Source organism: Mangifera indica, unplaced genomic scaffold (assembly GCF_011075055.1).
Source record: "Mangifera indica cultivar Alphonso unplaced genomic scaffold, CATAS_Mindica_2.1 Un_0010, whole genome shotgun sequence".
NCBI classification, from domain to species: Eukaryota; Viridiplantae; Streptophyta; class Magnoliopsida; order Sapindales; family Anacardiaceae; genus Mangifera; species Mangifera indica.
This window is the reverse complement of record NW_025401102.1, coordinates 115,004-187,092: the sequence shown is the minus strand read 5'-3', so window position 1 is coordinate 187,092 and position 72,089 is coordinate 115,004. Positions and strand designations below refer to the sequence as shown.

Below are 72,089 nucleotides of genomic sequence, written 5' to 3'. Positions count from 1 at the left end.
TCTGCGATCGTTTGGAAGAAACTACTCCATCCCTTTCCATTATCTGTGAAGGGAGCAAAGTATCAGCAGGTTCATCAAAACTCTGCCATAACATTTCAGAATTTGCATCTGCCACCAGGAAGTTGCCTTCATCATAAAGAAAACCAGAAGCAGCTGCACTCATAGTGATACCAGATTTCCATAGCTCTTGGCCATCGGGGCCATCAAGCACCAATCCGCGGTCAGCAGTTAGCTGTAATCTTGATCCTCTTGGTGCAGGATTATCAGCTGAAGCATACCAAACTATGGTTTTGCTTGGAATCTTGTAATACCAAATGGCAGGCAAGAAGAGATCCTTATTGTCAAGTTTGTGAAAACCAAAAGCAAAGTCTCTGGAAGGTGAAAACCATGGTTGTGAATTATCAGCTGCAGTAATATATTGACCTACACGTACAGTTCCATTGTTTTGTGCAGTTGCTAAACATGGTAGCAGAAGCAAGGAAAGAACACAGAGTAGATGCCACTTGAAGAACATAATTGTCTTATGGTGGAAACATGGCATCTGTATCAGTTAATAGGTGGGAAACTTTGAATATTCAAACAAAAATGGTAGAATATTCAAAGTTTGAGAGTGAGGAAAAAGATTTCAAGCAAAGTGAAAAAAATATTCAAAGTGACAACTAAATCATTAAGACCAAACAATTAATTAAAAATTATATTGTCCTCGTCCCTAATCTTCCAACAAAAGTTGTATGTCCTTAATTACCATTTTTTACGACAAATTCATATCCGAAATCTCACACAAGAAACACAAACTCAAGCAAGTAAAATCATTAAATCTAGATAATAAGATCAATATTTATAAGTTTTTCATATTGTTATATTGTAAGAAAAAAAGACAAAAATTGAAAAATTTTCACAAGTTTTGGGCATTTCTTTGAATTGGTACATAATCTTTGATTAGTTTTGGGAGGTAAGTGCAAAGTTTTAAGATATAGAGGGATTAGGAAAATTTTACTAGTGCTTTTAGGGGTGTAGCTAAAATTATAGAAGCTAAACATTTTAATGTTTAGCATTCCAGCAAAACTTTATATTGGAACACTAATCGCATGATGACCATACACTCTTTGACATGGAAATTCATCACATCTTATCCTATGCATCTTATTTCATCAAGAACATATACATACATACATACTACTATACACAATTATTGTAAAGACATTTAATAGATTTAGCGACACTGTCACACACACTCACTGATTTAATAACACAACACGTCTAGCCTTATTCTCAATGACTTAAACATACATTAACACTCATATTAATGCCTAAAACACACTCACAGTAACTACATGAACTGGCACACAAATGCCGTTATCTGACCCCCTCCCCCCTTTATATATAAAGTTGGCAATTACATTCGATTTGGGTAGTTTACAATTTGAATTCAAACATTTAAACTAGTAGTTCAGACACATCTAACTACCCTAAGACAAATCATATAATTTGTCCATAGAACTCCAATATCATAACTTCTCATGCAATTGCTTATCGGGCCTCCTTTTCACAATCATTGCTTACCTTTCAACACTTATCACACATCAGTCACATTGTTTATTCTTGGTCTATCACACTCTACAATGTTGTTAGCTCATTAATTGACTAACATTAATGCTACATTTTCCAGTCTTTCCCAACTACACAATCATAGTTGCTCCTGTGCACCCATTTTTATGCCCCCATGCATAAGTCTACTTGCACACTTAGTCAATATCACCCCACATGTCTTGTTTTAGCTTCCCCTTTGCTAAACATATCAAATGACATTTCAAATAGCTTTTGTAGCTCCTTAGATCCTCGATTGCCTCTGCCCGTAACAATTCTCATATGTTATCCAAGCATGTCCAACCATGCCACTCTTAGGCCTGTCATAGAGTCCAACGTGCCAACTTGAGACACTTGCTCGCTTTTGATCATTAGGGATGTGACAAACCTCCCCCATTAGAAGGACTAAAAGTCCTTATTGAGAGATCTTGTATCTTCTCACAATTTTCCTACTTTGGGTCTACGTCATTATCATGCACTCATGCAAAATCAAACTCTAACAAAAACTAAAGCCAATGATAAAGTCTTGACTTAAGAAATCTCCTCTCAATAAAGAAATCATTGCCAACCACCTAATTATCACCATAAAGTGTTCAACCTATAGCATGCGCTTCTTTTATATTAAATAGAGCATAATAGCCGACATTTATTTTTCTTCTCATGAATAGACTATCTCAACACCTCCAAATACCTAAAAAAAAAAAAAATTTCAAATTGCTATCCATCGTAAATAAGCTCCTTTTTAACCTTGCCAATATTCACATTAACATGAACCAACAAAACAACATCTTACTGTAAGTTCAATTCAAGAACCACAACCAATGAATTCAACCTTCTCATGTTAACCTCCGTAGTGTTTAAAGTAGATTTCAAACCTTTGCTTCGTTTGTCGAACCGATGGTAGCACCAATATGAATGATGAATGCTCCTCTTGCATCATCATAGCCCCATTAAGATTTAACATGGTAGCATCAGTGCTAAATATATATTTCTTGGAACAATCTTAGTTAACGTAATCCAAAAGATTTAACATGTGCTAAATATATATTTCTTGGAAAAATCTTAGTTAAAGGATCAGTAACCATACAATACATAAAATTATATTGTACGCTCATTCATTCTTGGAAATGAAGTCTCTTACAATATTATGTCTAGTGCCAATACGTTTGGTTGTCCTATAAAAATTTAGGATATTTTATTTTAACAAACAACTATTGTTTCAATAATATCGTCTTATTTACTCAAATTTACGAAGAATTTTCTTAACAAAATAGTTTCTTGAACAATCACTGAACATATTATATACTTGGTTACCATTGTGGATAAGGCTACACATTTATGTTTTTTATCACTTCAAGATATGAACCCTTTTAGAGTAAGAAAAAATAGCCTTAATTTAATTTATGTTGGTCTAAACACTTCCCAAATTAGCATCTCAGTAGCCAATTAAACACAAATTCGATCCTTAATCATATAAACAATAATTCATAGAGCCTTTAAGATATCAATATTCTATAGACAACCTTTTAGTGTTTTTTTCAACATTGACTTATATCGACTAACTAGTCTAACAATAAAAAGAAATGTCTAGGCATGTACGCATTATTGCATACATAATACATCTAATGACATTTGTATAGGTAACTATTGACATTTTTCTGCCTCTATCTTAAGTTTTGGGACATATCTCTCGACTCAATCATTCATCATTTGACACAGGATTATCAATGGGTTTACAACTTATCATTTTGGATAATTCCTAATATGTAATTTGCTTTCTTATATCCTGCAGGTCAAAAGTATGGACAACCATCATTTGATAATCATCACTTACTTTAAATCATTTCTAGCTATTTACACATCATTACACTTATTGATAAAATTACAAATTTGTCATCAGATTGTGTCACATAGACATAGTAATCTTGATAAATCATTTTAAAGTTATAAGATATTAACTCTTATGAAATTTCATGTACTAGTATTTGAATAACAGTTTTAGGTCATTCAACGTTCTTGAAGCTTGCACACTCTATGCTTTAGACTTATAACAACGAGATCTATTTCTCATTTCATGCAGATTTCTTTGTCAGGTTTTTCATTAAGGAAAATTGTCTTGACATTCATCTGGTATAATTCTAAATTCAAATGTATTACTATAACTAAAATTAAACATGTTAAAGTAAATCTTATAAATGACAAAAATATTTTTTTACACAATCTATACATTTTCATTAGGTATAGTTTTTCACTATAAAGCAAAATTATATCTATTTATTGAGTTATCTGTCTCACGATTGATTCGGGGAATCCACTTGTTCCCAATGGATTTTTAATCAAAGGTGAGTAAACCAAAACCTAAAATTTGTTTGTTTTCTATGTATTTCATCTTTTTTTTCAATACATCTTAACATTTTTCTTATCCAAGGATGAGACAACTTCTTTTACAATTTTAGGTTCTTCATCATATTGGGGAGTGGTTATGAAAACCTCATTTTCATTTAAAATGTCGTTAGAGCACTTTCGGACATCCACTCCTATGCAATTGAGAATTAACGCTCCTACTATCTGAAATAGATTAAAACTTAATCTCAATTCTCTCACTAGGTTGAGATGAATAAGGCAAGCAATTGAAGATCATTACTCCTACTATCCAAAATAGGTTGGAGCTCAATTCCATTTACTCCCACTATTTGAAATAAGTGTAGGTATTATCTCTTAGGACTGAACTAATGGTCACTAAAATGTATCTATCCTCATTCTTCTCTCATCTCATTCAGATGAAACATTTTATCAACCTTATCTCTATTAAGAAAAATATCCTTTACAAATGTAGCATCTCATAATACAATTTCGGTTAATCTTTCAGTGGAATCCTCCCTAATAAATACATACACTTTGGAGTGTTCAGAACATCTGATAAAGATGTATTTATTTATTTTTGTCCTAGTTTTTCAAACTTATGGAAAAGGTCGTGGATAAATATTGTTAACCATTAAAGTTGCAATTAATTGACTCAGGTTTTCGACCTGATCATAGCTTATAGGGAGTGGAAGTAACTAATTTAGTAGGCACTCGATTAAGTACACAAATAACAATTAATGTCATATCATCACAAAATGACGTTAATGTTTTGCTTGTGCTAATATTGACCTAACCAAATCTAATAGAATTTAATCACTCTCCCTCGTTACACCAGTTTGTTGTGAAGTTATTGAAATTATTAGTTATCATACAATTTCTTTTTCATTGCTTCGTTCCTCAAATTTTTTTGGACAAATGCTCAAGACTTTAATCAGTTTTTAAACCTTTTATCCATTTTTTGTCTAATTGATTTTCAACCTCAATTATATATACATTGTCTAAAACAATCTATTATTTATAACTCAAGGGAGATCAAATAAACAAGACCGAATCAAGTATTGTCATCAGTAGAAGTAATGAAATATGAGATTCCTTCTCATGCTTTACATCCATAGGAAAACATATACCTAAGTATATAAATTACAAATAAAGTCAAGCTCTTACAACTTTGTTGAATGGTTTTCTAGAATTTTTTTTTAGCTTGTTCATATGTGGGCAGTTCTATTTATGTAAAAATTTCTAATAAACTTTCATAAACTAATTTATTCAACCCATCTTAGCCAATATGTCCTAATCTAGCATGTCATATATTTGCATTCCTATCTATATATATAAGAGAAGCAAATAATGAAAAAAACTTTACATTATTAGAATGTAAGGTGACAAACACTATACAACCATTCAACCAATAAAACAAATTTATAGAAGTCAATTCTATAACATTTTGATAAAACACCTAGAGAAATTCAAATTATATTTTAGTTTAAGAAGAACAAGTACTTTAACAAAGATTCGTCGAATATTTGGAGTATATTGATTTTTATATAGGTATAAGATTCGACTATCTCGCAAAACTCATTTGCTCATGTTCATCTCTCTTACTACAACTCTTGTAATATTGCCTATATACATTCAATTCACCTTCTTCAAAATTTCACTAAAATCTACTAAAGATTCTCTATCATAAGCTATTTGGTCGGTGGCTTCTGAGTCCATAATCTACATAGAATAATACTCAGTAAATATCATAGTACTAGAAAATAATGTTTTATCACTTTATGCACAACAATACTATCATTTTTCACCTCCATTCATTCATAGGCGATATGAACCTTATTGTTTCTATTGTAACTATTCATCTTGTTTTTGTCTCTTCTTCTAGTACTTTTGCCACTCTCCCATTTCAATTCCTTGTTCTTGTTCTTTTTGAGCATTATACTATCTCCTTCTTGTATTTGGACTTAAGCCACTTACTTTTGAAACTCGACTCTATAATGTATGCATAAGTATCAAGTATAGCTGTCTCAAGGGCGTTTGTCTTCTAGTTCTTTGTGGCAAGAACAACTAACAAAAGTCATTCAATTCTCATTATGGATCATATGCACCTTCATACACTCTTACTTTTGGGAAGAGATTGTTTTATTAAATGAATCTACTATTCATTTGTCAGATTACACCTAACTGACTTTTGTTCAATTACCACATTTGACATTTAATCAAATTTAACAATCAACTACCTTTATTTAAGGATTGCAATTCCTCCAAACTTTTCAATAAAAACTATACTTATGACATATGCAGTTGAACATTACTAACACTCATATAATAGAGCATTATATATGGAACGAGTCAAGATATCAGACAAAGTGAGTTTCGCATCTTACATGTGTGATGTACGCCCATATCACATTTGTGTAAGGCATTATTTGGATTTCTATCCCTTAATTAGCCGCGACTGTATCTTAACTAGATCTATGCCCTTCAAAGCCTTTTGCTCATCTAGGATATTGTATATTTTAAATGCCACATGTTGGAATTATCTCTATTCAGTATTATTCTCATTCAAATCAGCCATTATTTCCTAAGATGTTATAGTTAACTAGATCACAGAGACATATATTAGACATAACTCAATACAATCAAACATACATCAATTATCGTAATTATGCATTAAAATTTAAAATATCTCACCTAAGGCATAAAATCGAAAGTTTACTATGTCCCCAATCATCTTTTGTGACACAAATGTTTGACATTTTAAAATTCAATCTAACTGCATTAATATAAATTCTAGATGAGAATTTTATTAAATTTTACTAATCTTAGAATTCCCACATTTAACAAATATATGATACAACGAATACATAATCTATTATGACTAAGACCATTTCATCAACCCGTATCATTTTCTGAATCACTTTATCCATAATAGAGTCTTTATAAAATTTACGATAGGTCAAATACCTCGCATGTCGTTAATTTAGGACATAACATATAACATCTCTCCCTAGAAATGCTACCCACCGAAGAAGAAATGTTAGAATTAATATCCGGAGCGTCTATTTTTTTCTTTTAAAATATTTTAAAATAAACACATCACTAAAAGTGTTTAGAAAGTATTTCAAGAAAACTGAAAATCTGGAAGAGAACAAAAGATGTATATACTTATATGAAAACTCATCTGAAAGCATCTGAAAACAAGGAATAATCATATACAACTATACAATCATCTTTAAAAGGTCAAAAGTCGACAAGAACATACCACTGTATGCATATAATATAAACTAGAGATAACCTACTCCAATTAGATCTATCTTCGCTGAGCTGACCCAGCCTCGCAGCTACCTCGATCATCTGTACTTACAATCAGAAAAGAAAAGGAAGTGAGAGATAAGAACACTCAGTAAGGGGAGAGGAGTAAGTAAACTATCTCATTTCCTGTTCTAACTCACTCTCAAGACTCAACCTTACATCATAACCTCTATAAGAAATTGAGGGGATAATCTAGTTCATTCTTTACTATTTAGGCTATATTTTGTCCCATCTGGTGTCTATTTGATACTTTCTGGAAGCTGACTATAGGGATTTGACACTTTTCTAAGCTCGAGCTTTCTTCCTTTTTCTCACTACACCATTTTTAAATCTGAATTGAGCTCTACTACGAGCATGCTCTATTGCAAGCGGCCCATACTGTGAGTCTATGTCCTACTATAGATGTACCCTATTGCTAGCGATGTAGTGTAAAGTGCCCCCTCATAGTTCATAGCATGCATGCGTGCCTTATATCTTACTAATCTTGCTTTCATCTAAATCTATTCATAACTCACTAGACCATACTTTTGGGATGACCTCTGAATCTTGAGCCCCCAAATTCCTTTTTCTTGCTTTTTTTTTCTCTCCTTTGTTTCCTTTCCTTTTCTTTCTTTCCCAAAATCTGTGAAATACTGTTCATTTGGTAGGACAACCTTCTTTTTCATACAATTTAACAACACAAATAGTCTCTAATCCATACAAACTATATATTGTTGAAAATAAGATTCAAAGAGCTTTCCAACATCCTAAAATAGCACTCATAATTCATTAGATAAGACAATCAAAATGTGAGATGAAATCAATGGCAAAAAACCTTTCCCCTGTTTATTTGGTAAAGCAGTCATTTTGGTTCATATAATATTTAATAGTCCAAATGATCTCTAATTAATACCAGCTATATATCATTGGAAAGAGGAGTTAAAGAGCTTTCCAGAAAGCTATAATAGAACGCATAATTCATTAAATAAGGTAGTCAAAACGTGAGATGAAATTAGTGACAAAAACTCTCCCCTATTTATTTGGTAAAACAGTCCTTTTGGTTTAGACAATATTTAACAGTCCAAATGATCTCTAATTCATACAAGCTATATATAGCTTTCCAACAAGCTATAATAACACTCATGATTCATCAGATAAGACAGCCAAAACATGGGACGAAATCAGTGGCAAAACTATAAATATTATGTAACTCTTTGCCATAAACAAAATCACACACATAGATATCCTAAATGGCAAAACAACATTTCTCAACTTCAAAATCATCATTTATAACATAGATCTAAGGAACCAAAAGCCTAAAACATGCAACATATCAAGGACGATACCCCTTACCTTGTTTCAAGCTAAATCTTTGTAAGTTGACTTCCTTCTCTTTGTTTTGCTTCCTTTATTACCAAAACCACTTTAAATCAATACCAAAACACACTAACATATTCACATAACATGCATATAAACATAGATAAAAGGAAAGGAAGGAGATCTTTTGGTTACCAAGGCTTCCAAAGTGCTTCTTTGTTTTCTTTTCTTATTTGTCTTCCAAAACTCCTTCAATTCCTTTCTTTATCTTCACAAAACAAAAGAAAATGGCATGAAGAGGGCTGGCTACTAGATGAGGTGGAGAAGATGATGGAAGAAGGGTAAAAGTTTCCTTTTTGACTTCTTCTCTCTTTATATAATCCTTATCTCATTTTCTTTTTTTTTTTTAATTTCTTTATGTATATCTATATATTTATGTAAATATATATATAAAAACACACACATATGCATATGAACATATATATTTAAAACTAAAAATATCTCAAAATAGGGTCAAAAGACATAAATGCCCTTGAAATGTACTTGAAGGTATTACAACTCTTCCTCCCTCACAAGAATTCTGTTCTCGGAATTCATAAAAGCAACTCTGGATACTTCTCTTTCATGGTCTGCTCCATTTCCTAAGTGGCCTTCTCTACCTTCTGGTTTCTCCATAAGACTTTTACTAGAGGAATCCGTCGGTTCCTTAGTTACTTAATTCTTCTGTCAAGTATCTGAATCGGTGTTTCTTCATAACAGAGGTCTTCTGATAACTTAATATCATCTGTATTCATGACCTGAGAATGATCACCAAGGCATTTTCTTAACGATAAGACATGAAATACATTATGAATCTGATCCATACTCGCTTGTAAAGCCAATCTGTAAGCCACTTTACCAACTCTTTTAATTATCTCATATGGATTAATAAATCTGGGAGCTAGTTTTCCTTTCTTTCTGAATCTCATCAAATGCTTGAATGGAGCAACCTTTACAAATACAAATTCACCTATATTGAATTCCAAGTCTCAGCGTGATGGTCTGTATAAATTTTTTGTCGATCCTGTGCCTGTTTTATTCTCTGCCTGATTAGTTGGACATCATCAATCATTTTCTAGGTTAATTCGGGCCTAAAAGATCTAGATAACACATCTCTCTCTCCTATCTCATTCCAATGAATAGGAGAACAACACCTCCTACCATATAATGCCTCATAAGGTGTCATCTGAATAATCACCTGGTAGCTATTATTATAAGCAAACTCCACCAAGGGTAACATTTCTACCCATGTAGCTTTATGATCTAAGCAACAAGCTCTCAACATGTCCTCCAAAATCTGATTAACCCTCTCCGTCTAACCATCTGTCTGAGGATGATAGGTTATACTAAATGCCAAATTAGTACCCAAAGATCTTTGGAGACTCTTCTAGAAAGTTGATACAAATCTTATATCACGATCAGATACTATTGTCTTGGGTACCCCATGTAATCTAATAATCTCCTGAGCTGATTTGTGTAGTAGTATCTTTGATGGGCAGGAAATGAGCTGACTTGGTTAATCTATCAATAATCACCTAGATAACATTACATCCATTCTGAACTCTAGGGAGTCCACTGATAAAGTCCATAAAGATATGCTTCCATTTCCATTCTAGAATAGGCAGAGGCTAAAGCAACCCTGAACGTCTTTGGTGTTCAGCCTTAATTTGCTGATAGATGAGACATCTGGTAACAAACTCACCTATATCCCTTTTCATGCCTGGCTACCAAAAATGTCTTTTTAAATCCTGATACATCTTTACACCTTCAGGGTGGGCAGTGTAAAGAGAACTATGAGTCTTTGTAAGAATTCTCTGTCTCAATTCAGTTATCTGAAGAACATATACTCGATCTCTGAATTTGAGAATTCCATTTAATACTTGAAAATTTGTCTCGAGACACTCTCCAACTTTCTGAATTTTTTGTTGACATCACTTTTCTCTTGTTTGAGCCTCTCGAATCTCATTTATGAGAGTGGACTGAATCTCTAATCTGGTGAAGGCTCCAATCACAAGCTCAATCTGCTCCTAGTCTATATCTCTCTGAATTTCTCTCTAGATCGTCAATTGTGATATCATTACATTTTCACTGAGGGCATCTACAACTACATTAGCCTTGCTTGGATGATATTTAATATCACAGTCATAGTCTTTTACTAACTCTAGCCATCCCCTCTGTCTCATATTTAACTATTTTTGAGTGAAGAAATATTTTATAGTAAGTATAAATATTACATCTTACCTTATACAAATAATGTCTTCAGATTTTCAAAGCAAAAATTACCACTGCTAACTCCAAATCATATGTAGGGTATCAGGTTTCAATTTCTTCCAACTGTCTTGAGGCATATGCTATCACCTTGTCTCGTTGCATCAATATTGCTCCTAAACCACCGTGTGAGACATCAGTGTATCAATCGTACTCAACTCCCTCATTTGGGAGTGCTAACACAAGAGCAGTAGTTAATCTTCTTTTCAATTCTTGGAAGCTTGTCTCACAAGCATCTGACCACTGAAATAGAGTTGCTTTCTTTATAAGGGTTGTAAGTAGGGGTGTTCAAAACCGGTTAACCGAACCGCTTTGCCCGTTTTTTGAACCGAACCGAATTTTCGGTTTGAAAAAAATCATGAACCGAAACCGAACCGATTTAAAAATTAACCGATTTTGAACCGAACCAAAAATATCAATTAATCAAACCGAATTTTTGGTTAACCAATTTTTGAACCGAATTTTAAAAATTATCATATTTTATTATTTTTTTCTAATTTTTTGAAAATTTATTCAATATTCTATTAATATTTTATTAAATTTTTATTCGATTTTTTAAAAACCAGTTCGGTTCGGTTAACCGGTTTTGAAAATTTGGCAAACCGATAACCGAACCAAAAATTTAGTTTTTATATATTTTTGAACCGATATCCGAATCGATTTTTCGAATAACCTATTTTTCGGTTAGGGTTTCGGTTTAAAAATCGGTTCGATTCGGTTATCGGATAATTTTGAACACCCCTAGTTGTAAAAGGTCGAGCTAGTCTGGCAAATCCCTCTACAAACCTCTGGTAATACCTCGCCAAACCCAGGAAACTACAAATCTCTTTGCTATTCAACAATTACCTCAATCTTACTAGAATCGACAGATATACCCTCTGCTGAAATCACATGACCCAAAAAGGTAACTCTATCTAGCCAAAATTCATACTTCGAGAATTTAGCATACAATTGTTTCTCTCTCAACCTCTGGAGGGTAAACCTCAAGTGCTGCTCATGCTTATCTTGACTATAAGAATACACTAAGATATAATCAATGAATACCACAATAAATTTATCTAGGTAGTCATGGAATACCCTGTTCATCAAATCCATAAATACTGTAGAGGTATTTGTCAATTCGAACGACATCACTACAAACTCAAAGTGGTCATACCTCGTTCGAAAAGTTGTCTTAGGTATATCCTTCTCTACCACTCTCACCTAGTGATAACCAAATCTCAAATCTATCTTGGAGAAGACCATGAATCCTTTTAACTGATCAAATAAATCATCAATCCTGGGTAACAGGTACTTGTTCTTAATTATGACTTTATTTAGCTCTCTATAATCAATGCACATCTTTATGGACCCATCTTTCTTTTTCACAAATAGGGTGGGAGCTCCCCAAGGAGAATGGTTCGGTCTGATAAAACCATGATCTAATAACTCTTGAAGCTACTTTTTCAATTCTTGTAACTCGACAAGGCTCTTGAAATAGATGTCGTGCTAGGTGCCAACTCTATACTAAACTTAACCTCTAGCTCAGGAGCTAATCTCGATAGCTCACTTGGAAACATATCTGGAAACTCACATACCATTAGTGTTTCATCAATAGTTGGGCTTGAATCAACCTTACTCACTACATGAGCCAAATATCTTGTACACCCCTTTTTCAACATTTTACTAGCTTTCAACATACTGATTATTAAGCTTTGGATATGACCCTCATCGAACTCGAATTGATCTCCAGAGTCCAGGTTAAATCTCTCTTTCTTCTTTTTACAATCAATATCAGCTTCGTATCTCACCAAAAAGTCTATCCCTAAAATCATGTCAAAATCTAGCATTTCAAACACAATTAGGTCCACCAGTAACTGTTGACCCTGAATCATAATACTCTGTCCTAGAAGCATCATCTCACTAATGACTGATCTCTTATCAGGCAACTCGATCATAATCCTTTAGGCTATTTTAATGGGTTGCAACTTTAACCTCTTAAGCAAACTCTTGGCTACAAAATAATGAGTAGCCCTATAACCAACTAAAACATAAATATGAGTATCAAGATAGAGAACCTGAGTCGTGACTACTGATGGGTTAGCCTCTGCTGGTCCCTAGGTGATCGTATAAACTTTGGTTGTATCCCTTCTAACAGGCTGTTGCTCTCTACTTTCACTGGGGTAGCTATACAAAAATGAGCAATATGTATAGGCTGACGACATCTGAAACAAACTGTTTGACCTGTCAAACACTTTCTTTTATGTTGCTTCCCACATTTCTGGCAAGCTGGTATCTCTGGTCCTCTTTGTTTCTTTTCACTCTTCCAGTTTTTTTTTCATGCCTCTGAACTGGAAAGGTCATTTAACCTTTTTGTCTCATTCTGAAGGAGGGTCTCTCTGTGCTGAAACTGAACCACTACTCATCAGGGAAACTAGCATAGTAGTAGGTGGTGTAACCTTTTGCCCTATAGTCTGACCAAACCTCCTCTTCACAAAAACCTTTATCCTTAAAGCTCTATCGAAGGCCTGCTGTTATAACATCTCGAGCTATCTCTGGATCTAGCCCGTATACGAACTTCTGCATACACCTCATCTTTGTACTAGTTATCTCGAGGGCATATTGGGATAACTAATTAAACTTGATGGAATATTCCTTTGCTGAATCTGTCCCCTACACTAGATTAATAAACTCTTGGGCCTTAATTCAAGTAACATCAGTGCCCCTGTACTCTACCTCAAATCGATGCCTGAACTCAGACCATATCATCTCTAAGACATTGACCGTCTCCCTAACTAAGTTCCACCATATTTTTGCTCTTGACTTGAAAAGACAGGTGGCATATCTTACTCTCTCTTGATCGGTCATATCAAATAGGGTCATTACACTCTCTACTGATTCCAACCACTCTTCGGCTACTATTGGGTCCTTTGCACTATCAAACTTTTGAGGTTAATACATACTAGGGGGGTTGAAAATAGGATGTAACTGAGTCCTCACTGGGGTTGCTGTAGATGCTAAAGTAACCTCCCTCATATTGTGTCCCTAGATTAGCGGTGTATGTGCCATCTTACTTCCCTGTATAGGAGCACCTCTATGCTCTCTCATCATCTTTCTGAAAATTTCTCACACATCATGTGCACTGAGTGCCTCTTGGGGTACCTGAAAAGGATTTATTGGTGTTTGACTCATAAGTCCTGAAAATGAACACATCAGTTTCATAAAACTCAGTAGGTATAAGTGAAAACTTAACTTACAGTGATCGGTTGTGAAGGTGGTCAACGTGGCTGGAAGGTATTCTATCTCTATGTTACCTTGGATTACTCCATTTTGTTTTAGAAAACATTTTTTGGGTTCCTAAAGTCATGCTCTGATACCAACTTGTAGCATCTCTCCCTAGAAATACTACCCACCGAAGGAGAAATGTTATGAATTAATATCCAGAGTATCTATTTTTTTTCTTTTAAAATACTTTAAAATAAACGTATCACTAAAAGTGTTTAGAAAGTATTCCAAGAAAATTGAAAATCTAGAAGCGAACAAACAAAAGATGTAAATACTCATATGAAAACTCATCTGAAAGCGTATGAAAACAGGGAGTAATCATATACAACTGTACAATCATCTCAGAAAGGTCAAAAGTTAACAAGAACATGCCACTGTATGCATGTAAAATAAACCAGAGATAACCTACTCCAACCGGATCTATCTTCGCTGAACTAACCCTACCTTGTAGCTACCTCGATCACCTATACCTGCAATCAGGAAAGGAAAGGAAGTGAGAGATAATAACACTCAGTAAGGGGAGAGGAGTAAGTAAACTATCTTATTTCCTGTTCTAACTCACTCTCGAGACTCAATCCCACATCATAACCTCTATAAGAAATTGAAGGGAAAATCTAATTCATTCTTTACTATTTGGGCCATACTTTGTCCCATCTAGTATCTATTTGATACTTTCTGGAAGCTGACTATAGGGATTTGACACTTTTCTAAGCTCGAGCTCTCTACCTTTCTCTCACTATACCATTTTTGAATCTGAATTGAGCTTTACTATGAGCATGCTTTACTGCGAGCGGACCCTACTGTGGGTCTATGTCCTACTATGGACGTACCCTACTGTGAGCGGTGTAGTGTAAAGTGCCCCCTCATAGTTCATAGCATGCATGCGTGTCTTATATCTTACTAATCTTGCTTCTATCTAAATCTATTCATAACTCACTAGACCATACTCTTGGGACAACCCTTGAATCTTGAGCCCCCAAATTCCTTTTTCTTGCTTTTCTTTTTCTCTCATTTCTTTCCTTTCCTTTTCTTTCTTTCTTTCTTTCTTTTCTTTTTCTCCTTTTCTTTCTTTCCCAAAATCTGTGAAATACTGTTCATTTGGTAGGGCAGCCTTCTTTTTCATATAATTTAACAACCCAAATAGTCTCTAATTCATACAAACATTGTTGAAAAGAGGATTCAAACAGCTTTCCAACAAGCTAAAATAGCACTCATAATTCATTAGATAAGACAGTCAAAATGTGAGATGAAATTAGTGGCAAAAAACCTCTCCCCTGTTTATTTGGTAAAATAGTCCTTTTGGTTCATACAATATTTAACCATCCAAATGATATCTAATTAATACAAGCTATATATCATTGGAAAGAGGATTCAAAGAGCTTTCCAGCAAGCTATAATAGCACACTTAATGCATTAGATAAGGTAGTCAAAATGTGAGATTAAATCAGTGGCAAAAAACCTCTCCCCTGTTTATTTGGTAAAGCAGTCTTTTAGGTTCATACAATATTTAACAGTCCAAATGATCTTTAATTCATACAAGCTATATATCTTTGGAAATAGGATTCAAAGAGATTTCCAACAAGCTATAATAGCACTCATGATGCAGCAGATAAGACAACCAAAACATGGGACGAAATCAATGGTAAAACTGTAAATATTATGCAACTCTCTGCCATGAACAAAATCATACACATAGATATCCCAAATGGAAAATCAACATTTCTCAACTTCAAAATCATCATTTATAACATAGATCCAAGGAACCAAAAGCCTAAAACATGTAACATATCAAGGATGATACCCCTTACCTTGTTTCAAGTCAAATCTTTACAAGTTGGCTTCCTTCTCTTAGTTTTGCTTCCTTTATTACCAAAACCATTTTAAATCAATACCAAAGCACACTAAAATATTCACATAACATGCATATAAACATAGATAAAGGGAAAGGAAGGAGATCTTTTGGTTACCAAGGCTTCCAAAGTGTTTCTTTGTTTTCTTTTCTTATTTGTCTTCCAAACTCCTTCAATTCCTTTATTTATCTTCACAAAACAAAAGAAAATGGCATGAAGAGGGCTGGTTGCTAGATGAGGGGGAGAAGATGATGGAAGAAGGGTAAAAGTTACCTTTTTGACTTTTTCTCTCTTTATATAATCTTTATCTCATTTTCTTTTTCTTTTCTCTTTTTTTTTTTTAATTTCTTTATGTATATCTATATATTTATGTAGATATATATATAAAAACACACACACATGCATGTGAACATATATATTTAAAACTGAAAATATCTCAAAATAGGGTCAAAAGACATAAATACCCCTAAAACGTACCTGAGGGTATTACATAACATCCCTAGTCCAATAACCTGATCCATTGTCAAGATATTGTCCACTTTAGACACACAGTCCATCATGATTTTGCTTATGGGCTTTATAATCCAAAATGCATCTTAACAGTTTAAGAAGCTCACAAGCTATTTAACCAATCAAATTCTCCCACCCTAACTGATGTAAGGTACATAAACAGAGTACAGACAGACCTAACATCTGTCTCATGCTTTATTGATGTAAGATTTGCCTAAGGGTATCACATAGGTAAATCCCACATTGGCAAAACATGCGAGAGAAGCTGGGTCTGTCTATGTATCCTACATCGATTAGAAGTGAGAGAAATTGACTTATTAAATAGCTTGTGAACTCCTTAAACTGTTGTGACATGTTTTAGGTTACAAAATCTAGAAACAAAACCATGATTAACTGTGCATCCAAAATGGACAATATCTTAATAGTAGGTCGGGTTATTGGACTAGGGATATTACAAATGATATTAGAGTAGCTTCGCGTGTTCTCTTGAACGATGGTGGGGTAAACCTCAACAAGGACACTGAGTCCCGTAATGGGGCTGTATGTGATACTTTTAGACAAATCCCATATCAACAAAACACGAAAGCGATGCTAGGTCTGTCTGTACTCTATCAATGTATCTCACATCGATTAGGGGTGAGAGAATTTGACTGCTTAAATAACCTATGAGCTCTTTAAGCTATTAAGACGCGTTTTGGGTTATAAAGCTCAAAAGAAAAACCATGATAGACTGTGTATCCAAAGTGAACAATATTTTGATAGTGGGTCAGGTTATTGGACTAAGGATGTTACAAGGAATAACATCAAAACAATATATGTTCTCTCGTACATGACTAAGCGTCACTCTTTAGCAAGTTGTAATGAATCCACTCAGTCCCAAAAGTTTCAAATTCTTGTTTTGAACAAAATCAATGATTACGGGACACATATTCATGCGTGGATATTATTAGACTATTTACTATCTCTTTTTCAATTAAGAGAGTTCAATAGATTATAAATAGTCTCAACATACAATATTATGGTTTCTAGTCAACAAGCTTGCATGAATTAGAAACATGTATTTTAAAACACCAATATGTGTTTTTGGGAGTTGGAATAAGGTATTACATGTCTTTATGCATCGTATGACTCACATAACACATTTCGAGTATAGATTCGAGCATCACACAGTTGCTAAGATTTGGAAAATAGTTTCACACACCAAAACACACTAGAAAGATGTGATCACACACTGTGACATGCCAAGACATGGTCTTATGTGCATTCAAACATTGAGTTGACATCGTACGCACTTCCATACACCGTAATAGAGTCTACATGCGCCTTCACACACCAAGAATAAGCCAAACATGTTGGGGAAAGACTGTCACGTGGTTACGTGTGCTCGCACGAGCTAAAAGCAGGTTATCACGTGCCTTCATGCATCGGTCAATAGTGATGGTCAACTTTTGACCATTGACTTGGGTGGGCATTAATTGATTTGGTCTAACCTGATTGATCAGGTGGGTTATCAATTGATCGATGGGTTTTGACTAACCCATTGACCAATGTGTTGGACAATTGGGTTTTCCTAACCCCATTACGATCCGAAATCATGCAATGAACCTAACGTTTTGTCTTTTTAATTAGTCGACTTTCGATGATTTTTTTATGATAGCACTATAGGGCTTTTATAGCCTATAGGTCAGAGGTTCTTCTTATACCAACAACGACCTCTGAAGTCGTCGAATTTCGATGATATAGCTGCTAGAAAAACATGCCTTTAGGTTTTGATTTTTGGCTCCATTATTATCAATTCTGGTGTTAATTTGACTCAATTTTCATTTCAATGCATGCAATACAATTCCAATCAATCATCCAACATGTTTCTCGTCACTAATTTCATGCATTTTTGGAAGAATTGAATTCATGCCCAAAATCCGAATTTAAAAATAATTCAATCATAAAATCGTCATTCAGAATCTAATTTCCTACATAATATGCAATACAATTCACAGAAAATATGACATATATATAACCTATGCTCTGATACCAATGTTGGGGACAATCATGCAAAAAATAAATTCTGTGAAATTTAGTAAATAGTAAATTTTGCATATCTGGACTCATGTTCCGAAGAAGTCCATTCGAATACAACATGAGGCATTGATATTAGTCATTTTCAAGACCCAATTTGCTTCACGTATTGCATTTCTATGAGAGACAAGATCTTTGTGATTTGGTTTTTAGGAAGAAGTAGAAAACTCACCTTTTTTCTTTTTTATTTTGCGTAAAGATTATTGTTATTGTTAGAAGGAGGTAGTTTTTTGACAATTTATAAGTGTTCAACTATCTTCCAACTCTTTTTTCATAATTGCCCTTAACAATTAAATCAAATCGGGTTAAGTCAACCTATCATGGGTAGACCCGGACCCAATATATATATTATTTAATAAAAATAATTAAATTATAGTTTTCTAAAATATATGTAAAATAAATATGAAATATATATATATACAATATAAATAAAATACTAAAATAAATATAAAAAAAAGTTATATATCTAATTGTTTATTGAAAAATTTTGTCAAATATAATTGTATATATTTATTTTAAAAAAATATAGTTAACAGTTTGGTTTAGTTTGAAAATCGTCTAAACTGTAACCCGAACTGAAAACTGTTTTTAAAAAATTATTAACTTAAACCAAACAATTTTATGAATCAAACTAAAACAAACTATAATTTTTAGATGGTTTGGTTCAATTTTACGATTTAAACTGAATTATGTGCATCTCTAAGTGTAATTGTCATTTTTTAAATTATTAGGTGGCAAACAATATATAAAGAATTTCCGAAAGATCCCTAAACATTTTTAAACTTTCAATAACCTCTAAAAATTCGTATAAAGACTCTCAATATTTTTAAAAATTATAGTTTATCCTTAATATACAATTACACAACAAAGACAACTCTATTTTTAAGAAGAGAGAAAAAAAGCACGACAGTGTCTTCTTAAGCTAGAGGTGTCTTTTGGAGAGACAACTCTACTAGAAAGACACATCAAGTTTGGAATCCAACCAACCAATACCACACAAACAACTCTACCTGTAGGTACAATTCCAACACAAATAAAATCAATCTTAACATGGCACTTGAAAAAGGATAAAAGTTTGAATTTAAAGGGTTACTTTTACTAAGGTTTCATGTAGCTTTGTTATTGATGAAGGCAAGAAATAATCCCATGATTATCTCCTTCCGATAATTTTTGAAGGTTACATATAAAATTTCTTAACTTCTTCTTTTATTTGATTTAATTTTCTTTATTAAATAAATCTTCCGATCATTTTTTTTTAACAGTATAAAGATGAATATTACAATTTTAAGATATTTACATGTGAGTTTCCTATTAAAGAAAATTAGTTGTCATAGTTTGAATTTTCCCCGGTGAATCATTCAAACATAGACTCCACCAAAGGACTCAACTTTCTTAATCTTCCATAGAGAAAAATATTATGTCCAATCTTTTCAGACCCCACAAATTCATTGAATTATTTGAAGGAAGAAATTTCCTGCAGGGAAGTTTCTAACCATACCTGATCTTTCTGGTAGTCTGCATCTGTCAGCGAAGAAAATGCAGCATTCCCATTCCGTATTATTTACTCAGAAACTAAATCTTAATATATCAAAATTTACATCAAGAAAAGTATAATAAATTACCTAGTGATGAGATACTCTACAAGGAACGCCTAGTGTCCTTGGCTGTTTGACATTCCAATGGAGAGGAAGCTGCAAAGTCCTTTCGGCTTCTCCCTAACGGCTTGGAAACGCATGGGGTTAATCTGATGCAAAACAAGCAATGGAGCTTTTATTGGAACTAGAAATTGCTTTTAACTTCAACTTCGAGTGCAACCAACCAATACCCAAGAGACTTCAAGGAACAATTATCATGACTAGTTAGAAAGGAGTTATTCTTCCTGTGGATCTTACTAGGTGGAGAAATCCCAATTTATTTTATGTGAGAACAGACGAAAAGAGTTGTGTTTTCTTCAGTATGCATCTATGTGAGATTTACGTTTTTCGCTCAATTTTATGTTTGAATTACCCTAAAATTTGGATTGTTAGTAGAAGACATCTAGTTCTTCGTTCTGAATAGCAAAGATCATGTGTTGTTTCTCAAGTAATTTGTTACTTTTGTTAGAACATAAGTTTGTTGTAGTCTTGTTTAGACCGTTCTTTCGTCTATCATTGAATTGCTCTCAAACTTTGAAATCATTTTAATCACCTTTTGTTCTAGATTTTAAATGATGAAGACGTGCATTTGATGTCTAGAGCATAAGATGTAAACTTACGAGTTTTGGTGTGGGATTTTTTATTTTCTACAATTGTATTATCACTGTGTTTTTTATACGAACCTTAGGAGAACCACATCTCAAAAGCTAGTTATTGAGATGAGAGAGCCCAAGGTCATATAAACCCCACACTAGTTGTCTATACTTTCTAATGTGAGATTCAAGTCTCATACCTTGCACTTAGATTTTTAACATACCATCACGCTCAGCAGCCCCGGTGCCCATACGGGCTGGCTGTGCACTAGCTCCCTGCTAGCCCTGGGCGAACACTGCAATGCCGGCGTCACCACCCGCGTCGCACAATTGCAACTGGGAGATATGGTGATGACTCTGATACCAAATAATACGAACCTTAAGAGAACCACACCGCGAAAACTAACTATTGAGATAGGAGAGCCCAAAGTCATATAAACCCCACATTAGTTACCCATACTTTCTAATGTGGGATCTAAGTCTCATACCTAACATTTGAGATCTTAACAGTTTTATATTGTCTTTAGAGAGTTATGTACCCATTTATTGGCTGACAAACTATATACTCTCATTGTTGATATAATTGATTGGTTTTGGCCAATACCTCACGATTTTACTCTTAATAACAAAGAGATTTTCATGACAAATTACGGTGTCTATCTCTATTATACTTGTTCTTTTGATTGTTTAGTGTAAAAGAATCATTTTGGTTGACTCTTTGTTGCCACATAATTCAATCAAGAGGAGGGGAGTTTGATTTCGGTCTTGTTAGTTTGTTTGCTTTCTCCCAAACACTTATATAAGTGGTCACATTTTCTATTATTCATTCAAAGACAAAAAGGTTTTCCTCACTATTTACAGCGATTTTGAAAATCACCTCACATGAACAATGAGGCATCGTTATTATAATTTAACTCATGAACTAGCACTCATCACTGATATTTGTCGGCAGCCAAAAGCATAGTTATTGCTACCCATCACCTGTTTTAAAGATCTGGCATCTCATTTAGAGTTTGATATTTCAACTAGAAACATAGGCATATATCGTTTTAAGACCTGAACGCTTTGAATTTTCAGAAATATTAATTTATAGCAACTAATACATTTATTTATTGAATTAGCAGTGACACAAAACTATAACAATTAACAAACAATTAATCTAGCAGAAAAGAGTACAACATTAACGGATAATTCACCTCAAGGAAAATCGTGCAATGGATACTCTATTATATTGAGTACCTGACTGAAAGTGCTGCAGAAAAGCTCATTTTAGCTTGTGATGTTGAGTGCCTAATTGAAAGTGCTTCAGTGATGTTGAATGGATAAAAGCTAGTTTTAGCTTGTGATGTTGAATGGCCATGGACATGGTGGAAAAGGTACTTCAACAACTCCTTCAAGCATCTGTATAACCTTCCTCATTGTAGGGCGAAGAGAGGGATCTTCTTGGATGCACCAAATGGCAACCATCACAAACCTCTGCAGCTTATTCATCTCATCAATGGCATCAGGATCATCTTCAACGAGAATATCCAATCGTCTTTCCTGATAACAGTCATAAGCCCAATCAGTTAGAATTGCTTTATCAACTGTGCTCACTTCCTTTTCGACGCATCTTCGAAGGCAAATGATCTCTAGAAGCAGCACTCCAAAACTATAAACATCAACTTTTACAGTGACTGGTGTGTTCCTGAACCATTCAGGTGCAACATACCCTCTGGTTCCTCTGATGGCAGTACTAGTATGGCTTTGATTCAATGTCAAAAGTTTTGCTAATCCAAAATCAGATATCCGAGCATTGTAATTATCATCAAGAAGTATGTTTTGAGGCTTTATATCACAATGGATGATCTGGGTGCAACATTCCTCATGGAGATACAATAGGCCTTTGGCAATCCCCATGGCAATATTGGTTCTCAGTTCCCAATTTGGTTTATAGTCTCCGAAGAGGAAGCTGGCCAATGTGCCATTACTCAAGAACTCATATACTATTAACCGATTTTCTCCCTCGTCACAGAATCCAAGAAGTTGAACCAGATTCTTGTGATGTGTCTGCCCAATTACATTCACTTCAGCTTTGAATTCTTTCTCAGAATCATGAAATACTCTATCCAACTTCTTCACTGCAACAAGATTATTAGGAACAATATCCATGAACCCTTTGTAAACAGTACCAAAGGCCCCCCTTCCTAATTCTTCCTTGAATCCTCGTGTGGCCTATACAAGCTCCTTATAGGTAAAGCAACGCAGATTCATATGTGAAACAACTTCAGGCGGATGAGTCCTCGTGAGTTTTTTCTGATTAACAATTAGAAGGCCAAGGCAACTAGCAGCAACTAAAATCAAGTTGATAAACACAGAGCTGCCTAAAAGTACAGATCCCACCAGGACGAATATATCCCTTTTCTTTTTTCCATTCCCTTCGCCTTTCCTAATTTTGATGAAAGCTGTCCCATTATCAGCAGGGTCCATTTTCCCATAAGAGAGTGGTAATTTCTTCTTCCAACAGGTATCAAGTCTAAACACAGATGCAGAACACAGGCAGTCCTTTAAGCAAGATGATTCACAATCCTCTCTACTAGAAGGTTTAAGCTGCTCAAAATCAGATGTAGGCCAATCGGTACTTTTTAGCTCTTCAATGTGGTATAGATCTTCTTCAGATTTCCCCTCATCTTCTTCACAGCCTTGGATGAAATCCGGTTTGCAGTTTCCGTATGGATCATCTGGATCAACTAAAGAAAACCCCTTCGGGCATGTGCAGTTTGGCCTTCGCAAAGAATTGAGAGTGCAGATGCTGTTATGCCCACAAATTCCACTGCCTAATCCTTTACGAATATCGTTGTTTACACAGATATTATCAGGCATAGTGCGAATAACAGACCAGATACCATTATTTCCGTTGGTATTCCTGGGGTGGGTATAAAGCACAAAAGAACCATCAAAATTGAGAGTTGCTCTGTGATAATTTTCTTTGGAAGAGACTATTGTTCCTGGTGTGAGAAAAACTCTTTGATTGTTTTCCCTCACAACATACAAGTAGCCCGATTCATTAAACACTACTTGGAGACCAGCATTTGATCTGTTTTGATCAAATGTATTGCTCCAAAAATAGGCATCATATGCAAACCCACTAGGCAGGTTTATGGTATTAAGCACAGCATTTCCATCCTGGAGCAGACGAAATTGGAACCTTCCTCGAGAGAAATCAGTCTCCGATCGTTTGGAAGAAACTACTCCACCCCTTTCCATTATCTGTGAAGGGAGCAAAGTATCAGCAGGATCATCAAAACTCTGCCATAACTTTTCAGAATTTGCATCTGCCACCACAAAGTTGCCTGTATCATAAAGAAAACCAAAAGCAGCTGCACTCATAGTGATACCAGATTTCCATAGCTCCTGGCCATCAGGGCCATCAAGCACCAATCCGCGGTCAGCGGTTAGCTGTAATCTTGATCCTCTTGGTGCAGGATTATCAGCTGAAGCATACCAAACTATGGTTTTGCTTGGAATCTTGTAATACCATATGGCAGGCAAGAAGAGATCCTTATTGTCAAGTTTGTGAAAACCAAAAGCAAAGTCCCTGGAAGGAGAAAACCATGGTTGTGAATTATCAGCTGCAGTAATGTATTGACCTACACTCACAGTTCCGTTGTTTTGTGCAGTCGCTAAACATGGAAGCAGAAGCAAGGAAAGAACAGAAAGTAGGTTAAAAGACATCATCGAATAGTGTTTTGGTTCTGATACATGCTACTAGAGGATCATAATTGTCTTATGGTGAAAACATGGCATCTGTATTAGTCAATATGTTGGAAAGATGCCAAACAAAAATGGTAAAATATTCAAAGTTTGAGACTCTGAGCGAAAAATATTTCAAGCAAAGTGAAAAATATTCAAAGTGACTCGACTAAATCATTAAAACCAAACGACTTAATTAAATATTATATTGTTGCCGTCCCCAATCTTCCAACAAAAGTCCTATGTCCTTAAACCTTAATTACCATTTGTTAACAACAAATTCATGTCAGAAATCTCACACAGGAAAACAAATTCAAGCAAGGAAAATCATCAAATCTAGATAATAAGACCAATACTTATAAGTTTTTCATAATGTTGTATTGTAAGAAAAATAGGCAAAATTGAAAAATTTTCACAAAATTTTGGGCATGTCTTTGAACTGGTACACTAATCTTCGATCAATTTTGGGAGGCAAGTACAAAATTTTAAGATTTAGAGGGATTAGGAAAATTTTACTAGTGTTTTTAGAGGTGTAGCAACAAATTATAGTAGCTAAACATTTTCCAAATTTCAGCATTCCTACAAAACTTTATGTTGGAACACTTATTGCATGAATGACCATATACTCTTCTACATGGACATTCATCGCATCTTATCCTATGCGTCTTATTTCATCAAGAACATATACATACATACATACATACTACTATACACAATTACCAAAGACACATTTCGTAGATTTAGTAACACATTTCGTTGATTTAGTGACACTGTCACACACATTCACTGTCTTAATAACACAACATGTCCAACCTTATTTTCAATGACTTAAACATACAAATACTCATATTAATGCCTAAAACACACTCATAATAACTAACACGAACTAGCACAAAAATGCCCCTATCTAACCCTCTCCCCCCTTCATATATAAAGTTGGTAGTGACATTCAATTTGGGTAGTTTACAATTTGAATTCAAACATTTAAACTAGCAATTCAGACACAACTAACTACCCTAAGACAAATCATATATTTTGTCCAAATCATTCCCATTCATAACTTCTCATGCAACCGCTTATCAGACCTCATTTTCGTAATCATTGCTTACCTTTTAGCGTTGATCACATATCAGACGCAATGTTTATTCTATGGTCTAGCACACTTTGCAGTGTTGTTAGCTCATCAATTGAGCAACATCAATACCTTATTTTCTAGTCTTTCCCAACTGTACAATCATAGTCGCTCCTGTGCACTCATTTTTACGCCCCCGTGCGTATGTCTAATTGCCCACTTCTCAATATCACGCCATATGTCTTGTTCTAGCTTCTCTTTTTGCTAAACATATCAAATGACATTTCAAATAGCTTTTGTTGTTCCTTAGATCCTCAATTGCCTCTGCCTGCAAAAAGTCTTGCACACTATCCAGACATGTCCAACCATGTCACTCTTAGGCCTGTCATTGAGCCCAACGTGCTAACTTGAGACTCCTACTTACTTTTGATCATTGGGGATGTGACAAACCTCCCCCAACAGAAGGACTAAAAGTCCTTATTGAGAGATCTCATATCTTCTCACAATCTTCCTACTTTGGGTCTATGTCATTCTCATGCACTCATGCAAAATCAAACTTTAATAAAAACTAAAGCCAATAATAAATTCTTGGCTTAAGAAATCTCCTCTCAATAAAGAAATCATTGCCAACTCACTCAATTATCACCATAAAGTGTTCAACCTATAGCATGCGCTTCTTTTACATTAAACAATGCACAATAGCCAACATCTGTTTTCCCTTTCCTGAATAGCTTATGTCAACACTTCCAAGTACCAAAAAAAAAAATTTCAAGTTGTTGTCCCTCGTAAATAAGCTTCCCATTAACCTTGTCGATATTCACATTGACATGAACCAATAAAAGAACATCTTATTGTAAGTTTGGTTCGAGAACCATAGCCAATGAATTCAACCTTCTCATGTTAACCTCCATAGTGTTTAGATTAGATTTTAAACCGCTTCCTTTGTCTAACCGATGGAAGCACCAATATGAATGATGATGCTCCTCTTGCATCACCATAGCCCTGTTAAGATGTGGCATTAGTGTTAGCTTTTCCTTCTTGTGCAATCTACACCAAGAGTCAAATCATAATCCTCCAAGTTAATCACCATTATGTTCAACTAGCAAGTGGAGGCCTCACTGTCACCTCAACTCCTAAGCAATGCAACTTCATTATAACAGTCATTAAGTAGCTTAGACATTTGCTCATTTTTAACCCTTATTGATACACCATTATTCTTGAAGAAAAAAAGGTATGCGTGGTACCAATGTCTACCATTGCCAAAATGTTAACTTTCACTACAATGTGCATTAGTTAAACTATTGTCATTACACCATTAGTTATATTTGCTAACACCAAAACTGTGTTCAACAATTGGGTAAGGTTGATGATTACAACTTTTTCTGTTTATTGGCCTAGCCTCTACTCTATTGAAATGTCATTTATTTTTTATCCCTATTTGGACACTCTACTACCTAGTAAAGACCATAAAAATGAAACATGCCCTATATCTCCTAGAATTTTCACCTTATTTGAAAACAACCTTCTTGCCATACTTTCTCTTTCTATAGTCAAAGTTCTAACTATCTTTCATATATTTATCAAACTTGCCTATGTTCATTTCATTAGTCTCATGTCATTGGGACTTTATCACATTCCTATCCCTATAGTCCTTATAATCGAGCAAACCATCAATAGCAACAATCGCACTTTGTTGGTTACGCACACTCTGCCTCCTTAGCTTGGCATATGCCTAATTTTGCAGTCCTATTATAAAATTGAAAAGCTTGTCATCCTCAGACGTATTATGAATATCCAATAACAATGAACTAAACTCTTTCATATATTCATGCACTAATCCCATTTGATTCAATCGTTTCAGTACGTCATGCACAAACTTGCTCGTGTTGTATGATAAAAATTGCTATTTCAGTTTTTTCTTAAAAGTTTGCTTCATTTCAATTTTGTTTTCCCAACATTCTCTTCTTTCCTAGATTATGTGCGCCACCAAAGCTTAGCATCACCAATCAAGTACATATTAGTCATTTCTACTTTTTTTATTTCAGCTATGTGCATGGCTATAAAACATGGTTCCATGTCCTATACAAAAGTTTCTAATTCCCTGGTACTTTAGATTCCATTGAATGTTTTTAGCTTTGGAATTTTCATAGAATGGCTCCTCTAAACTCGGTCATCTGTGATGTCAATTACTTTACACAACACTATCATTTTCAGGTCTATATCATAATTCTCCCTATGCAAGTTATTGATTTCATCAACCATGGACTGTCAATGGAAAACACTTTTAAATCTAGTTGTGTTATACACCCAATAACATCAGAAGACTCTCCTCCCTCAATAGATTTATATGGAGCACCTAACAACATTTCTAACTTCGACACCTGCTCATTAAGTACAGTATTTCCACTAACAATCACCTTATCTCTTGAATTCTCGCAAACCTGATTTTCCTTTGCAATGACTCTAATACCAGCTACATGAGGATAATTTTTCCCAAGCAAAGTTAAGCAAAAGTGCTCCCTCATGATGCAACCAAGTTTGGTACTTGATTCAACAAATTATCACACCTTGCAAAATGTTGTTATCTAATGCATACCTAGACTAAGAGTAGTGCCTTCTATAGGAATGTTACTATCTTCTGGAGCTGACTTAAGTGCCAACAAGCTGGAAATAAGAGTGATTATCTGTTCTTATGTGAATGTAATATAGGAATAATGATGTATGTAATAGACAAAATGATAATGACTGAATAAAAGCTATTTTTATTGAATTATAACGTGCAGATTACATTGCTTATTTAATTAAACCAGAAAGACCAAAACCAATATATTGGACTGCCAAGAATAGTAAACAATGTCCTTAGGCCTAAGCCCGTAAACCCCTATTAATTATGTTTCCTATGATGCTCTCCTTCATTGCCTTCTTTTCCTTTTATAATTAAGCAACCCTATGGATGTGTCTTATAGCTTTGTTGATGTGCATTAATTATTTCTTTTGAGTTATCTTAATGAGTCTCATCTAGTTTCTTTGTTTTATCTTAGTGATGCTTATTTTGGATCGTTGCTATCTCAGCTACTAGAGAGGAATTTCTTTTCCTGCCCTTCCTGTGATAAGTCTTGATAATTAGAGGTCTATCACTATCTAAGCAAAGTAACTCTTTAGCAAGTCTAAAAACAAAAACTTTTTCTTGAACCAAATGCAATCCCTATCAAGCAAATATAGCAAGGAGTGTTTAAGGAACAATTTGGAGACTTTATTTCATCAAGAACATATACATAGACTACTACATACAGTTATCGTAGACACTTCACACATTTAACAACATTATCACACACATTGTTTTAACAACACAACACATCCAGCCTTATTATTAATAACTTAAACATATATTAACACTCATATTAATGCTTAAAAATCACTTATTATTACTAACAAGAAATTGCACACAAACCTACCCCTTTTATATATAAAGTCGACAATTACATTCGGTTTGGCCAGTTTACAATTTGAATTCAAACATTTAAACTAGAAGTTTAGACGAATCCAACTACCCTAAGAAAAATTCTATCATTTGTCCAAATAACTTCCATGTCATAACTTTTCATGCAACCACTTATTGAGCCTCATTTTCGTAACCATTGCTCACCCTCCAATGCTTATTACATATCAACCACATTGCTTGTTCTTTAGTCTAACACATTCTCTAGTGTTGTGAGCTCATCAATTGACCAGTATCATGTCTCATTTTTCTAACCTTTCCCAACTATATTGTCATAGCCAAACATTCCCTGCTTATGTCTCATGCTTATTTTACCTCACTTGCACGTACACAATAGTGACGTATCTACATGCAAAGTCTTCTTTTTGTGTCATGCTACTGACTTTCCTTGTCACTTGAGCTTCCTAGATCTTTTTGCCTTCTTCAAAGCTTGTTGCAACAATTTGGCACTTGTCTCTCACATTTGTGTCGGTCCTTTAGGTTGTGTATTGTTTCTATGCCACTTGCTTTTACACCCCTACACGTGTGCTTATTCACACACTTATTCAATGTCACCTTACATGTTTTTGCCTGGCTTCCCTCACTACCAGTCATATCAAATGACATTCCAAGAAACTTCTATCGTTCCTTAAATCCTCGGTTGTCTATACTGGCAACAATTTTGGCACACTATCTAAGGATGTCTAGCCATGCCACTTCTAGGCTTGTCTTTGAGTCTAGTGTGCCAACCTAATGCACCTACTCAACTTTGATCATTATAGGTGTGAAATAAGTATTTGATACCTTGAAACTACTAGCTTATATTTTCATTCATCTGATAGGCTATGCAATACAACATATCATAGAACTTTTAACATGTTCATGCATATTTCTCTATTTATACATGATTATATCCACAATTAAATCATATCTTCTAACACATTCTTTGTAATTGCAAAACATAATCTATAGATATGATCTATCAAGAAATTTAGAATGATTATTCATAAAATTTTCAGCCAAACATAAACCAAAATCACCTAGCTACTTACTTGGTTTCTGCTTGAAAGGTTTGATGTTGAAACTTTGCCTCTTACTAGCCAAAAAATGCCTCTGGACATTGTAAAATCAAGAATCAATGTTTCTGTGTTTAAAGATCATAGGAAAATCTCTATCATTTGTAATGTAACTCCTTATACAGATTTTAAAATATGACAAATGCCACAATGATTATTCATTTATTAAATAATCTTACATAACATGTTATCCATTCTATCAAATTAGCACAACCTGAATAGACACCCTCTATGGACAATCGTTTAGTAACTTAAATTTCTATACATAAATACTTAGCCAATTTATAAACTTATTCAAAATCAACATAACCTCAAAATAACATAAAAAGACAAAAATAATTTTGCTATGTACTTGTGGGTATTACACCTATATTTAAAGTTTTTTATATATGTCAAACTTTCATCGAAATTTAGTGCGAAATCTTGGGTTTTTTTTATTTGTTTTTTTGGTTAATTACAATATAAAAAATTTCATTTAGCTCCCTTAGTTTATAATATTTTCAGATACACCAAAATTTATACATTCTAACATTACATGAAAAATCATTATAAAACCTTTGAGCTTTTATTTATAACACTAACCTCCTCGTTTCAGAGTTTGGCATAAATGTCAAACGTTCTTCAAAGTTTAGTGTATACTCTAAACTTCAATTTCCAAACCAAAAATCAAATTAATATATTCATTTCAAATCAACTTAAACTATTTTAAACTCCAAGAAACCAAAACAAACTCACCACTCAGTCATTTAAACAATCACAAAAGTCATAATTTTCATCTTGAAACCCAAAAGAAATCTTTCAAACATAAACCCAAAATAATCATTAACACATTATTTTAGCATAATTATGTAAGATGATTGCAATAGGATATTAATGCCAACCTTTTTTTCCGTTTTAACTAAAAGCTTCGAAAAGCATACTAAACGACGAAAACAAAAGGTAAAAATGGTGACAAAGTGCAATGACAAACTAATATGACTAAGAAGATGAAGAAAATGGTTGTGAAACTCTCCTTGTAAGGTTTAGAGGGTGAATGTAATGGGTTTGCTATCAAATTTTTGGCTAGATAGTCAACAGAAACTAAGTTGAAATTTTGAAAATGACGGATAAAAAATTCAATTTCCATATGGGAGTTTATTAGTCATTTTGCAATTTGTTGACTATAAGGTTTGGTTCTTAGATTTTTTCCTTGCGCCAAGTTTGACTTTGAAGCTATCTCCTTGGTGTTTTTGAGCTCCCTTACAGGCCAACTGAAACCTAAGCAAAAGGAAGAAGATGACTCAATAGTGGAAAAAAATTAATTAAAACGAACCTAATCCAGAAGCATAAAAATAATCACCAATTAAACATTAAAAATCCTAAAGCTAAAATTTAGGTACGTAAACTGAAATTTAAAAACAAATACCTATAAAAATCAAAATTGAGATATTAAATCAAATAAGATTGAAAGTTTGGGTTGTCTCTCAAGTAGCGCCTTTGTTTTCTATCGTTGGCTTGACGTACTGTCTCCGTTTATTAATCAATGTAGATGGGAACTCTCAACTCAAATTCTTCTATATTTTCTACTAGTAATCCTTCATAAAAAGGTTTGAGTCTGTGACCATTAACTCTGAACACTTTCAAAGTTGTTGAGCTCTGAATTTCTATTGCACTATGAAGAGAAACATTATAACAACAAAAGGTCTAATCCAATGGGATCGCAATTTACCTATAAACAACTAAAGTTTTAAATGATAAGAGAGAACTTTTTGGCTAATTGAAAATTCTTTTCTAGAAATCATTATGTCACGAAATGTTTTTGTTTTCTCCTTATAAATTCTCGAGCTTTTTTATATATCATTGCAAATATGCTTCTAATTCTTGTAGTTGTAATCTCCTATGTTCGCCACTCTCATCTAAGTTCATATTACATTGCTTAACAGCCCAATATGTTTTATACTCTAATTCAATTGGAAGATGGTAGGGCTTTCTAAATACAAGCCTATACAACGACATACTAATTAGTGTTTTGTACGCTATTTTATATGCCCATAATGCATAATCTAAGTGCAAACTCCAATCTTTTCTAGTTGGGCCAATAGTTTTCTCAATGATGGATCTAATCTCTCGGTTTGAAACCTCAACTTGTCTGCTAGTTTGCAGATGATAAGATATAGCAACCTTATGTGTTATACCATATTTTTTCAACAATGCCTCTACTGTTTGGTTATAAAAATGCTTCCTTTGATTGCTAATTAGAGCTTTCGAAATGTCAAACCTATTAAATATATCAGATTTAAGGAAACCTGAAACAACTTTAGAGTTATCAATTTGGGTAGCGATTGCTTCTACCCATTTTGAGACATAATCAATAGCTAATAGAATGTAAATGTAACCAAAAAAGGCTGGAAAAGGTCTTATGAAATCAATAACCCAAACATAAAAAATTTCGTAAACTAAAATTAGAGTTTGAAGCGTCTCATTTTTCTATGAAATATTTCCTATTTCCTGGTAACGTTCACAAGATTTGCAAAAATAATATGAGTCTCAAATAAAGATAGCCAAAAAAACCTATAATCTAGAATTTTTCATGTTGTCCTTCTAGCTCCAAAATGGCCTCCACAGGCATATGAATGGTAGAAGGTAATAATAAAAGAAATTTTAGTTTTGGGTATACACCTTCTTATAACCTGATTAGCACATGCTTCCATAAATACAGGTCATCCTATACGTAATACTTTGTGTCATTTTTCAGTTTGTCTCTTTAAGCCTTAGACAACCCAACTGGCAATATGTTAGTAGCTAAATAATTCACAATATTCACATATCAGGGCAACCTGCAACTTGCTAAAAATAAATGTTCATAAAGGAATTGCGATTACAAATTTTGCTCGTTTTTCACATGAACCAGGTGACTTAAATGATCAGCAACACGATTCTTTACTCCATTTTTATCTTTGATCTCCAAGTCAAATTCACTTGGTAGAAGAATCCACCTTGAAAGCCTTAATTTCGGCTGTTTCTTTGTTATCAAATATCTAAGGGTTATATGATCAGAGTAAATAACAACCTTGGTACTCAATAAATAAGAACGAAAATTTTCCAATGCAATAACAATAACTAGGAGTTCTTTTTTAGTGGTCAAATAATTTTTCTGTGCATCATTCAATGTCATTGAGGTATAATATATACCATGTGGTGCCCTTCCAATTCATTGGCCTAAAACGGCTCTTACAACATGATCATTTGTGTCACATATTATCTTAAATGGAAGATTCCAATCAAGTGGCTAGATAATTGGAGTCGAGGTCAGCAGCTACTTTAACTTGTCAAATGCATTCTTACACCCTTCATCAAACTCAAAAGCCACATCTTGTTACAACAACTTACATAATGGCAATGCAATATGAGAAAAATCTTTAATAAAGTGTCAGTAAAAACTTGCATGGTCGAGAAAAGAACGAACTTCCTGCATACTAGCGGGGTAAGGCAGAGATTGAATAATATCAATTTTAGCCTTATCTACCTTTATACCCCTAGTTGAAACTACATGTCCCAAAACTATACCTTGCTCAACCATAAAATGACATTTTTCAAAATTTAAAACAAGGTTAGTTTCAATGCATCTTTGCAAAACAAGTGCTAGATTATGTAAATAATTATTGAATAAATCCTCATGAACGGTAAAATCATCCATGAAAATTTCTATAATGTGTTCAACATAATTTGAAAATATACTAACCATATATCTTTGAAAAATGGTTGGCATGTTATATCCTCTGAATGGCATTCGTCGATATGCAAAGGTTTCAAATAGGTATGTGAAAGTCGTCTTTTCTTTATCTTTCAAAGCAATTGCAATATGAAAATAACTTTCAAAGTCATCTAGAAAACAGTAGTAAGTTCGGCCAACTAGCCTTTCCAACATCTGATCAATAAACAGTAAAGGAAAATGATTTTTATAGGTTACAATATTTAATTTCCTATAATCTATACAAACCCGCCACTCATTTTGTACTCGGGTGGTTACCAATTCATTGTTTTAATATTTTACCACTGTGATACCAGTCTTCTTCTATACAACTTGAACGAGTTGACCCATTCACTGTCTGAAATTAGATAAATCACTCCAGCTTGAAGCAACTTAAGAATCTCCTTCTTTACCACTTCCATCATGGGCAGGTTCAGCCTCCTTTGTGTTTATCGAATTGGTCTAGCTCTTTCTTCAAGTAAAATATGATACATACAGGTAGAGGGGTTGATTCTTTTAATATTAGTAATGGTTCATCCTATGGTTATTTTGTGCCTCTTCAGAATTTGTACTAATTTTTCTTCTTGCTCTTTATTTAACTTACTTAAAATGATCATTGGTAATGGTTCCCCATCTCCAAGGCACACGTATTTGAGGTGATTTGGATAAGATTTCAGTTCTAACACTAGTGTCTACAATATAAAAGGTATAAGTCTTTCGTTAGACGCTGGTAGCTCAATATAAGACACATTAATTGAATTTTTCAATTCCACAAACTCATTCATTTCTACTACTATATCCTAAAAATCAAAATTTAATTTAAGTTCATCACTTTTTTTTTTAAAATGCTCACAGTTGACCACTTCTAGTTCACCTTCGTTATCAAGTTCAAAAACATCATGCACTAAAGAGTCAGTTAAATCAACTGAATAAATAGGAAAATCAACATTAGGATATTTCATCATATCATAAATGTTGAATTGAATAGCATCACCATCAAACTCCATGGTTAGTGTGTCTTTATAAACATCAATTTTTGTTTTAGCATTTTTAAGAAAAGGTCTTGCTAACAGAATAGGTGTTGATTGGTCATTATTTTTCATGTCAAGAACATAAAAGTTAGTAGGAAAAATAAGTTTGTCATTAACTTGAACAAGAACATCTTCAATCAACCCCTTAGGGTAGGTATTTGATCTGTCAGCTAACTGAATCATTATACCATTTTTTTCCAACGGTCCAAGATTAAGAGTAGAATATATTGAATATGGCATGACATTAATAGACGCTCCTAAATCTAACGTGGCCTTGTCAATTCTAGTGCCACATATTGTGCAAAAGATGTAAAACATACCTAGGTCATTGCATTTTTCTAGAAGACTTTTTTGAATTATAACTGAAACATTCTCTCTTACCTTTATTTTTTCACACCTTTTGAGCCTTTGCTTTCTCTTTGTTGTACATAGCTCCTTCAAAAATTTAGCATAACAAGGCACTTATTTGATTGCATCAAAAAATGGGATATTGACTTTGTATTTTTGAAAGGTTTCATATAAATCTGCATTGTGTTTATACTTTCGATTATCTGTAAAGCTTCAAGAAAAAGAGGAATAGGTTTATATTTACCTGAAGAAGGATATTTACCTGTCACTGCATTCTTGTCTAGAGAACTATTTTCTGCCACTTTATCTTTTTCTTCTTGCTGTGTTGATGTAGGTGGTGCCTTAATTGGCATCTCTAACTCTTTTCCACTCTTCAACACTATTACACTAGCATTCTCCTTTGGGTTCACCATAGTTTAGGATAACAACTTACTCAAATTTTGTGCCTCTAACTAGCTGATTGCAGTAGCCATTTGACTCATTTGATTTTCCAAACTTTGAATATCGGTTCTCATCTCTTGCTAAAATTTCACAGTGTTAGTAGCTAAAGTTTTAACAATGTCTTCAAGAGACGTACTTGAATCAGAATTTTGAGCTAGTTGCTATCTAGGAATGTAAGGTTACTAGTATAGCTAAAAGTTGCTCGAAGGCTGATTTGCATGTGTATTCCTATAACAGAGATTAGGATGGTCCTTCCAACCTAGGTTATAGGTATTTGAATAAGGATTATAATGTTGTTATGGTTGTCCCAAAAATCCACTTAGTGCATTAGCTTGTTCAAAAGATTCCTCTTGAAACATTGGGCACATATCAGTTGAATGCCCCACAACTGAATAAATTCTGCAAACCTTTGTTACCCCTATTTTTCCTACAACCATCTTACGTATAAGAAAAGTTAGATCATCAAGTCATCTTTCAATAAAAGAGACATCTGCCTCATTAACATGCCAAGATGAATGGTCTAATCTGATCCCGAATTGTTGCAAATTCAATGTCATGTTTACAATTAAATTTCGAGCTGCCTCAGGTGTTTTGTTAGTTAATGCTCCACCACTAGTTGTATCAATTATATTCCTATCAGTTGATAGAAGTCTTTCGTAGAAGTATTGAATTAAAAGTTGGTCACTAATTTAGTAGTACAGATAGCTTACACAGAGTTTTTTAAAACACTCTCAATACTCGTGTAAAGACTCTCTACTACGCTACCTCATGCCACAAATTTCTTTCCTAATGCTAATAGCTCTTAAGGTTGGAAAACACTTATCCAAAAACAGGCAGGTAATAAAACCAGTCTTGCACATTATCTTTCAAAGAAAACAGGAAGACACGTATCTTAATTTGTTCTTTAGTCACTTCATTTGGTTTCATGCCTGTGCACACTACATGGAATTCTTTAAGATGTTTATGAGGATCTTCACCTACAGAGCCATGAAATGTTGGAAAAACATGGATCAGTCTAGATTTTAACTCAAAAATAGTATTAGCATCTAAGTTAGGAAAATAAATGTAATGAGGTTGCTGGTTCAAATCTGGAGCGACAAGCTCTCTTAAAGTTTGATTCTCAGCCATGTATTATTTTGTTTCGTGAGCAGATATGTGTACTTGCAATCTCCTTTTTACTTCTTTTCTTAACCTTTTTGCAGTTTTTTCAATCTCTAAATCAAATTATAAATCAACTTACTTTGAAGATCGCATAAAAAAATACAACCTAAAAACTCCCCAGCAAGAGTGCCAAAATTTGACAGTTTTGTCATCTACACCCAAATTAAAATCCTAAATTTCTATAACAAAAATATAGTATAGGAAAGTAGGGATCTTTCCCTCGAAGAGTTTAGTAAGTCGTTACTTATCTCACAAAGCAATGAAACTAGGGGGTTTTTGAATTGAATACGAATTGTAGTTACAAGCAATAAATGAGATTCAGTAAAATAATCTAAAATAAATAATCAATTAAATAAACCTTGGTCTACAATCACATCCACCATTGAATCTACGATTGATCATCGACACCCAAGAGTATCAAATTAATTATTCAAATATTCGTTGTGGTTTTAATTACCTGTCTTTCTTTATGATTAGTTAACCAAAAACATGTATTTCAGTTACCTTTATTGATTAACAACTTAGATACGATCTCGAATTTAATCAGTCAACAGCATTAAGATTTAAAAAGACCAATGAAACAAGACATTAATCTAACTGAATATTTTCCCTAGGAATTACAGTTCTTGATGCAGCAAACAATAAATCCCAGTTGCCACTTCGATTAGATGGATTGAACAATTATGGATTCAACACCTAAACAAGCAGTAGATTATGTTAATCGATAAACTAATCACACACTTTAGCAATCAACCAATACAATTATAATAAATAATTCAAAAAAATAATCAATACTTGAATAATTAAAAAAATGCATTAAAGAATAAAAATCTTACAATCCTTGTAGTTCAGTGGGTTCAAATCCCTCCAACCAAGAGAAAATATTCAGTCACTGTAAGTCATGCTCAGATCTCCCCTTTTTTAAGATAAGATAAAACCAGAAATTAAAATTCAATTCCCTCTACCTAATAAAAGAAATATATATATATATATATATATATATATATATATATATATATATATATATATATATATATATATATATATATATATATATATATATATATATATATATATATATATATATGTATGTATGTATGTATGTATGTATATATCCCCCCACAAATTCAGTCTCTCCCTTATATATATCCTTTATTTATCAAAAAATAATATTTCCCTTTTTCTAGCTAACAATCACCCCCTTTCTAAAAAATAAAGTTTGACTTTTTTAGAATATTTTAGCTAATTTGGAATTCAAAATTTAAATTTCAAAATATGTTCTTGTTATTTCATGTGTCCACCCCTAGTCAGCATCACGAATTTTATTGACTGGTAAATTTGCTACACTTTAAGTCTTTTTGGCCTAAACTTAGCTTTGAATATGTTCCAAGCTTCCTAAGCATAGAAAGATAAATAATTCCATTAGATTGAATTAAATTTTCATGCAACATAAAGGAATTAAAAATCAACATAACAACAATTAGCAACGCTATCAAATAGTTATTGTAATCAAACTCTATCAACACTAAGTGGTCTTGCAAAAACCACCCAACAATATCATTCTTTATGTTTCTCCACCAAAATTTATTATTTAAAACAAAATACCTTGTAGTACTCATTAGCCTAGTTAGTAAATACAGGACAAAATACCTTGTAGTACTTTTTAGCCTAGTTAGTAAACACAAGAATGAGAAAAAAAGAGTGCATGAATTATACGGGTATAATTAGGCAAATAATGAAAAATGCATTTGTAAAAAAGGATTTTTAAAATTCGCATATGGAAAAAGTACTAAACATATATATACAAGTTTAATACGGCACACTTCAATAATATGTTTATAAAAATACGATAATATCATAATAATTTTGATACTTTTTCTAAATCTCCTATTGAAAATCAATATAACAATTCAAATGTAAAATATTTAATTAACTATTAAACCTAATATAACATAATACATGATCAAAATTTTTTGTATAATAACTAACGTACCAGTCAGTTAGAAAAAACAAACAAATTAATCAACTTGGATTTTAGACTTTAGATTAGAATGAATCTTTGTACAAGTCACAAGAGAGGAAAATGCAAAATTAGGGTGGGAATTATGAAAAAAATGTTGATAGGTTTTTTTTAAATGGTAGTAGTATTTTTGTAAATAATTAAAAATAAAATGAACAATTTTATACTTTAAGTTTAGCCAAAAATTCAAAAAAGGGCAAAATACACTGTATAATTAATGTTTAATACAGGAATGGCATAAAATACGTGTTTAATACATTTTGGGTTCAAAAAATTTTTTGAATGTGTTTAATACATGAATAATACGAGAACGAAAATAATACGCGTATTTACTAACTAGGCTCCTTAGATGAACGCTATAAGTAGACACATAAGCATCATTCAAAATTTCTCTTCTCAAGTTATCATTATTAGGCACATATATCCATTTTCCAAACCTCAAAATATCATCATCGGGAAAACTGAATTTCAGTTTATTACCTTTCTTTACTTCTTCAATAATCTCTAATAATAATTTATCTTTCTTTTGAGCCACCTTAAACCTTCCAATTAGTGTCCTTTGTACCTTCATATTCACCAATAGACCACTTTATCTAGGAAATAATACCTTAATACCATACTTCCTTAAATCATCCAAAGTATGCTTTTAAGTAGAAGTTAAATGCACTATACCTTCATATGACTCTCTACTAAGCGCATTAGCTACCACATTCACCTTTGCGATGTGATAATTAATATGACAATAATAATCCTTCACAAGTTCTAGCTATCTCCATCATCTTAAATCACTTTTTGTGGGTGAGCAAACGCTTCAAAAATTTATGACCAATGTAAATCTTACAAGTCTTTCAATAAAAGGTAATACCTCCAAATTTTTAAGGCAAGTACATGACACCTAATTCCAAATCATGAGTCTGATGATTCCATTCATAGTCTTTCAATTGCATAAAAGCATACACCACCACCTTACCATGTTTTTTTTTTTTTTGTCTAAGCGTAGCTCCTAGGATATGCAAGACCATCTTACCATGTTATGTTAACAAACATCCCAAGTCTTTCATAAATGTATTACTATAAATAACAAAACCACTACTACCAGAAAAAATAGTTAAAGCTGATTAAAAACCAATCATTTTTTTAGTTCTTGAAAACTCCTCTCCTACTTGTCATCCCACATAAATTTGACATCCTTTCTTAATAGTTAAGTCAATCGTGATACAAGACTAGATAAATGATACGTGTCAAGTGCAATCAAAAATTAATTTTTTCTACCTACAATTAGTAGTAACAGCAAATAAAGATTGATCCACAAAGACTAATCAATCAAATTCACAAATAACCAACAAAAAAGGAAGAGAGTTTTACTTCTGAAAGTTGATAGCAAAAAAAAAAAAAAATCTAAAAACTAAATTGAGTAATAAAAATTCAATCAAAGACAATCTTAATTCCAATATTTAACCTTAGATTACCAAAAGCCAAACAATCTGTATTTTCCCTAATTTCATTAATCTAAGCCCAACACACAAGTTAATTCTTATCAATAAACTAGTTGGTATTAAGTAATCTTCTTGAATTTACTAATAGTATTATGAACCAGCATGGAGTTAAAGATGAATAAAAATCTAACAAGCATCAAATTATTTAATTCATTATATGTCTCTTTTAAACAAGCACAAAAAGTTGGATCATAATTGTTCTAGCTTAATTGCTACTCCAACTAAATATCATAACAATTACAGATTATGGATTCAGTTTAGCTATAGACCACACTATTCAATCAATTAATAAGCCTCTTAATTAAATAAATTATGCAATCATTAACATGTAAAATAAGGAAACGTAGATATTTGACTAGAAAAGTAAATAAGATTACGAACAAAGTCCCATAGTTTTGACAATCGGAATGAAGTTCTCTTGAATCAAACTAAAGAACTTAGCCAGACATAATGAAGAGCACAAAAGAAAATTATGTTCTTCCTCTCTTTTTTTCAACCTAGCCGCTTGAGTTATATTTATAAGCCAAAGGAACATACAAGGGTTTCTCACCAACTCCTAAAATTAGGGCAAATAAATTTCTAGCTAAGGCACACATATTTCCAGCCTTCCAGAGCTATCTTTGACTCCCTCTTGAAGTTGGACCAAGTCTTTATGTGAGCCATGTAGAAATAATCCAATTCAGCTGAGGATTAGGGCTCTTGGATTTTAACAATAATTTCCAGTCCAATTTTAGATAGGAAAACGATCTTTCTAGACTCTGACCCTCTTATACAAATTGTAGCTTAGGATGTGTAGATGAATTTGGGATTTTGAATTACCTCCATTGGATATCGGAAGCCATAGATATGCCCTTTTAAAGATTTAGTGTTTGGATAGAAATCCTACTATGATTAGGATATCCAAATATGCATTTGAAACAATGTTTAGTAACTCAAATGAATTACGATTTTGGCCCATAATACTATTCTAAAAAGCTCAAGACATCCTTTACAAAAACTCTGAAGGTCTCTTCCTTATTCTAGAATTCTAAGTTGGTTAAACACTTGTAAGAAGCATAGACGGTTAAAATCACTAAAATGCTAGAATTTTCTAATTAAAAGTTCAATTCATTCTAACCTATCCAACCACGTCTTAACCATAAAAATAAACATAAACTAACACAATAGGGCAAAAAACACTCCCAAAAGATCAAATGCAAGAGGAATATATATATGAAAATATGCACTCATCAATAAACCTTCCACAAATCGTCTATTGTAAGTAACTAAGCCTAGAAAAAAGAAACAATTTCTAACTTCTAAGACATTAGTAGGTTGTTGCCAAATCACCACAGTTTCAGCCTTAAAATGATCAACACTAATTCTATCTTTAGTAACCAAATGACCTAAAAACACCACCCTGTATGATCAATTCGAGGAGAGGAATAATTACTCTTAATAGTGATCCTATTTAATTGTCTCTGGTCAATACATACTCATATAGTACCATCATTCTTTTTCACAAATAACACCAAAGAACTTCAAGATGGTATACTTAGGCGAACAAAACTCTCATCTAAAAAATCTAGTAATTGAATCTTTACTTCATTCTAGTCTAAAGGTGTCATTTTATATGGAGCCTTTGAAATAAGAGAAGTCTCTAACACTAAGTCAATTCCAAACTCATCTTCTTTGTAAAGGGTAAGCCAAGCAAATAATTTAGGAACACATTAGAAAACTTCTTAAATATAGAGATATCTTCAAGACAAGTCCCAACATCCCCATTTGTGATTACACTAGCTAATAATCCTTTACAAACCTTCATAAATATTTTCTTGGTTTAATGGTATAAAGATTAAGGCAGTATTAGAATTTCACTTTCCATGGAATCAAAATTCCACTTCCCTAGGCAGTTGAAACACAACCGCTTTTGTAAAACAATTCATACTAGAATGATACATTGCTCACACATTTATCCTTATTATCAATTTTTATCATATAAAAAATTTCATTAACTCCTTTAGTTTACGCACTATAAAGTTATTTTTCCTCCACAATTGTTAACTAACAGAAAAGTTTTGACATCAAACCTTTCAACCTGTAAAGTATTCTTGATTTTCTAACCATCAGAGGCATTTTCTTGCTAGTATAAGCAAAATTTTGACATCAAACCCTTCAACCTATCCTAGTATGTAAGAAGATGATTTTGGTTTACATTATGGCTGAAAATTTATATGTAATCATTTCAGATTTGTTGATCGCATATGTAGAATATGCTTTGTTATTATAATGAATGTGTTAGAAGATATGATTTAATCGACAATGTAATCATGCATAAATAGAGGACTATGCATGAATATGTTAAGAGTTTTATAAGTTGTTGTATTGTATGGCCTACTAGATAAATGAAAATATGAGCGATCAGTCAACTAGTTTCAAGGTATGAAATACTTGAATTCTGGGTTGGAAACATGTTAGGATGGTAATATGGTCATTTATTCTTGAGTGATGTGGAAATCAAGCAAAAACAATTGAGATTATTTGTTTCAGACATGTAGGAACAACCGTTCTTAGGACAAGAATGGTTGTGCAATATCATAATTTACAAATGATTATGCAAAGGACATGCACGATAGTTAATACACGATAGTCAATCGTAAAATGAACATGTATGACCGTCATGACACGTAAGATAAGACACAATGAACGCCTATATAGAAAAGTGTACAATTGTTTATAAAAATGAAAAGACCAAACTACCCTTAGAGCAACATATGATCATGAATGTGATATTGGAGGATATTCATGATGTAAGTATGAATGACCGTTCAAGGTCATGTACAATCGTGCATGTTGACTAAGATATGAATGATCATGAACGAAGGAAGAAGTCATTCATGCTAAGTAAGAAGTGAACGCCCATTCATAGAAGAAAAACACTCATGCAACAATGAAATAATGAATGAGCGTTCATAAAAGATGAGCAATCATTCATAAGATTGTCATATTTAGGGATGTTAGGGAATGTTGTAGTATTGAATCATCCCAAGAGTATATCTAAAAGTTAGGGCATGAATAAGACATGATTTGAAGGGTAAAAGCAAGATGTGAGCCTATGTTTATGATTAAGGGGTTTGGGTACATGCACATGTTTTTCATGGAAACATATTACGAGTTATTTATTGTATGAGAGCAATTTTTTAATTACATCTTTTCCCAGATTTAAGGTGTAGAATCATATTTTGGAACTAATCGTATTGTACACATGTGGGACTATGGTACTGTAGTATATGTATGGGACTTGATCTCATAGTACACGAAGACCTACCAATAGTACATGTGTGGGATATGTTTCATAGTTTACAATTTTTCATGAAACCTACAAAAACATACTTTTCTCGTGTTAGTTTTATTGATGTGTTTTCAGAAGGATTGTTATGAGGGGCACCTATGAGATAATTCTTACACACATTCACAATAATACACAAATATTGATATTGCAGTTTAATAATGGGGGGAAGGGGATTGCATACTTATGTTACTCGTATGGTCAAAATGTCTAATTGCAAACTAGTCCAATCAACAAAGAGAAAATGTTTTTAAGAATACATGCTTTAAAAAAAATGGTAATTAGGGTGAAAGCATTTAAGGCTTTATTGATAGATTAATGATAAAAATAAAAGTGTAATTATTATGCACAAGGTGACTTCCCACCACAAGAACACATTGGCATGGATAAGTCTCCATATATGAATTTGAGTGTGAATACATTTAATGCAATATGGAGAAAGTCCAAAATTTGGGCTCAGCTGATAAATACCCTTTTTCTCTTTGTATTTGTATGATTGAGAAAAAGAATTTATATACATATTTCTCAGCTTCCCTTCAATTATCTTCTCTAAATTTCTCCCTTCATACCATTGGTCTCTCAACTGTTCTTCTTCTATTATTATTATAATTATAACCGTAATTAATTTATTTGGTCGGCTATACTGATTTAGTTTTTAGGTACTTAATTAGACCCTTCTTATTTTGACTAATAATTTTTATCTTCATACTTTGAATATTCTACCATTTTTGTTTGGTATCTGTCCCACATCTTAACTAAACAGATGCCATGTTTCCACCATAAGACAATTATGTTCTTCAAGTGGCATGTACCAGAACCAAAACAATATTCGATGATGTCTTTTAATCTACTTTGTGTTCTTTCCTTGCTTCTGCTACCATGTTTAGCAACTGCACAAAACAATGGAACTGTACGTGTAGGTCAATATATTACTGCAGCTGATAATTCACAACCATGGTTTTCACCTTCCAGAGACTTTGCTTTTGGTTTTCATAAACTTGACAATGAGGATCTCTTCTTGCCTGCCATTTGGTACTACAAGATTCCAAGCAAAACCATAGTTTGGTATGCTTCAGCTGATAATCCTGCACCAAGAGGATCAAGATTACAGCTAACTGCTGACCGCGGATTGGTGCTTGATGGCCCTGATGGCCAGGAGCTATGGAAATCTGGTATCACTATGAGTGCAGCTGCTTTTGGTTTTCTTTATGATACAGGCAACTTTGTGGTGGCAGATGCAAATTCTGAAAAGTTATGGCAGAGTTTTGATGATCCTGTTGATACTTTGCTCCCTTCGCAGATAATGGAAAGGGGTGGAGTAGTTTCTTCCAAACGATCGGAAACTGATTTCTCTCAAGGAAGGTTCCAATTTCGTTTGCTCCAGGATGGAAATGCTGTGCTTAATACCATAAACCTGCCTAGTGGGTTTGCATATGATGCCTATTTTTGGAGCAATACATTTGATCAAAACAGGTCAAATGCTGGTCTCCAAGTAGTGTTTAATGAATCGGGCTACTTGTATGTTGTGAGGGAAAACAATCAAAGAGTTTTTCTCACACCAGGAACGATAGTCTCTTCCAAAGAAAATTATCACAGAGCAACTCTCAATTTTGATGGTTCTTTTGTGCTTTATACCCACCCCAGGAATACCAATGGAAATAATGGTATCTGGTCTGTTATTCGCACTATGCCTGATAATATCTGTGTAAACAACGATATTCGTAAAGGATTAGGCAGTGGAATTTGTGGGCATAACAGCATCTGCACTCTCAATTCTTTGCGAAGGCCAAACTGCACATGCCCGAAGGGGTTTTCTTTAGTTGATCCAGATGATCCATACGGAAACTGCAAACCGGATTTCATCCAAGGCTGTGAAGAAGATGAGGGGAAATCTGAAGAAGATCTATACCATATTGAAGAGCTAAAAAGTACCGATTGGCCTACATCTGATTTTGAGCAGCTTACACCTTCTAGTAGAGAGGATTGTGAATCATCGTGCTTAAAGGACTGCCTGTGTTCTGCATCTGTGTTTAGACTTGATACCTGTTGGAAGAAGAAATTACCACTCTCTTATGGGAAAATGGACCCTGCTGATAATGGGACAGCTTTCATCAAAATTAGGAAAGGCGAAGGGAATGGAAAAAAGAAAAGGGATATATTCGTCCTGGTGGGATCTGTACTTTTAGGCAGCTCTGTGTTTATCAACTTGATTTTAGTTGCTGCTAGTTGCCTTGGCCTTCTAATTGTTAATCAGAAAAAACTCACGAGGACTCATCCGCCTGAAGGTGTTTCACATATGAATCTGCGCTGCTTTACCTATAAGGAGCTTGTAGAGGCCACACGAGGATTCAAGGAAGAATTAGGAAGGGGGGCCTTTGGTACTGTTTACAAAGGTTTCATGGATATTGCTCCTAATAATCTTGTTGCAGTGAAGAAGTTGGATAGAGTATTTCATGATTCTGAGAAAGAGTTCAAAGCTGAAGTGAATGTAATTGGGCAGACACATCACAAGAACCTGGTTCGACTTCTTGGATTCTGCGACGAGGGAGAAAATCGGTTAATAGTATACGAGTTCTTGAGTAATGGCACATTGGCCAGCTTCCTCTTTGGAGACTATAAACCGAATTGGGAACTGAGGACCAATATTGCCATGGAGATTGCCAAAGGCCTATTGTATCTTCATGAGGAATGTTGCACCCAGATCATCCATTGTGATATAAAGCCTCAAAACATACTTCTTGATGATAATTACAATGCTCGGATATCTGATTTCGGATTGGCAAAGCTTTTGACATTGAATCAGAGCCATACTAGTACTGTCATCAGAGGAACTAAAGGGTATGTTGCGCCTGAATGGTTCAGGAACACACCAGTCACTGTAAAAGTTGATGTTTACAGTTTTGGAGTGCTTCTTCTAGAGATCATTTGCCTTCGAAGATGCGTTGAAAAGGAAGCAAGCACAATTGATAAAGCAATTCTAACTGATTGGGCTTATGACTGTTATAAGGAAAGACAATTCGGTACTCTAGTTGAAGATGATCCAGATGTCATGGATGACATGAATAAGCTACAGAGGTTTGTGATGGTTGCCATTTGGTGCATCCAAGAAGATCCCTCTCTTCGCCCCACGATGAGCAAGGTTATAGAGATGCTTGAAGGAGTTGTTGAAGTACCTTTTCCTCCATGTCCATGGCCATTCAACATCACAAGCTGAAACTAGCTTTTTATTGCTTTTCAGAAGCACATTCAATCAGGCATTCAGTATCCGTTGTACAATCTTCCTAGAGATAAATTATCCATTGTTAATGTTCTCTTTTCCTCTAGATTAATTGTTTGTAGTAGTATTGTGTCACTATTAATTCGATAAATAAAGATTTAGAGATCTGGCTTTTCTTGATGTAAATTTTGATATATTAAGATTTAGTTTGTGAGTAAAGAATACGAAATGGGAATGCTGCGTAACCATAAGTTTCTCATCAACTTTATACACACACACACACACATATATATACATACACACACATTATTAATTCGTAGGTTTGGGGTATGACTAATGAATTGTATATTATTAATTCGTAAGTTTTGTCATATGACCAATAAACTATACCATATCAACTAGTTTTGGGGCAAAAAGAGATCAATGGGTTGAGACTTCTAAAAGTTTGAATAATAAAGGGGGGCACTCCAAGAGTAATAGTTTAAATTTTTTTTAATGATATATTAAAAGTAAACTTTTATCTTATTAGATGTAATTAATGTGGAGCTGGTTATTAATCCTAAAATTTTACTTATTAGATATAATTAGTTCAATTTCGTATGAGTGATTTGACTTAGACAAAATTCCTGTTATAAAAAATAATAATAATAATCAAAAGTTTCCAAAATGAATTGGCTAAGAAGATTTGCAAAGATTTATATTATATTTGGAAAAAAATGCATTTTTGACCATGTCAAAGATATAAGTTTCCATGCAACCAGTCTTATTTCTAGGGCCGGCAGAGAGGGAGAAATCAACGCAAAAGCACAAGTTGCCAAGTTGACTTGACTTAGAAGACTTGCAAGGTCACTGGCAACCTGGTTGGTTGGAAGTTGGAACCAATTATGAAGGGTTAATAAAATCACAAACTACTACTCAATTTTGGCCTAAGTTCACTGGGATCAGACACTCTCCTTTGTCCTTCCTGTTAAACCTTTATAGAAGTGTCTTAATCAGGAGGTTGCAGAACCCTTTAGCTCTCTTACTCGTCTCAGCAAATGGATACAAGGCATATTCAAATGCAATTCAGATAAAAGCTGTCACATTCCAATACACACAGATGAGAACAAATTCAATCAACAAAGTGATCAATGTGATATTGAACATGCAACTCGGGCCAAGTTACCCTGAACAATGGAAAGGATTCAATACAATATGGCCTATATCATTCCAGGATTATATAGAGTGGCAATAAATGAAAGAAAATGAGGGTGGGGCGCACTTGAAGTCAATGGTGAGGTCCATTTCAATTAAAGATTTCCCATGTCAATGGGACCTCGTAGAAAATGAAAGGTACCAAGAAATTTGTACAAACAAATATAAGTTGAAACACAAGAAACAGAGACTCTTTCATGGTGTAATGTATGAAACATGAGAGATCAGGATTGAACCCATGACCATGAGAGATCCTTAAACTTCATCAACATCCAATGTTTTCAAATGTTACAAAGAAATCACTTAGCTTCTTTCTTTCTTAGTGGATGATCTATTCAGTTGTCGGTTAAAAATACACATGTAAATCCAAGCTCATACAAATCCTGTTTTGCCATTAAGTTTCTGCAGAAGACCATGAAAGGTTATTGGTATATAATAATGATTCTATGTTAGAAGGAACGTTTCATTCTTCTTATGATGCATATGACAAAAAGAACAAACTATTTTCCTTCATAGGCATAAGAACAATTTGAAGCAGACAAAATTAGTAACCAAACAAGCAAATAATTGTGAATATATATGGTGTGTTCAAGTTTCAAGTGTTAAATCCCTGGTATAATTTCTTTAAAGGATTACAGAAGGCAAATAAAGTCAAGCCCACAAAATCCATAAATGTCACCACACTACTCATCAAACTACTCAGAAAATCTTCCTCAATGTAATCAAAGTGAAGAAGCCTCTTCACTATACCAAATACCATCCATCACAAGTAACCAGTGATTTCCCTCATGACAAAACCTTAGTAATCAAACAAGATTTTTGTGATGATTATGGCCAATTATAATGACTTCATTTTAGAATTCCTTCTTTTCGTCTTGAAAGACTCCGTCTAACTTACTGACTGCAATTGCGTTGGTTGAACTTGTTTGAATTGCCCCTTTGTAGACAACACCAAAGATCCTCTTTACACTTCCTCCTGAAGTTTTCTATAGCTTCTGAGTTCCTCGCAAGTGAAGCAACATAAATTTGTTTGCATTGTTCTTTCAATTGGGAGAGCTCTTAGGAATTTCTTTTTCTAGAAGAAGAAACCAAGACAAAATGCACTAATGAGCGCAACATTTACAAATACAGAGCTACCTAAAAGCCTTGTGGCTGCTGGAGAAATTATATTCATGGGAGTTGAATCGTATATCGAATTATATATCAAAAATCTAATTTTTTTTATTGTGTATAGTATATCATATCATATGATATACCTTTTTAAAATAAAATAATAATAGATAATAAATAATTCTAATAATTAAATTAAAGTTTTTATTATATTTTTCATTTTGTTTTTCAATTAAATTTAATGTCACCAATGTTTCCAAAACATAAATGAAAGAGTAAAATACTCTTATCAAATTGTTACTAACTTAATGAAAAAAGAATATAGATTAAGAATTATAATTAAATTTAATCATACAAAATAAGTAATACAATGGAAAAATGAAAAGAAATATGTAATTATATATTAAATACTCAATTATAATTTTAAAAAAACCATTCTTGTTCTACAAAAGAAAATAGATTCGGTTGAGTGACCCAATTTTGAGTTACATTTGAATTAGGTTGGCTCAGTCTATAAAGTTAGCTCGATTCGATTTGAATTTATTTAATTTGAATTCAAATCATAAGATTCTATTCATTTTTGGAACCACACTGAAGTCAAGCCGTGGGATGTTTGGTTCGATTTGACTTAAGTTTGGCTCAAATTGAATGTTTTGTCTATTATTTGGTAAAACAACGTCATTTTGTTGATGAGTCATAAATTCAAGCCATAAATTTGAATCACAAATTTGAACTATCAATTCGAACCATAAATCCAAACCAAATCAAGTCACAAATTCAAACCATCAATTTAAGTCGAACTAAATCAAATTATATTATATTTGAGCTAAATCGAGCCAAAGGATATTCAAGCTCGATTTAATTTATATCAACCCCTAATTGCATGCGTAATTTAGTTCAAAAATGTGTATCAATTTGTATCATTAATTTTATCAATATGGATTATATCATACAATACACACTTCATATCATATCAATTTTTAATACCCCTTAAGATACTTATCATTTTTTATTTGTATCGTATCATATCATATAATACATATCACGTATCATACAATACTAATAACTATGAGTATATTCTGTTTTCTGTTGGAATTCTTATCACTAGGGAATAATGGAGGAACATTAGCATCAAATTTCCAATTTTTGATAAAAAGCCTTTATCGTTGACACTAGTATCAGCGCTTTCATTAGAGTGGAAGCTTCTTCCACCATTCTTCACCCTTGGAAAAAGCAATTGCACATAGACAATCATACAAGCGATATCTTTTGCAGTCTTTCTTCAGTAGAATTCTTAAAATGCTCTTAAGTCCATATATCTGGAAGTGTTTCCAAATCTTAAAGATCTATAATGGAACTCTAGCTCCCTTTTCTGCAATCAAATCTCAGCCTTCTACCATCTAGGGAGTAGATACTGTTAAAACCACAAGCACCACTAGCTAAATCTCTAACAATAACAGTACATATATGATAGGACCCTAAGTTACTATAAGCAAGTAGCCTGAAGAATTTTATTGAATGATAAGCAAATACAGGCAAAAGGTAAAAGGTAACATAACATAAACAAAGGTGCTTCACCTAATGTAACAGAGCTACTCTGTTGACAATGTTCTAAAATTAATTCATGTCCTCATCTACCAGCAGTACCTCTCCCCTTAGCAATTGTCCTGTCCTCGGGACAAAAAGAAGGAAAATGTTGCTTTGGTTTCCCAGGTAACCTCCTCTGGAGGAACCCCCTTCCATTGGCCATGGTGTGCAAAAAGTGTGTGGATCAGTGTTTTGATACCAATAGATAGGATCCTAAGTTGTGATAAGCAAATAATGTGAAGAATTTTGTTGAATAATAAACAAATACAGCCAAAAAGTAAACAGTAATATAATATAAAGCAAAATAACATAGACGTTACGCCTATATCAGAATAAAGGCAAGAACTATTTTATCAACAATGTTCTAAAATTAATGTATGTCCTACCCTACCAAATATGGCTTGTTTAAATAGGTAAATCTCTTCCCTTACCCAATCCATAATCCTAGTTTATTTAGCCTTTAACTTCTTATCTAATGGGTAAATCCTTTGTTACCCTCATTCCTTATCTCCTCCTGATTTGAGTATGCGTTTGCTTTATCCGCAAAGTCCTCCTTATCCTCCCCTAGTAAACCTTCAGCTACTGATTTTCCCTGAATTTCTATGGTAGATTGCCACAATCAGAGGCCTAACAATACATCTTCTGATATGGACGAAAGACAACTTCAGGTAACTATACTGTGTAAAAACACCATCAAAATTGAGTACTGCTCTATGATAGAAATTTGATGTTGGAGTTGGCTTTACAACAATGAGATCAAACCTTTGGCCAATATTCTCAATTTGTACATGTAGTCTGACTCATTGAAGATCACTCAAACAACAAAATTTGATGAATTACTATCATTGAGTTCAAGTTTCAAAGTCAGCATATGGCAATTTCCTATCCTCATCAACAGCATTAGGACAAGATTTCCATCATCAAAATAATGTAGCTGAAACAGCTCAGTTTGCTTAGAAAAAAAAGTTCTCCTTCAGTATCCATTGTTTGTGCCGCTGGCAAGGTATTTGAAGGATGACTGAAGTTGTCACGTAAGTCATAAGATCCATTACTTCAAGCACAAAGTTGCCCGCATAATTCATAACACCATAGGAAACTGCACTTGGATTGTTACCATACCTCCAAATTTCATTGCTTTGAAGATCATTTAGCACCAGCCTTGATCGGCAGTAAGCTCTACTCATGATTCCCTTGGTGCAGGAGTATCTCCATTTGCATACTAGACTATAGTTTTTAGGCATCCTGTCATACCATATGGAAAGCAAGAAAAGATCACTGTTTTGAAGCTGTTGAAATCCAAATGCAAAATTACTAGAAACCTTAAAAGAGGCCTCAGCATCAGCCGTTAGTATCACCCACAAGTACTCTTCCATTATTTTTGAGCGATAGAATGATATGGCAGCACAAATAGTAGGAATATATAATAAAAACATAGCACAAGCTATAGCTATAATTGTTTGGAAGAACAGTGATTACAACTTGATATGATATGAGCTTGACATTTTATAAATCAAGAAGTAGAAATTTAGCCATTCAAAAAGTTGAATAATCTTGCAAGACTTTTAGCCATTATTAAATATTCTAGCCTCTTTTCTAATTCATCTGAAAAATGCACTAACTTATAAGTTTACTCATTTAGGAAGCTTCTGAGAACAGTTATATCACAATTCTGATCAAGTTTGAAACTTAAATTGATTTGTCAAACCCTAAAAAATCTCGATATAGCAAGTACAGGCCAATCTGCAAACATAAAAAGAATTTTAGAGCTTCAAAATTCTCAAATAATGCTTAAAATTCAACTTTTTAATATACAAAATTCAAACTGCATATTTCAGCTTTCAAGTTCATTATAAATAACAATTACCGGACTTTTGATACTCCCCGGTAACAAATCCTGTTCTTAGAATTTCATATGCATAAATGTAATAAAGAATTTTCTTTACTTATGATCAATACCACAACCAAATTTTTATGTTGATAAATAATTGTCACCAATGTAATAATGATCGTGTTCAACTGAATCTTTTCTTCTCATAATTGCAGATTTGAAATCTTCAAAAGCTTCATTTTTTTCTTAATCTGAGACTCATCTTCAGCTATATGATTATTCAGAAAAGGGTATCGATCTTACTCCTTGATGTACATTCATTCATTTAAGTTCAGAAATGAGACGTTCTAAAACCGTTGTAAATCATATAGTTGATGTTCTATGGTGTTTTTATGGAACATATTTAATTGCAGTAGCAGCTTCATTGATCTTAAACCTAACTACAAAAGCAGAAACAGATAATGTTCACCTCAATACTTATCAACTGAAAGCAGGTTAAGGATAAACATGGTACAACAGGAACGTCTAAAATAAATGTGTTACCAGTCAGTATAACAAATCAACTTGTACTGGAAGCTCTTTCGGACAGTAATCAACATTGTAAAATTAGCAAACCTTGAAGCAATCTAATAATATTTCTGATATATTCCTACATACTTCTGTTACAATTCACTTCATCTCATCCTAAATCTTTTTGAGAAACCAAAGCCTGAACAGGAAAATAAAAAATGAAGAAATACAGCGAAATATAGTGAGTAAAAAGACAAAAAAAGCATAGAGATCAGATTCTCCTACCTATCCAACCGTTACAGCAAGAAAACTGCCAAAATTCAGAAAGAGAGTTTTCTCTTTATAGTTAATATCTCTACAAAAAGGCTGATAAAACTTACTTGTTCTGGCTAGGATTTGATTCACTTGGTGGAGGCTTGTTTCCACAGCTTTCTGGGGATCACCAACAGCTTGATTCAGCTTGCTTAGATTTGAAGAAAGTGAAGTAATGGAACCCAGCAATCTTCTTGGTTCATTTATTTCTCTATGATGACTATGTTCCACATGATCAAGAGAAAATAGTGAAAACATGAGGACAAAAACCAGAATTATGGCAAAGACACTAACCAAAGCTCTATGAATAGTTCTCATTGTGTTGCTTGCTTGAAAAGGAAGTGATAATAGAAAAGGTTTTGTAGCGTACACATTTGCAAGGAACTGTCCAGGGAAGTTAGAAATGCATGTTTCTTACAAATAGTTTGTGCTCAGGTCTAAGAGAGTGTAACATACATTTGTCAATAACTGCATTGTCAAATGGAAGCCTGTAATGTTGTGAGGTTCTTATTCAATTCAGAGTAAAACGATAGCTGTAACCAACAAATGTGAACAATGTCCTACCAAATTCAGAAATGATTGGAGCAGGAATCAAAATATTTGATTATAGTATGAAATGAAGGAAACTAGGTCAAAGAAGCTTATAATAACCAAAAAGTTGCATGTTAAGATTCCCACTTTTAACAAGCTTTCAATTTGGTAGGGGTATAATTTCACTGGACTAAGTCCCCGGTAAACATTTTCCATAGCAGATATGCTTTCAATTTGGTATTTTCCTTGTTTTGTTCTTTAATGTGTTGGAACTTGGAAGCAGCTCATCGTGTGATGATGAACTGAGTATTATATTTCCCTCACTTGTCTGCAATCCCCAGGTAGTTAAACAACATGTCTTATGTGACTTATCACATGAGAACAAATCAATCACTGTCCTCACTGCTCTATCATATCCTCATCAGTTTTGTACCTCTATTATGTATAATAAAACACAGCTAAAGTTAGTTGGGTATGCCTACTTTTCTAGAAATGAATCACCCTTCATCTTCCACTTTTTTGCAATACTGACCTTGAAACCCTTTGAATGAAAGATCAGACTGTGTAGCATACTCAGCATTAGGGTATGAAAATATACTGACATATTCATGCATGTTATGCACATCAATGGTATGTCAGATTCTCAAGACACAACTTTGACAAGATTTCACTGATCAGAAACCGTTACCCGTCACTTAACAGTTATGAATCAACATAACTGGCAGAGGTCTATCAGGTTGATACATGACTTTAGCAGTCATATACCCACCAGTCCCTGAAGCTCTGATAAGAACCACTTTTGAAGCCCTAAATCTATTTTCCAAACCGAAATAAAATTTTATCAGGTACTAACCCCAAAATCCATTTTCCAAGACAACAGAAGCACACTTCAGGCTGAAGGCTTAAAAAAAAAGTCAAAAGAATATAATTAATGAATTTATTATATGAGCACATAGTTGAAATAGATGATCTGTTTGGTCTACAACCACCACAGTTCATCATAAATTCTCATTAGCAGACATTAGTACATTATCCTTCCTGAGAAGACTACCATAGTCAAACTGTCTAGCAAAACACGAAACTAACTGCTCATGAATTAAATCTTCAGCAGGAAGCAAATTGCCAGTCTCCCTTTTTAAAGAAGTGACTTCTTTATCTGGAATCCCACAAGGCACAATATGCTTAAAATAGTTTAAATCAGGATCAATGTTGAATGCCAATCCATGAGAAGTAACTCCATATTGTATCCGAACTCCAATCGCACCTATCTTTCTATCTCCAACCCAAACCCCAGTTTCACCCGTATTTCCGGCATGAGCTTTTACTCCATATAATGATGCTAATTCAATCATAGTTAACTCAAGTTTCTCCACATACTTCCGAGCACCAATTCCAATGTCACGTAGAGAAACAATGGGATATAATATTGCTTGATGTGGACCATGAAATGTAATGTCTCCTCCTCTCTGTGTGTAACAAAGTTCGGCTCCTATCTGTTTTAGTTCAGACTCAGGAATTAATAAATTGTGATCTGTCCGACGCTTTCCAAGGGTGTATGTGGGTGGATGCTGCAGGCACAAGAGCGTATCTGAGATCTTATTAATTTTCCTATCAGACACAAGTTTTTCTTGCAGCTTAAGTGCATCCAAATAGGTGACACTCCCCAATTTCCAGACCTCAAGACTTCGAGGAAGTCTCATTCCCTGTAGATCAACACAAGATTAATTTCATAGCATTTCTTCATCATCACATGGTGCAGTTTCAAATCATTAAGTTACAATCACATGGCACCCATGATCCACTAAGCACTAAAGATATGCTTTGCATGTGTCAAATCCATAGATACCAAAACCTAGAAGAAAGCAAGTACACATGCATTTTTGCTAAGATTAGCTTTCTAAAATGTGAAAACATCTAGTGTATATAATGTCACATGGCCAAATAGAGCGGGCCAAATCATTAAATCATATCACCTTTTTTCTGATAGGACAATCACATCATCATTTAATCACAGAGAAGAAATAGATAACACCAAAACCATGAGAACATGATAAGTACTCTTACACAAAAACATAGTCGTTTTTCAAGTTCAAAAATATGTTAATACATATTCAGTAAATTTTGTGAAGAACAGCACTCAAAAGCACAACAGTTCTCCCCTTCATGAAGGTTGAAAATGGAACTTTACTCCCCAACAAAAGGCTCCAATATCTCCATATTCTCAATTGAAAGTTAAATAATTTGATAAAAGTAACAGAAATTACTACTAGATGTGTATTCAGCTTTTTTTTTATAAATTAAGATAATAAAACAAGACGTGCAACATGTTTTCATTGCTTTGTCATTTTCATATACCAGTTCAACATGCATTGCTACCATTCTTACTTTCAGAAATTTTATTTTCAAAATAAACCATCCACATCATTGCAGATCTAGAAGAAAAAACAATTTCTCCTTTCATTACATAGAACAGTGTTGCAAAATGAGTTATGCACAATGATATACAAGATCTTAAAAAATGGACATCTCACTATCTCCAAAACTTCAAATAGCAGATGAGAAGCTAGCATCTTCCACTTCAATGACAAATAAAGCATAAGACAACTTCACTTCCTCCTCATGTGTATTCCCTCACATTCATCAATATCACCTATTTTAATTTTTCTTGCTTTTAAATTTCCTTTTTTATCTTTCAAACTTACATATTTAAACCAAACTCCTCACCCACCCGGTGTGGGCGAGATTCCATCCCAAGACCTGTTATACGACTCAAGAAAATGTAAACAACAAAAATTACTAGCCCTACACATCTCACATTAGCTAATTCAGTTTATTTGATCCCTTGTGGTTGTACAGGACATCTTGAGATTGAATTGCTTGAGAAAACTTAGTTTAAATTTGTAAACTTCAAAAAAAAAGGATTACCCACAAAAATCTATATATTATCTATCAATCAAGGCTAACTAAGAATTAAGAAAAACTTGCACAAAACCTGGAAACAGAAATGCAAAAGACGCAATTAAAAATGTAAAACTCACCATGGCATTTCATCGAACATTTGATAGACAAATTTCAACATTACACCTTTATACTTTTTTAATTTTAATGGAATTTATCTGAAAACAAAGCTTTAATGTCCAAATAACAATAAAAATTATCAGAATAAATTTTTTTTAAAATAGGATAAGAATAGGCTTACTGAATCAGTTACAGGATGCTTCTGAAGATGAGAAAGGAGAATACTTTAAAAGGCCTTAATTTTATGGAGCTTATTATAGCTTATCAAATACAATATCACACCCATAATGTTCATACACTTTAGCTTTGAAATACAACACCACCTGACTGATAATGATATTAACAACAAAAAAATCAATAAACATAAACAAATGACCCTCATTTAAACAAAAATTTCTAGCATCTTCTAGTTCGCCAAACATCATGTCAAAACCATAGAGTCGTTAATTTTAAAATTCAAGTTCCAAACTTTCATTTCAAAATACAGCATCACACTAGTTATAATATTAACAACAAATCAATAAAAATGGCTCTCACTCTAACAGAAAATTTTAGATGTTTCAGCTCACCAAAAACCATATCAAAGCCATAAAGTTCATAACTTTAAAATCCAGGCTCCAAATTTTCGCTTCAAAATACAGCACCACACTAGATAATAAAGACAAATAATCAATAAAATAAATAATGGCTATCATTCTAACCAAAAAATTATTGGATTTTCTAGCTCACAAAACACCATATCAGACCCATAAAATTCACAACTTTACAATTAGAGCTCCAAACTTTCACTTCATAATACAACAGCAACACACTAATAATGATATTAACAACAAGAAATCAATAAAAATAAACAAATGGCTCTCGTTCTAACAAAAAATAATAATCTTAGATTTTCTAACTCACCAAAAGCCATATCAACCCCATAAAATTCATGACTTTACAACTCAAATTCCAAACTTCAACTAAAAAATTTTTAAAAAATACACAACATTAATAATGATTATATCAATAAAAATTTTATGAAAAATAATGGCTTCCATTTTAACAGAAATTTTTAGATTTTCTAGCTCACCAAACCCCTCAAGTTCATGAAGTTACCATTCAAGATCCAAACTTACTTGAAAAACCAATACCAATATAAATAAAAACGTTACAACAAGAAACTAATAAAATGTACAAAAACTATTAAAATACTTACACAAAAAATAAAAAATTCAAAAGCAAAACTAACCTCAGGAGGAATTATATCAGTCCTAGGATCACCAGGAAACTCTCTAACAAAAGAGTGATCCCAATTCAGATCTTCGAGTTTCAACTTATAGTCATTCAGTTTGGTGATTGGGGATGATAAATACCAGTTTTGTTTTAACGGACACGTGAGAGGATAAGTTCCACACGTATCAATTGTGTGATGTTTATTTAGGGCTAAAATACCAGTTCGCACCCAAGGTTTAGTGAAAGGACAATTTCCACACATTAACTTTTAGACATTTTAAATTCCCACTCTTTTATTAAAATTTATTGACAAAGATGAGGGCGGAGGAAAAACTAAAAGGGAGAGAGAAGCCGATTGCGAGCAAAAACACCAGGAAGGAAATGTTCATCAGATGAAAATTTGAGTATTTGTATTTAAATTTTTGAACATTAACGAATAAAAATTTATCATTTTACTAAACGTTTGGTGGAAAATAGTCCTTTGGTTTTATTTAATATCAAAATATTAAAGATGTATGTTGTATTTTTGTTTATAATAAAAATATAGAGTTATTATCATCTTAAAAAAATAAATATTTTCTTATGTAACCTAAATTTATTAACGATAAAATTATGTATACATATTTTTTAAGTAAATAAATAGATATATATTATATATTCATGATACGTCATCATATTAAGTTATTTTGAATTAATAATAAATTAACATCTAATTATATAATGATATATTATGTATATATTTATTTATATATTCAAAAAAATGTGTATATATAACATTACTCGGTTATTAATCTTTAACTTTCAAAATATTAAAGGGTATATATAGAGGTGGTGGTGGGTCGGCTCTGACAAAGCCCACCATGCCTGCAGGCCATGTCGAGCCAAGACTTACACAGTAACAAGTCTTGCAAGCAAGCTCAACCCGTAGATATATTAAGGCCTGTGACATAATCTGCACTTTAGTGGATTATACCAAATCAAACCCTTAACGGTTTGACCTATTAATTAATTAATAAAATATTATTTTTATTTAATTATTATATAAAATGAAATAAAATTCATTTTCAAATTATTAAAACTGAGAATAGTGCCTCAAAAATTTTGTTAATAATTTCTTATTTGTGACAAAGGAATATTATAATCACCTTTTTTATCCATAATTTTCAGAACAAGGAAACAAGTTTCTCTCTTTTAAAGTATTAGTCTGTGATAAGACTTGTTTTCTCTAACTACGTCTTTTCGAGTTACACAACATTTGATCTGAGACAGATGTTGCTCATACGCTTTGCCAACAAAAGCACCGAGAAACTCGCTCATATGGTTGTTAAATAATGTCACTTCTCACTTTTGCTTTATTTACTACTTCACCCTTTGTGTAATGTCTAACAACTTAGTTTCCATTTTGTTTTTATAATTCCATTAATTATTTTTCCTTTAAAATATTTTGATAATAAAAAAAACTTAATATATTATAAATGAAAAAGGTGTTCAAATGATTGAAATGAATTCACTTTTGTAGACTCAAATAGACAGAAATTGGTGCAATGAACATTGTAAAAAAAAGACATGGTATGGACGAGTGAAAATCATACCTCTAATTCTAATACTTTATTACAAAGATGCAAAGATGTTGTAAGAGTGAAAATCATACCTTTAATTTTCATACTTTATTATAAAGAAGCTCTAGTTTAATAAATCTAAATGGTTTGAGAAATCATTTTTGTTTTATCTATTGTTTCACTAAGATTTTTCAAACTAGAGCATATAAAGTATGAGAATTAGAAGTATAATTTCATTATTATTTATTTTTACAAAATCTTTCATATAGTGTTTTTGTTGTACTTATTTCTACTCATTTGATTATACAAAAGTGAATTTATCTCAATCATTTGAATTTTTTTAATTTAGAATACATTAAGTTTTTTCATTATCGAAGTATTTTAAAAGAAAAATGATTTAAAATATATAAAATTGTTAAACAAATTAAAACTAAATTGTTAAATAGAATTAAATTTTGATTATAATTTAAGAGAATTTGAGGTTGAAATTGAATGAAGAAAATATAGAAAGAGATTAAATAAAGAAAACGTAAAGAGTTTGAGAAATTATATTTTGGATTTGGTTTGAAGACTAGAGGGTAAAAGGTTAATATAGGGAAAAAAAAAAGGAAAAACAATTAAAAAAATTTTTCAAAAGGGCCAACGGCTTCTGCACCCGCAGAACTTGTGCTTTCTTCATAAATTTTTTTTTTTATTTGTTAACAGTCCGCAATAGCAGCGAGTTATGTCAAGTTGATCAATGGGTATGATGTTCAGACCCATGACACAACCCAAACAACTTACAAGTCATGTTGTTGCGAGCTGGCCTAAAACACACAGGCTCAGGCGAGGCCGCAGGCAAGCTCGATCCCCCTGTCATCTTTAGGTAATATATATACGTAAAATTTAACAATAAATCACATCACACTTAATAATTCTTAATTAAAAAGAAATGGGTACGAAAATAGTGAGATTGCACTGCACTATCAAATCTAGAATTACAGCATGCATTAATTATATTCTCAATTCTCAAACCATATTGTTAAATAATTTATTGAGCTATTGAATATAATATAATAAATAATATTATATGTATTTATTTTATATTATTTATATGTATCATAATATAATTATATATTATTTTATTTTTAATTTAAATTTATTTAATTATATAATAATATATATCAAATGTATATTTATTTATATATTTAAAATGGATACTTATTTTTTTAGTAAAATATAATTTATTGCTTCATTAAAGGTATAATTGATAAATCATTCAATGTTATGGCTAAATTTGTAATTTAAATAAATCCCAGACATCTTAGCAAGGTGTGACTATTAAATTAACTATGTGTTCTAACCTTGGTAGAAACAAAAAAAACACTATTTTCATAAATTCATTGTTAAGATAATTAAGTTTTATTTTAAGAAAATAATAACTATCACATTTTTCTATTAAATGTACCAAATTTTTTTTTTGTTATTAAAATGATTAATTTTTTCCATTAAAAATACTGAATTTTCAAATTTTTTTATTAAAAAGATTAAATATTCATTGTTTCGCATTAAAGATACTAAATAATCCCTTTGTTTTGAAAACAATTTAAAAAATAAATAATCTTAATTGTATTTGTTTGATACATTTAATAGGAAAGTATTGAATATTTGGTTCATTTTAAAAGAAAATGTGAAAATTCAATTCCTTCAATAAAATTTTTTTTGAGAATTCAGTCAATTCAATAAAAAACAAATGTCGATCTCTTAAATAAAATAGTGATATATGCATTTATAATGAATATCAATTTAGGTATTAAAGATAATATATCATAATATGATTAAATGATAGTTTATATTAAATTCAAAATTACTTAATCTTATGATAATACAGCATCAATGATACCTAAATTGATATATATTATAAGTGTACATTATTTTATTGTTATGTTTGACCATTATATTAATTAACTAGGAATATACATAAAGGTGCATATGATTTTCTGAAATTTGTTTGTCATCATTGATTTTATCTTGTTCGATTCATTAAATAATAAAATATTTTAATAATCTTTTGTTACTAATGTAATATAGTAAACAATCTAAAATAACCTGACTATGACCATCACTTTAGATACTAAAATATTACTAAAATAATTTTAATTTTGTATCATCTTTCGTTGCAATGGAACCTCCACTTGTATTCCTCAAAACCTTTTTCTTGAAAATTTGCATTTCTTCTCTTATGATCAATTGTTACATAAAAATGTGTCGCTTGTTTCAATTTCCTAGCTAATGCCACAAGACATCCAATGACATAATCATCTTGATTCTTATGAAGGTAATTCAGTGATTGAGTTTTTAACATTTATTGTAATATGGATATGTTTTTGTCTTATATTTATTTTCAAATAGGAACTCAATGTCTTAACCAATCTTTCGAAAAACACTATATCTTAAACAATCCTAAAGGGAGTGAATACAATTCATAATAAAAAAATTTCAAACCGTTTTTTCAATTTAAGTTGTCGTTTGGGTGATTTTCATACTGAACTAAATCGTAAACCATATTTCTTTAATATATATATATATATATATATATATATTGTCATTTTCTTTAAATGTAATTGTATATTGTATATTGTATTTATATTTCATATTTATTTTACATGCTTATATTATGTGTTAGAAAACTATAATTCAATTAATGGGTGTTTATGAAAAATTTTCAAATGTTAAGGGTGTTTATAATATTTTTTAAAATGATGACGTGTCAATTATAATTTTTTATTGTTTTATTAATTTTTTATTTTTTAAATGGCACATTTTATCATTTTCTCTAAAAAAGTATATCAATCTATATTGGTAATATATATCGTATCGTAGAATATATTTATTATATCGTATTAATTCATACACCTTATGATATGTATAATTTTTTATCTATATTGTATCATATCGTACCATAAGATATTGATAACTATGGTTTAAATCGTAATCAAAAGCGGACCAAACAATATTTTTTCAATTTGGTTTGGTTTGAAAATTTTTTAAATCTTTTTTTTTTTCAGGTTGGTTTAAAAAGCTCTCAAACTGCACCAAACATGAGTGTGCATGCCTCCTATACACGCATGCATTCGATATTTGACTTTGCCTTGACTTAAACTTTCAATGCATGACTTATTGATGCACAAAAGAAACTAATCATGACTCCTTTGTAGGATTTTAACAAGAAAATTAAAATTTTTAGATCATGTTCACATCATATGTAACAATGATAATATAAAATTTACATATTGTTTCAAAAAATAAAGCATAAAAATATGTAAACTACTTTGTACCTTGTAATTTGATTTGAAGTTAACAAGTTTGAATCACTAAAGTAAGTGATCTTTTGACTTGCACCCTTCAAGGAAGAAAAATGGAAGTTTTTCTCAGCAAGGAAAAAGAAGAAAAATCTATATATTTTCTATGTTTTTCTCCCATTTATTAAACTTAAACTTGATATTTATCAAGTTAAATCATGTGTTTATTTCTCATTGGTTGATAATTAAGAGTAAATTATAATTTGACATATGTTAAATAATTTGTACCTAAAATTATTCATTCAACTTTTTAAACAATTTAAAAAGTGCAAAATAACAATTTTGCCATTTTTCCGAATCTGATTCGAAAAACACCATTTTATCCTCGAAAAGTGCTAGTCAACCATAGATAAATATTTTCAGCTTCATAACAACATTTTCTTCCCTGAAATATGAGTGTGACCTTTAAGGTTCATAGTGATATAGTCGTATACCCCATATCAGACGATACGTTTCATTATATCATTGTATAATCCAAAACTATCATTAACTGATATACTTCATTTTTTGCTACAAAACGAAACTCTCACTGATCATATGATGTCATCTAGCAATGTATCATGACCCCTACATCACAATGAAGTACAAGTTTCACATAATGTCAAATGAACTTTTCTTACTCACACTTACCATGTAGTCCAATCTCTCCGTCGTTACATCCTCGATTAAACTTGGATTCATGGAATGTCAAAATCTAATATTTAATCTTTCCAAATATCAAGTCATACCTCAGAACTTGTCACATCGAAACTCTTTTCATATTGACTTTTATCTACACTAGCCAATGTTTTAGATTTTCATGTTTCTTGATATTCGTATGAGAACTCGGGAGCAGTCGAGCTGACGGATCCTTATATGATCATCACTTATCCTCTCACTCAAGCAGCATATGATCAAAGCGGCTTTTAAACGAGATATGATTAACCTCGTGGTATACATCATATAAACTATATATTCCGGAACGAAACATAACCGTGATATCTCAAGTTAAAGGATCTATACACTACTATGATTTACGATGTATCATTGACTACATATTAATGCCCATGTAATTATCGTTCAATGATCACATTTGATAAACAATATAATATAATAACTTTTGATCAATTCTCTAAGCATCAAACGGTTTTATTATTTACCCATATGTATATCCACAATGTCTAATATCATCCACTGATATACTGTGGTGATATAGCACACACTCATTATGCAATACTGTTGCCCAAACAGATTGCTTATGCAGGGAACGATTTGATAATGTTTATTAAAACTCATCGGGACTTTTCACATGTCATATGCATGTAGCTAATACAGATGTAGCTAATATGGATGTAATATACAACTACAATATAGATATAAAAGTGACGCAAAAAACATGTGAAGTATGATATAACTCTTCTTTTATTAATAATATATATGCAAAATATACAACATTTGAAACCAACAAATCGATTAGTTTTTAACGCATATTCTAACATCCTTTACATGGGATGCACGGGCGTGTATGAAGAGTTGACTTTGATTGGGTTGACTCAACTTTGACGATGCACGAGATGCCTTGTATGAGATGTTTTGCTCATGGTTCCTTTACGTACCAATGCACGTGCATGCATGTATCAAGTGCATAGGCACGCACCATGTGTTGACTAAATCTTGCATTGACCTTAACTTTATATGAACGGGACAATGTGCATGAGAAGAGGGTTGCTCGTGGTTGGTCTTATACAAGCAATGTACAAGCATATGTCAAGCATGAACGATTGTACATGACATGTCTGATGCAACCTATAATTCTAGTAGATATAACGGGCATTGTACACAATCTTGTATTGTGGCATGTAAAATTGGAATTTACACTACACATGAGTGTGCATCTATCATGCAAGAGCATGCATATGCTCCGTACCTACATTTTTCAAGTGTGATTCAAATTGGTCATGATCAAAGTTATGTCTTAGACAAATTAGTGATTTTAATTTGGTTTTTATTATTATCAAAACATATAGAAGCCAACACTTGTATATTGTTTCTTGTTCGATATCAACATTCTCTATTTCTGGCCAACGTAGCTTATTGTGTTTTTATCAGCGAATATGCACTACCCTTCATTTTTAACCATAAATATTATTTCAGACATTTTTTAAAAATAAATTCATGTGATAGGCAAATCAAAATTGGCTATTAAATTTGTAAGAATACATGAATATGCAAACAGGATAATAATGTAATATATCATATGAAATTCCACGTGTTAATATATAATTAAAAAAAAACTTATAATATCATAAATTCTCAAATCACCCCCTAAAAGGTTTAAAAATTTTCACTCTAACCCTCTAAGTGTAACTACTCATGCCTCCCAAACCGTGCCTAGTCTACCCAAGTTACTCTCTCCACGGTTTTTTCTACCTTTACACAAATTCTAACTCAAAATCACATTCATGCTAATAAAAATGAAGGAATAAGATAAATAAAAAGTTAATTATCATATTTATAATTAAGATTCACTATATATATATATATATATATATATATATATATATATATATATATATATATATATATATATATATGTATAAACAAAATTGATAAAAAAACAAGATCGATATTAGAATTATAAACACTATAAGCAGTTACCCCTACCTTATACACAATAAGCGCAATTACTCCTACCTAAGTTTTTATTTTATTTTTTCATATTTTGCATAATTTTTAATTGAAAATATACTTATAACTCATATTCATAATAAAATAGAGAATTGACGGAAAAAAAAAAAAAGGTAAGCACAATTATTCCTACTTTCGCTCCTACTAACAATTTTTTTAAATTTAAAACAAATCCACAAAAACCCTTAATAAATTAGACATTTTATTATATCCCTAACTTAAATTCACAATAATAATGAAAAACTCATCAAAGAAGGAGATTAAAATTAGACTTTTATATATATTATAAGCAAAAAACGCATGCCCTCAGAATTCTTCAAATTTCGGGTTCAAATTTACATCAATTCTTGAAAAATAAAAGCAATAACGTAATTAAATGTTTACTTACTTTGATTACGATGAATTTGGTAACTAAATTTTATTAATTTTAAATGAATTTTAACAGAAATTATAAAATGAGATAAGAAGAAGCAAATATTATTTAGTTTTTTTCTACCCTATCAGTATAATCCATGAAACATGTTGTATAAACTCTCCCTAGATTAAAATTGTGCAGATGTAACATATATATTTATATAATCAGATTATACGTATTTATTTTAATTATATAAATTAATATATATTTGATATATGTTATTAAATAATTAAATAATTTTAAATTAAAAATAAAATAATATTTATTTATTTATTTATATATGTATTTACATTCATATTTGTATACACAATTATGTAAATAATTGTTGTCACATCCATTGTCAAATTAGATTTTAAAAAAAAAAAGAAAGAAAGAAAGAAAGACGATGTCTCATGGTTGAGTTGTGCTTGTGCGTCCTGCAGAGAAAAGACAAAAACACGTTCTAAAAACGATCACTCAATTCATGTGGCGGAACTCAAATTCAATTATTAACTGAAAAAAATAATTAAAACTATTTTCAAGTCCGCGCGTTCTTCCTCCCCTCAAATCAAGACATCTTATTTTTTTCACCAAATCAATCAAAATCCCAAATTATATACCCAGTTCATCATAAACTTGAAAGGAAAAGATAGCATAATTCGAATTGATGTTAAAATTCGACCTAATTTTCACTTCCTTAGGTCTATACTCGCTTCAATTGTGAAAATTAAAGGCGCTTATTGCTTGCATTTTTCGATAATTTGGGCCAAATATTTCCTCTTAAGTTGATTTGAAGTGTTTTTCTCGATGTTTTGTTGAAAGTAACAGCTATGGAGTATGATGCTTTCGATAGTAGCGGTGAGTGTTTTCTTTTCTTTTTTTTTTTTTAAATAAATTCCTTTTTGAGTTTTTTGGTGATTTTCTAGGTATTGTTTTGTTGAATTGTGAACTTCTAGCTTAATAAAGTGATTAAAAATTAAACTGAACGAAACTGTCAACGAAGGCGTGAATTAATTGGTTTTTTTGAATTGATTTCAGTTGTTTCTATCACGTGACACGTTGAAATTTTGATTTTCATCTACTTGCGTGGAGTTTACTGAAGATTTGATTTGAAGGGAAGAGATGAACTATGATATTTCTGATAGCAGTAGTGAGTTAAGCTAAATTTTATAAGTTTTTTTTTTTTTTTTTCTAAGTTCTAGTGTTTTCAGGTATTAGATTTGTAAAGTACTAACAATGCAGCGTAATTCATGAGTTTTGCGCTTTACGAAGATTTTAAGGGTAGGTGGAGATCCTAGTTTCTAACTCAAGTTTGCAAAGTAGGGATTCATGGTTTAAGTTGGGTTTGATTTCTGTAGTTTGACTTAAGGAAGAGTCGAGAGATTTTCTAGTTGCTTTTATGAACTTGTAATAGAAATTTGAATTTGCGTGAATTAGTTTTTATGTTAAGAATCAGGATTTGTCATTCACATTGCTGGGAAAATGTTTAATTTATGTTGGTATTTGGTTCATTTGAAGTCAGCTTTTAGGCTTTATTTTTTCAAGCGGCAAGTTGCTTTAAATGTTTTATTGATTGTCACCAGTCTTCAGATTCGGATAAATTATTTAATGAACTTTCATTAATGCCATTGGTCATCTCACGTTTTGTCAGGGTTAGTGTTGCAATGTTCTTCACAGATCCACCATACAGAGCTTCAAAATGATTTTTTTTGTGAAGTTCTAGAATTATTTTATATGCCTCTAGATTTTCAATTGTTTTATCCTTTTATGTAATTATCTGGCCTACAGTTGTGCTAGTTGCTGCATATTAGATGCTTTCTAGTAGTTTAGATACATTTGAGATGCTGAATCCTTTTGCAATAAAAGTATTTTCATTCAAGTTTTTTATGTTCCATCCTTGCAAGTAGATATTTGGAATTGGCATTTGTTGTAATTTGCATTAGTTTTTATTAGCTTGTTTTTTATTTCATTCTTGTCACATTGCTCTAGGTATCAACCTTTTAGATGTGCCTGTGAAGGTGGCTGAAGAATTTCTATTGAAATCTTTCTTTGTTTGGCAGCCACACATCAGAAACAAAGCCAATAATTGCTTCTTTATGAAATAATTGCAGGAACAGATGATGACCTCCCTCCACATCAAAATAGATTTCAAAGAGGGAGCTGCCCTGCTGGAAATGGAAGATCGGCAGTTGTAAGTTCTGCTATAATGCCTAGAATGCCACAGAATGACATGGAAACTCAGATCCACAACATTGAGCAAGAAGCATACAGTTCAGTCCTTCGGGCCTTCAAAGCTCAATCTGATGCCATCACTTGGGTATCTATTAACCTCTTTTTACAAATTCATGCAGTTTATGTTGTGTAAGTAAAATTAAGAAGGTTTGAAGGTCCTCTATTTTATATTCCTTCAGGAGAAAGAAAGTTTAATTACTGAACTTAGAAAGGAGTTGAGAGTGTCAGATGAGGAACATAGGGAGCTTCTATCCAGGGTTAATGCTGATGACATCATTCAGAGATTAAGGTCTGGTTATATTATGACATACTCTCTGAGAAGCTTTTGTCATATACATAATCATTTACTGATCAGTTCTGGCTTTTAACACGGAAGTATAAATCAATCATGCTATTAGGGAATGGAGGAAGGCAAGCGGCCTCCAGCCTGGTATGCCAAGCATTCCCCCACCTGTTCATGACCCTGCACCAAGTCCAACTGTTTCAGCATCCCGCAAGAAACCAAAAACTTCGCAATCTATAGCTTCTTTGTCAATGGGTGCACCATCTCCTGCTTTGCATCCATCTATACAGCCATCTTCATCTGCTATGAAACCAGGTCCTCTGCCAGGCCCTAGGGGCAAGAAACCAAAACCTGTAAGTCATATATTTTACAATATGAAAAACAAAAAAATTGAGAAATTGATGTTTCCTTTGTTTTCCATTGTTACTGTTCAGCTAACAGAGTACATTTCTGCTGCATCTCCATTGAAATCGATGCAGTTATCTACAGGTCTTACTGGAAGGGCCCAAGTTGGTAATCGGGGCACTTCGGGTGTCTTTGCAGCTAATGAAACTGTTGAACCTGCAACCTATGATCCCTTAATTGGAAGAAAAGTCTGGACAAGGTGGCCCGAAGACAACCACTTCTATGAGGCCGTTATAACTGATTACAACCCTATTGAGGTATATTTTATTGATTATGGTGTTTGTATGATAACATTCTTCTTTTAATCCGACAATTTTCCCAACATTGGTAGGGGCGACATGCTTTGGTTTATGATATTAATACAGCAAATGAAACATGGGAATGGGTCAATCTCAAAGAGGTAAGATTGGGTCATACTCCTAGCTGCTAAATATATAATATGTACCTGCTTGTTTATTTGTGTGCAATTTTTAACACATTCATGTTAGTGTTTTGAGTAGATTTTTAGAACACTTTTTTTAACATCTGTTGGATGCTAAAGAAACATTTTCTCTGGGCTTTATCCAATAAGCTTTTTCTGCCTTTCTGATAAGAGATTATGGTATTCACATAGTTGTCTTGAACCATATCACAAAAAAGTTGTGTATAAATTATTTTAATTACACATATATTATAGCAACATAAAGAATAGTGTATTTACATCTTCCTCTGTTATATTATGATCATTAACATGCATTACATTCTTGGTCATACTAAATGAGAGGAAGTGAGTGGTAGATTATGCAGTTTAAAAACTTGTACAATTTGACATATAGTTTTGTGTCCCAAGCTAGGGTCAATTGTAGGGTGGCTTTTAAGTAATTATTGCAGTTTTACTAGTTTGTGATAAAAAAATCTGACTTCAAATTTTATCATCTTTCTGAACTACAAATCCTACTCACTACTGATCTTCAGTCTTATGATGGTAGATATCACCAGAAGATATCAGATGGAATGCTGATGAACCGGGGATTTCTCGTAAAGGTGGTCGCCCAGGACCAGGACGTGGAATTAAGAAATCCATGGTGCGTGGTGGTGCAGTTCCTGGGGCAGGAAGAGGTAGAGGGACCATGAAGGGTCAGTTCAAGAAAGATCTTCCTTTATCAGTGAATGGTATTGGGAAGAAAGCTTTGGGTGATATTGAAATTCTTCACACAGATACTTTAATCAAGGAGGTAAAAGCAGCTGGTTTATTTAAATTCTTGCAACTGAAGTGACTTTTTTACCTAATTGTGGTGCATTTGAACAGGTTGAAAAAGTTTTTGGCTCTAATCATCCTGATCCCTTGGAAATTGAGAAAGCAATGAAAGTGCTAAAGGTATGAACCAAGACCCTCACTACAGTTTAGCTGTGTTTTAATCAATTCATGCAACTCTCATGATTTCTTTGAAATGAAGGATCATGAACAAGCCCTAGTCAACGCAATTGCAAGGCTCGAAGATGCATCTGATGGTGAGAGTGGTAATAACTGATTACATATAACCATGTTTTATAGTGTTAAGAAATAAAAGCACGCTGTCTTCTGTTGTATCATCTCATTGTAGTAGTTTTTTCGAAGATTCAGGCTTTGATCTGTATTATTTGTGTAAAAAAAGAAAAATCAGTTATTTATAAGTGAATTCTTTTGAAGATAAGTTTATCCCAATGCTTCCTTTGATAACTCTCCAATTATGTAATGGCCTTTTTCTGTAAATGAGAACTTGCGGCCATTTTGATCTGAGCTTATTATTTCTGTAATGGCATTTGTTCCCTTGCAGTGAATTCATTTGTTATTGATGATAAAAACAAATCCCATCTTTTTTCTTTTTTCCTTGACTGGAAAGCAGAGGAGGCAGAACATCCATTCTCTCAAGGGCAATCTATGGAGCAGGATCAAGGATGGCAAAAACGACTGTACAGTGAGATGGGTGGAATGGTTGAAGATTCACAGGCGAATAATGGAGAGAAAGGGTAGAATTTCATCCGTTGATGCGTATTTAATCTGATGATGGTTGCTGTGCCTGTGACTCAGTAGTTTATGTAGTTAGGCAGTTGGGTGTTTTCTTGTATTTACAGAGTTTGAAGCAGCCAGCTAAATGATGGTGGCTGGTTAGGTTTGAGTTCACTGTAAGTTAATTCATCTGAATTCAGATAGATGGTCTTATTAATGTAACAATTGTTTATCTTATGCTTTGATTGCTCTTCTTTCTTTCATATGTTTTAAAAGCTCAATTTATTTCCAAAACATTAAAAGAGTACTTTGGCATATATAATTGAGGGTTTTACAGCATGGGAGCAAATCATTTTTATAAAATGTAAATCAAAATAGACTGGTTAAATGCCTGTAGAGCAAAAATCATTTGAAAGTTATCCTTCTAAAATCGCTCTTCTTGTTAAATGCTTAATTCACATTCAAACTATTGAATCTTTTAAATTTATAATTTATATTCATTCTCTAGTGGAATGTCTTCCAAGCGTTTAATATACATACCAAAAGCTAAAGGTATGTGCCTAACTGTTAATATTACAAAGCACAAAAAGTTGAATGACTATTTTCCGCCTAACTTTGATGAATCAATGATTTTTTCATTCTTCAAATTTGAAAAGTTTATTTATTCATCGACAATTTACCGTTGTTAATTATCATTGTCATGTGGAATTAGCCCAAAACCATTTACAACTCCTATCACCCGCACACCCCACCACAAATATTACCAACACAGTACCTTCACCACCCCCCTCATACCTTGGACAAGCAATCTCTCCCCTACGCTCAGCATCTCTCACATCTCCGTCACACACAACTTTTATGTCTTTCCTTTGTCTTCTTCCCTAGAACCTCAATACCAAAAACGCTAAAATGCCTTCACCTTTCGAAACAATCATCTATAATCGCCACTTGGGCTTTTTAATCTAGCAATCAATCTTTTCCTCTGTTATCTTTCTTATCTCAAACTCTTCT

General features: G+C 32.7%; 5 protein-coding genes and 1 long non-coding RNA gene across 12 annotated transcripts in view; 2 read left to right on the top strand and 4 right to left on the bottom strand.

The window, feature by feature from the left end:
* LOC123205601 (G-type lectin S-receptor-like serine/threonine-protein kinase RLK1) overlaps positions 1-541 on the bottom strand; it is a 2,712-nt gene extending 2,171 nt beyond the window's left edge. The window contains exon 1 of the mRNA XM_044622590.1: positions 1-541. This exon is cut by the window's left edge and continues 2,171 nt beyond it. Within this exon, the coding sequence (XP_044478525.1) occupies positions 1-541 (541 nt within the window).
* A 21,315-nt stretch (positions 542-21,856) lies between these two features.
* Positions 21,857-24,545, bottom strand: LOC123205624 (G-type lectin S-receptor-like serine/threonine-protein kinase RLK1). The gene is given in 1 exon segment (XM_044622625.1): positions 21,857-24,545. A coding segment is annotated over 1 exon segment (2,382 nt). The 5' UTR covers positions 24,511-24,545; the 3' UTR covers positions 21,857-22,128.
* A 19,892-nt stretch (positions 24,546-44,437) lies between these two features.
* LOC123205618 (G-type lectin S-receptor-like serine/threonine-protein kinase RLK1) lies at positions 44,438-47,109 on the top strand. Its single transcript, XM_044622614.1, has one exon. The coding sequence runs from the start codon at positions 44,470-44,472 to the stop codon at positions 46,918-46,920; it is 2,451 nt and encodes an 816-aa protein (XP_044478549.1). The 5' UTR covers positions 44,438-44,469; the 3' UTR covers positions 46,921-47,109.
* Positions 47,110-51,513: 4,404 nt separating this feature from the next.
* LOC123205611 lies at positions 51,514-53,526 on the bottom strand. Its single transcript, XR_006499872.1, has 2 exons — positions 53,186-53,526; positions 51,514-52,056 (listed from the first exon to the last, which is right to left on the bottom strand). It is a non-coding gene; the product is annotated as an uncharacterized LOC123205611 (long non-coding RNA).
* A 1,371-nt stretch (positions 53,527-54,897) lies between these two features.
* On the bottom strand, positions 54,898-58,379 carry LOC123205610 (octanoyltransferase LIP2, mitochondrial-like). Its single transcript, XM_044622605.1, has 2 exons — positions 58,245-58,379; positions 54,898-55,698 (listed from the first exon to the last, which is right to left on the bottom strand). Exon 2 carries the CDS (start codon positions 55,693-55,695, stop codon positions 54,994-54,996), a length of 702 nt encoding a protein of 233 aa, XP_044478540.1. The 5' UTR covers positions 55,696-55,698; positions 58,245-58,379; the 3' UTR covers positions 54,898-54,993.
* An 8,264-nt stretch (positions 58,380-66,643) lies between these two features.
* LOC123205629 (protein EMSY-LIKE 3-like) lies at positions 66,644-71,315 on the top strand. Of its 7 annotated transcripts, none has more exons than XM_044622635.1 (11): positions 66,646-67,047; positions 67,228-67,339; positions 68,301-68,506; positions 68,601-68,710; positions 68,820-69,057; positions 69,184-69,366; positions 69,441-69,509; positions 70,078-70,323; positions 70,398-70,466; positions 70,546-70,609; positions 70,906-71,315. In XM_044622635.1, exons 2-11 carry the CDS (start codon positions 67,312-67,314, stop codon positions 71,100-71,102), a joined length of 1,410 nt encoding a protein of 469 aa, XP_044478570.1. In that variant the 5' UTR covers positions 66,646-67,047; positions 67,228-67,311; the 3' UTR covers positions 71,103-71,315. The 7 variants fall into 7 exon arrangements, 6 of the variants coding, with proteins under 6 accessions (XP_044478571.1, XP_044478568.1, XP_044478570.1 ...); XM_044622639.1 differs by having other exon boundaries at positions 66,655-67,047; positions 70,975-71,315; XM_044622636.1 differs by lacking the exon at positions 67,228-67,339 and having other exon boundaries at positions 66,645-67,047; positions 70,546-70,600.
* Positions 71,316-72,089: the final 774 nt, after the last annotated feature.

Coding starts and splice junctions, on each gene's coding strand:
- LOC123205618 (XM_044622614.1), top strand. CDS start 44,470: ATGCCATGTTTCCACCATAAGACAATTATGTTCTTCAAGTGGCATGTA.
- LOC123205610 (XM_044622605.1), bottom strand. CDS start 55,695: ATGAGACTTCCTCGAAGTCTTGAGGTCTGGAAATTGGGGAGTGTCACC.
- LOC123205629 (XM_044622633.1), top strand. CDS start 67,020: ATGGAGTATGATGCTTTCGATAGTAGCG. Junction 67,048..68,300: donor TGATGCTTTCGATAGTAGCG/GTGAGTGTTTTC, acceptor AAATAATTGCAG/GAACAGATGATGACCTCCCT. Junction 68,711..68,819: donor GACATCATTCAGAGATTAAG/GTCTGGTTATAT, acceptor TCATGCTATTAG/GGAATGGAGGAAGGCAAGCG.